The sequence below is a fragment of the Schistocerca americana genome, chromosome 10, assembly GCF_021461395.2.
Source record: "Schistocerca americana isolate TAMUIC-IGC-003095 chromosome 10, iqSchAmer2.1, whole genome shotgun sequence".
NCBI lineage: Eukaryota > Metazoa > Arthropoda > Insecta > Orthoptera > Acrididae > Schistocerca > Schistocerca americana.
Genome location: NC_060128.1, coordinates 159351776 through 159423864, shown reverse-complemented (window position 1 = coordinate 159423864; position 72089 = coordinate 159351776). Strand labels below are relative to the sequence as shown.

Sequence of the window (72089 nt, the reverse complement as noted above, 5' to 3'; positions counted from 1 at the left end):
CTGAAGGGCAACCATTTTCGGGACAGTGAAGAAGCCAAAAAAGTTGGAGAGACTTGGTTTCACGACCGCCCACATGACTTATTTGCACAGAGTAGAAAATCTGCAACAGCAATGTAGGACTATATTGAATAAATGGGTAATATCAAAACTCTGGCTTTGTTTTTTCTAGGCAAAGCCAGAAATTTTTCAGCACCACCTCGTATTACGTGTTGACACCACCCAAGAAGGAACCATCAACCACTAAAATATTAATTGCTTGCACTGCTAACTTCTATGCAACTACCAACAAAGGGCCTTTCATCTTAGTTGTTGAAAATAGAAAGGCTCCACCTTATGGCATGAATGTGAGCCATTATTAAAGCACATAATCAATATTATGGCAGAAGTGGAAAACTGTGTGAAAATCAAGACTATATTAGAATTAACTGCAAGTAACCAACATGTATTCAGTGCGCTCATGGTGATAATGCTCTGTTTAGAACCTGCCCAATGTATCTCAAACACAAAGACATTAAGAGAATTATGTCTCTCAGTAACATTACCTTTTCACAAGCAGCAACTGTGTTTGAAAACAGGCCTTATGCAAACGCTGTTACCTCTTCCCCAAACATTCCCAGCAGAACACCAAAATGCAGTTACTTCTTCCCCAAACTTTCTGACACAGGAGAAAATTCCTGGCCTTTCTGACCCAATAGCAGCTCAATGCAAGTATTAGCACTATCACTTATCATCTGCAGTAACCAACTCGAGTCATGATGACAGTGACACAGACATCAGTAACAATGGATGCAGTGGATTCATCAGCAATACCACTGCCCTCTCCTGTAGAGCATCATGCCCAGATGCACCACCAGCAACCCCAAACTTCTGCAGACCATAAAGGGCCCCACCAAAGTGTGGTCAGCCAGGAACAAATGTATCAACCACAATTTTGCCTTCATCTTGGATGAATGGGTCCAAACTCCTACATCACACACTCAACCAACTGAAATGTTAAGAACTATCTGGTTAACAACATTTTTAATACAATTACGGCTGTGATAAATGATATATTGCACTACCAGACCACTAATGGGGCCACTCCAGTATTACAAACAAATTCAATTAGGATGCCAATCCAAAATATGTTGACCCAGTATTTACACCTCAAAATGGCTTATAAAATAATCCAATGGAACACAAAATCAAACAGAGCAAACAATGACAGCCTACGCTATTTTCTGTTTAAGACTCCACCGGGAGGAGAGTGTATAGAGTCACATCACTCCATAAGAAGAATAAATTAAACAGTGCATCTTGGAATAAATGTCAAAAACAAGTAGTCACAGTAATTCTGTGTATTAAAAGCAACTTCTGGTTGCATGAAAAGTGTGCCAAAATTTGTCTAAAATTTATCAGTGACAATTTTCAGTGGTCATGTTCTGACTTTTTTAGAAGAAGAAAAAGTGTATTTAGCATTGGTTTTGCAGTTGAAAGATGATGTTGTAAAAATGTTGTTAAGCAATTCAGGCATTCTGGACATTGAATGGTATCATCCACCAAGCCAACTTCAAACTGCACCAACATGCCAGACTTCAACTCAAAAAGCTATCCCACCTTCTCCTAAACTACCTGAACAGTGGTATTTCCCTTCCTGTCCCTCTGCAGCTACCTAAACAGCCACACCATCAATCACCACCCCTCTCCTACAAATCGAGCTTGGCCAACCTCCTCAACATCCCACAGGCATCAACACTGCCTCCAGACCAAGAATTGCCCATAATCCCAAGAACCAGTGACAACAGTAAAATATCCTTAACATCTCATCTTAAGCACTCTCCTCTCCTGTATTATCTAAGGGCCTTACTTTCAGCCCTAAACTTGCATTTGATCATGCTGCATTGATGAAGGACCTCCTTTCCTTCACACGTAATATCCATTGGAAATATTACTTTGCAACCCAATCCAAAAAAGCTTTCCAACAGCAAACCTGACATTGGACCCTGCCTTGAGCAGTTCAGACTAAGATCCCGACGTGATCCACCACACTACCTCAGAATCATCCCTTACAAGCCTTCCAGGAATTCCTCACATCCAGCATTGCCTCACAACCCTTCCTCAGGTCCCTTCAACATGACCCTAACCTGTCCTCTGCAGATCTCCAGGCTCTAAGTTTCCTAAAAGCTGATGACTCCTTCCCCCAGACAAAAGACCTACCACTGTAGCACTTGACCACAAGGAGTATGTTAGTGAAGGTCCACACCAGCTGTCTGAAACCTATACATACAGTGTCTGCCACCAAGATCCCATCCCTGTGACTCAAACTGACCAGCACCAGCAGTCCCTTCTTAAAACCTCAGGCCCTCACAAGGACTAATACCTCAATCCATAGAACTTCTCACCCCACCCAAACCACATACCCCCACATTTTACCTTTATCGTAAGATCCACAAACCAAATCATCCTGGCCATCCTATAGTTGCTGGCTTCAACGCACCCATCGAACTTATATCTACCTTAGTTGGTCAACACCTGCAACTCAAGAGTACAAAAACTCCCCTCCTACAACAAAGACACCAACTATTTCCTACACTGCTTGAAATTTGTGCCTGTCCCACTCCCACCACACATCTTGCTTGTTACCATTGATGCCACCTACCTCTATACCAACACCCCCTACATACATTGTCTGTCTACTGCTGAACATTTCCTCAGTCGGCACTCACCTGATTCCAAACCTATGACTTCCTTCCTACTCACCTTAATGAGGTTACTTAAAATAGATAATGTCACCTCCCTAAGTTGTGAAAAAGACTTTGAGATGACAGTGATAAAAATTCCAAAATTAGGTTTGATAATAGCTACAGTGTACCACTTTCCAATGGGAAAGTTTGAGGTATTTTTAGAAAAAAAATGGAAATTTTCTTAAATAAGCTGCATAAAACAAGGTGCAATGTTGTAGTATGTGGTGACTTTAACATAGATTTTCTTAGTAAGTGTAAACAGAAAACCGCCCTTGGCAATCTCATTAAAACACATAACCTTACAGCCACAGTTGAAGTTGCAATGAGAATAACACCAACCAGTCGGACAGGTTTAGATCAAATCCTGATTGATAAAGAGAAATTGGAGTGGTCAGTAAAAGTGTTTAAAACAGGATACAGTGACCACAAAGCTCAAATACTTACCACCACAAAGGAAGGAAGACCAGTAAAGAATAACTTACTAAAAGGTCAAGAGAAGGATCTACAGGCAGAAAAGCATTGACCACTTTAACTCACTATTGGATACTGAAGACTGGTCTGATGTCTATGAAAAGCAAAATCTGAATTCAAAATTCAATATTTTTCTAGAAAAAATGGTAAAGCATTTTGATTCAGCCTTCCCTCAAAAAATGGTAAATATAAGAGAGAAGACAAGAGGAAAGGGTTGGATTACTAAGGGAATCAGAACTTCTTGCCAGAAAAAAAGGGAGCTCCACAGAATCTGCAAAGAAAATAATGCCACTGAGGAAATGCATACTCACTACAAAACATACACTAAAATCTTACAAAAGGTTATTAAACAGGCAAAAAGAATGTACAATGATTACTACATAAATAATTCTACAAATAAAGTGAAAGCTATGTGGGACATCATTAAAAAAAACTGGTAAAAATAAGAGAACTGAGGGGAACATTGTCTTGATACACAATAATAAAAAGATTTTACAGCCTAGAGAAACATATTCAACAAATACTTCACTGGGATAGCTGAAAATTTAATAAAAACTAATTTTAGTTCAACTCAGCATCAAGTGGTAATCAAGTGCAACAGTAATAAATTTTCAATGTTTGTGGACCAAGTAAGCAGGGAGGAGACATTGAAGGCTGTCAGAGAACTAAAGACAACATACTCAGCAGGAATTGATGGTATACCGAACAGAATCCTAAAACTCTGTATCCAAAATATAATTGACTCCCTTACTCACTTATGCAACTGTTCCCTAGAGTCAGGCATCTTTCCAGATCAACCAAAAACATCAAAAGTCATCCCTATTTTCAAAGCTGGTGACAAAGATGAAGTAATAAACTATCGTCCCATTACATTAACATCCTGTTTCTCAAAAGTAACAGAAAAAATTATGAGTAGTAAGTTGTTAAAGTTTATAAACAAAAATACTAATACTCAACATAGCTTTGGAAGCAAGAAATCAACAGAGACAGCAATCTATGAATGCATATCTACTGTATTAAAAACAATAGATGAAGAACAACAAACTACAGGTATATTTTTGGACCTACCTAAAGCCTTTGATATGGTAAACCACAAAACCCTATTGAAGAAGCTAGAGCACTATGGAATTAGGGGGTTGGCAAATGATTGGATTCGTTCATTTCTCAGTGACCGTAAACAAAAAGTATCCATCAGACATATAGATGATAAAGCACGAATAATCACAGAATATGTATCATCAGAAAGCCCAATCACTTACAGGGTACCGCAAGGGTCGGTAATGGGACCCCTACTTTTCTTGTTATATATCAACGATATGGATATACATATTGATTCTCACAAAGTAATACTGTTTGCTGACGACACAACAATACTGGTAAAAGCAGCAAAAAATGAAGATATACAAGAAGAAGTAAACACAGTTACAAAACATCTAAGTAATTGGACAGCAGAAAATCAGTTGATAATAAACTACAACAAAACAGTAGCCTTAAATTTCCATAACCACCAAAACACCACATTGATATGTCCAGAAATAAAAATCAATCAACACTCTATTGCAAATGATGAGGCTACAAAATTTCTCAGCATCTGGATACAAGAGACTTAAAATGGGACAAACACACAAAACAAATTAATGCCAAGCTGAGCACGGGCTGTTATCTTCTTAGGGTTCTCAAATGATGCATAAATGAACAGGCACTATTGTGTGCCTATTATGCATACTTCAATGTCCATCTCAAGTATGGACTCATATTCTGGGGAAATTCCCCAGCAGCTCAAGGGACTTTCAGAATACAAAAAAGAGCCATTAGGATTATGACAGGGAGTGGTGCTCGACAGTCCTGCAAACCAATATTTAAAGCACTGAATATACTACCTCTACCGTGTATGTTTATTGTTGACACACTAATGTACGTAAAAAAGTATATGATTGGAAATGATGATAATACTTCAAAAAACAAAGATATACATGATTATATTACTCGAATAAAATATAACTTGCATGTACCCCCAGCCAGTACCAGTTTGTATCAGAAAGGTACATGCTATCTGGGTATTAAACTCTATAATAGACCATCAGATAGTATAAAATGCTTACAAAATATTAGTGCTTTTGAAAGATCTGTCAGAGAATATCTACAGTAGCACTGTTTCTACTCAGTAAAGGAATACTTGGACCAGAATAACTGTTAAGAACTAAAGCTACTGTAATTTGTAACACTGTATCATTGTAAGAACTACAACTATTGAAATTGGTAGCATGTTGAAAAATGATTATTTAAATATGTATCATTTTGAACTTAGTAATGAGTCCAATATCATCCTGTACACTGTACTACATACGATCAAAGGACTCAATAAATAAATAAATAAATAAACCTTATGCTTACCAACATTTACTTTAACTTTGAGAAGCAGACACAGAAACATGTTAAATTCGTATTTTCCTGCAACTGCAAATAATTTATTGATCGAAAAATTGGGTAAATTGGATGTGTAGGACATTCAGTCACTTGGAAACCTCAGTATCAACAAAAGAATCATGTTCCTTGCTAGTTAAGATGAGCTAAGAAAAATCATATGCCCATTAAAAAATATCAATTCAGCAGGTGTTGATGAGATCCCTGATCATATAATAAAACTGCCAACAAAATTTATTTTCATGCCATTTTTAGATATTTGCAGTTCTTCAATGTCGTAGGGCATTTTTCCAGATCAGCTAAAAACTGATTAAGTCGTACCTCTTTATAAGAGACATGTAGCACTGCTGTCTGGCTTTTCAAAGATTGTAGAACAACTCTTCCTAGCTGAGCTAACAAAAGCTTTCACACATAATGGTTTCAGGGGACAACATTCCACTGAGACTGCTACCTTTCATGACATCTTAAGTGCAATGTCAATTACTCCAAAATTTCAAACAGACGCACACTAACATTACACTGAACTACCTGCAGTGCCATCCTCACTGTCAAATGGTGTATTGCAGGACTATTTCTTTTTCTAGTAAACATTTATAAACTGCTATTACATATTGATACCTCCCCTTGTGTTCAAAGAATGCAGGAGCAATACTATCTGCAAATGATACCAGCCAGGATATTGAAGCGAAATATGATGAAGATCTTATCACTGCTGCAGATGTCATCATAGATGAAGTTTCACGGTGGCTCTGTGGGAAAAGACTTGTCTTAAAAGCAACAAAAAATGGTCACTCTACCTTTTCAACACAAGAAAAATAAATATACAGCAAAGCCAGCTACTCACCTGAACAACAGAGAGATTCAGAATGCCACTGCAACAAAGTTTCTAGGCCTTTGCCTGCAAGAAAATCTCAAATGGAACTCTCACATAACCGCCTGAAACTCCCAACTCTCTAAACTAACATGTGTAATCAGAGTATGATCTAGCAGTGCAACTCTCAAACTGTGTATTTTACTTGGATACACTTGCTGTTAACATACGATGCTCTTTTTTGGGGAAATTGTCCTCTCGCTATAACAACATCCAGGAAGCAAAAGAGAATAATCCAAATAATACAAAAGCAAACAAGTCTTTTTTTTCTTTTGGATATTTAAATATTCTCCTTCTCCCTCTTCCCTGCATTTATATCCTATAAACAGTGCTTGGGGGGTGGGGGCACTGCTGTGAATGAGCACCAGACTAGGTTAAGGAAAAGTCGATGTAAATTATTCAAGCACAAGTCTATCCCAAAATGGTGTTTATCACTAAGCTGCCAAAAATTATTAAGAATACCAAACATATAAATGCATTCAAAAAAGCTGCTAAAACTTGTTTATTAAGTAAAACTAGAATAGTTGCCTAATTTTACCGTAAAATATGTACAAGATTTACTGGACTAATGAATGAATAAACAAACCAACAGACAGCCGTGCCACAGTTGAAACATGATTAAAACCAAATGAACTGTTCACAATCCTGGGCTACTCTGTCATAAGAGATGGCTACGGTCTTGCGGCACTGCTGGTAAAACAAGATATCAACTTTTCTGTTATCAGTACTGGCACTCAAGTATGATACACTGCAAATGGTATTTGCCTACACATCAAGGATCCCTATCTGAATTTGGTCTCTGCATACAAAGCACCTATCAACAGTGCAGTAGCCACCAGAAAGATCGCGGGAGGCGCACATCAGCACGGCGCGTCACGGACGGTAGTTGCCGCAAGTAGAGTCCCGTCTACCAGAGGGCACGTGAGAATGCTTACGCGACCTCTGCCGGCATAACAACAACAACAACTCCGGCAGCACGGGCCGTGCCCAGTCAGTTAACATCGGGCATGCCTAGGATACAGTCCCAGTCTACGCTAAGTGAAGTGCGACGTAAACGTGAACAGTGTTACTACAAACAGACTTTCCAAACAACAATTAACAACTATAATAGACTCCACAGGAAAACTGCTTCTGCTACCATGTGACTTTAATGGCCACAATGTACTGTGTGGGGCTGCAGAAATGCTAATGAAATGGGAAAATTATTGGTGGATGTATTAGATTCAGAAAAATGTATAGTGCTACATGATAGCTCACCGACATGAATAGTCTGACCAAATGAAGCCTGATGGCAATGGACTTGAGGATAGCGTCCCCTGTATTGTCTACCCGAACAACATCAGAGTGACACCAGATGCTTTAAGGTTCATTTAGGTGGGGATATTTTATAGAAATATTTGGCTGCAATAGCATTGCTGTGAAGGTAACTGCAATAGACAGCATTTTGTGGTGTAGATGGACATGTTGCTCATTTTGCAGTGAGATACTGCCAAGTTGTTGCTGTATTCTCCAAGGGTGAAAAATATTTCATACTCTGTCTGGGTCTGTAAATTCCTTTCTCTTGCTATCACCTTTGTTTCCTATGCATCTCACTGGCACTGATGTAGTCAAGTGTTTTGAGTGAAAACAATATCGTTACACTTTTGTTCAAAAGATTGCTCATACATAGTGTTTTGTTTTGAGATTCTTGACACGACAATGTTGTGCGTAACAATTAAGAAGGGGATAAACAACAAAACTATAATTTCTATACATGCTATTTGTCTACCTCTGGAGCTATGGGACATGGAAAGTAATGTCTACAAAGACAGCAATGCGAAACATGATAGTTGCAAGGCTGTAGAATCAGTTGATGAAGCATACAAAAAAATTTCAAAATCTTCGAACCAAATGTGAGGTAGAAAAGTTGCATAGTACGAGTGGAAGTGCAGGTGGTTGTTTATCCACATGATTTGCATTTGATGCCATTAGTTTCATACTATCTTGAGGTGTGCCTGAAGCAGGAACTGATAGTGTGAACCCAAGTTCAAAGGTAAGCAAAAACTTTACTTCATGTCAACATAAATAAATTACTCCAAGCTGAAAGGTCTACAGTCACAAAATTTGCAAAATTATATTTTGATGGAAATCATATCTTTATGGGTGTTTCCATCATTCTGAGCAAAAAGGTATTCAGTTCAGTGCGTGGAAATATGGAAACTGGAGCCTCTTACTAAAAAAAGAGATCTACGCAGAAAGGAATTCAATACAGGACTGAAGCTATTTGTTCTAAGAAACTTCATTGCAGCAAGAAAGCTGGAGATTTCACAGGGAAATTCTGTTAACTTGGCTACCCTGCACCATTTATTCACTGAATCGAAACAGCTGATATTGTATATTGTAGATCTACTCTTTTTGTAGATAATACTTCGTTTTATTTCTGAAAGAAATTGAAGGAGTCATTGTACGGACAAGAAGAAAGTAGACAAAGGAAGAAATGAAAAAGTAATTACCATGTAAGAGGAATATTTCAAAAACAGTAAAGCTAAAACGTCAAGAATATACTGACTATAAAGGACAATTCGTACCAGTTAAAACTACAGGATCTGACTGCAGATATTTTTAACTACATTGAATGTTACAGACAGTTTCTTGAACAGTCTAACTAGTGTTTGTACTACATACTACACTGTATTATAATCGTGCTAATTGCTTAAATATATCATTTCAGGTACAAGAGGTTCAAGTGCTTTCAAGGTATTAGTGGAGATGAAAAGGAAGCTATTTTAGTATGATTTCATAGCCTCCCCTCTACGGATGAACAAGATATTTATATCCAGTCACTTACACATGACATACAGTGAGTCTGACAAGAGGATTCAGCTCAACAAATTGACAAAGTTTTTATTTGCCATGTAATTGTTGGTAATAGGAGAAGGAACATATGTTACAAAGCATTTCTGGCTCTTCTAGCTATGGCTGACAAGAGAGTGAAATGACTGAGAAAGCTCTCTATATTAGATGGGAGTCCGCATAATAAACAGAGGGACAACTCCCAGTATAAACGCTTTGTCACCCAAAATCAGAAAACTTATCAGAGAACACATTAATAGCTACCCAGTAAAAGAAAACCACTACTCTGTGAGGTCAACAGAAAGTTGATTCATAAAATGTTCTGGGAGAGACAGCTTATGTTAAATGTAGCTACCAGACTTTTGCTTTGTTCTTCAATGAAACCTACTAATTGTCATTTGGGCGACCACATGTAGGTGTGTGCTGCTTGTGTGAAGAATTGAAAGTAAAGATTTGAAATCCCCTTATTAACGATGCGGCAAAAGAGTGTGCATCGGCTGAGATGACAGTGCACAAGAAAATAGCCAAAAAAAATTCTTTACTAAACATGAAGCTAAAACATTGATGAAAGATCAACCCCACGTATTATCTCTGGGAATAGATTTTATTCAGAACATTCAATTACAAGTCATCCCTGTCCATGATGTGCCAGCTGACTACTAACGATTTTTGGATTCATGATATTGGGAAAGATAAAGCTAGAATATACATTAGAGTGAAAGAACTGCAAGAAAAGGTGCAATGAGGTGTGTTCTTTCAGGACATTTCTGCTGAAATTACAGAGCTACATTCATTTTCTGACAACTGTACAGAACAAATTACAGGGTGTTTCAAAATGAAGATACCAGTTTTAAGGCTTTGTAGCATTTATTGCATTCAGCTTACATTATTATAAAAATACATCAAATGAAAGAGCAACTCAAACCCTTTTCCTTACAACTATTCAATGTGAGCATTATTCATCACACAGCACACATCGAGCTGACAGGTGAGTTCTTCCCAAACCTTGATCGGTGTGTCCGAGGTCATTGTTGCAACAACAGTTTCAGTCCTGTTTCAGGAACGCCGGCCTGTAGCACAGGTAGATACACATGATCCTTTATGAATCACAAAGGTAAAAATCCTTGGCATCACAGTTCAGGCGACTGTGAAGGCCATGCGAAACGAGCTCTGTTGTACCGCACCTTGCAGCCAACATCATTTAACCAACCGTGTAGTGTGTCTCGTCAGTGAGACAGCACACCATCTAGTTGCCAAATGAAGTCGTGTGGTTCAGTTTCGTCCGGTATAATGAAAGAGCCATAGTTCTAACATATCAAGATAAGAAGCACCAGCTGCAGTTGCTGCACAGAAAAAGAAAGGCTTTGAACCCATTAACTGCCACAATCCCCATTTGGGGACTGGATAGTTTTTGTCCCATCAGTTGGCAGTAGTGTCTTTGTTTTAATGCTGAGTAGCTTATAATGTTTGACAACAGTCTAACTGAAGTGCATGACAGAACATAACCAAAATATTGCACTTGGTTTCTTGTGTAAAGTTGAATAAACCACAAATCATATGGTAAGTCATGTAATACAAATATCATAGATTTTCAATTGTGTTATTTCTGGATTATTTTTATTATTCTGTCAAATGATGCAATCATACTGTAAATTTGTAGGTTACAGTAGCTCAAAAATGTTTCTTTGTTCATTTATTATTAGTAAATAATGTTTTATTACATCCCCATTTGGGGATACGAAGTACTTTCATACAACCACAATCATATTTTTTTTTTTTTTTTTTTTTTTTTTTTTTTTTTTATTATTTTATGATATGGGAATCAAAAAGTTCCTCACGCTAGCCAAAGTAAAAGATATGATAAATGATCCTAACTTTCTCACCGAAGATGATGATGTGATAGATATTGTAGAACTTCCCCCTGACATTGTGGGTGGTGTTTCCGACACTGAAGAATTTGATGACAACAGTTTGGAAGACCCTTATACTAACAATGTTCATGGTAGGCTGGAAGTTCATTCAAGTGCAACTGCAGTTACCGATACCAACACAGAAACTGGCCAAAAAAGATACTAGTACTTCACGGCCCAATTGGTCAAAGAAGTGAGACTTGAAAATGGTTAAAATAGTTTCCGATTGGCAAAGTTCAGCCTGATTACGAAAAGACATTTGGGTATAATGACGATATAAACAGAGCTACGGAACAAGTAGCCTCCCTCAAAGGAAACTGAAATTTTTGAAATGCTATTTGACCAAGACATAATGAAATTTCACTGTCAAAGGAAGTGTCAGATATGCTGCAGAGCACAACAGGCATGGATTTATGTTTTTGGTAGACTGTATTCAAACATTTACAGGCTTTTTATGCCTTACAGGTTACCATTCTTTGCCTCAGGAGCAAATGTATTGGTGCGAGGATGAAGGCTTCGACATTAGAAATGTCAGAAAATGTTTCTCCAGAAACAGCTGATGAAATCTGTATAGAAACAGTGAGAATAATAGCCAATGCAAAACCGCCAAAGGGTAATATAACTGTGGGTGAGAGAAGAGCTTTAAAACTCCTGAATGACAACGATAGTATTTCGATTCTCCGAGCTGACAAAGGAAGCGCAATGGTGGTTATGGATGTGGCCGACTATCAGATTAAAATTACTGATCTACTGGATCTGCAAGCATATAGGAAGCTGAATAAGGACCCTACTAACAACATCCTTAGAACTGTGTCACGTTTAATAAAAAAAGTCCTCCATTGAAGAGAGTGTACGGAAAGGTTTCTGCAATTCGGTTGCGCAACCGCCGAGGCTTTATTGATTGCCCAAAATTCATAAAGAAAATGTGACATTAAGACCAATACTAAGTGCCATTGGTTTGCCCCCTACTCATTAGCCAAGTTTTTGACTACGCTGTTAAAACCACATGTGGGCCGTTCAGGCTCTTATATAAAGAATTCGACACTTTTCATAAGCAGATTGAATGGCATAGTGGTCCAGCCGGAGGACATATTGGTCAGCTTCGAAGTGGTATTGCTGTTTTCCATGGTTCCGCTTAATGATGTATTGGAACAGCTGGATCGAATTTTTCCTGCCGATATTTCAGAACTGTTTAAGTGTTGTTTGACGACCACATACTTCAAGTGGAATGAATAGTTTTATGAACAAACGGATGGCGTGGCTGTGGGAAGCCCCTTAAGTCCCATAATTGCAAACTTCTTTATGGAGAAATTCGAAGAACAGGCCTTAGGTACTGCCAGCAAGAAACCAAATGTATTGTTGCAATACGTGGATGACACGTTTGTGCTGTGGAGACATGGCAGGGAGGAACTAAGCCGGTTCCACGAACATCTGAATAGTATAAACTCAAGAATTCAGTTTACAATGGAGGAGGAGGTAGACGGCAATTTACATTTCCTCGATGTATTTGTTTTTAGAAATGAAAATGGTCGTTTGGGCCACTCGATATATCGCAAACCCACGCACACAGACCGTTATTTGCACCGGGATTCAAACCACCACCCACAGCAGAAGCGGGGTGTTATCAGGATGTTAGCGGACAGAGCTAGAAATATTTCAGAACCTGAGTTGCTCGACGCCGAGATGGAACATCTCCACAATGCACTAATGAAGAAAGGATATTCGTCCCCCGAAATAAAACGTGCGTTGAGACAGCCACGCAGAAATCATAGTGACGTACAGGCTACTGCAAAATCTAAGGTTTTCCTGCCGTTTGTTAAAAATTTAACGGAAAGAACAGGGAGGATCTTGACAAAGCGAAATATTACCGTAATTTACAAGCCCACCAGGAAGATACAGGAATACATTAAGCCTGCCAAGGACGCTCACAAACCATTGGAAAAAGCTGGAGTGTATAGGATCCCATGCAGCTGTGGAGATGTTTATGTGGGTACCACTAAAAGAACTGTTTCAAAACGTTCGGAAGAGCACAAGGACAACTGTAGAAGAGGAGAAACGGAACAATCAGCAGTTGCGGAGCATGCTTTCCAACCAGGTAACCACCATATTCGTTATGAGTAGACGCAAGTACTAGCGGCCACAAGCGGATATTACGAAACGCTCTACAGAGAAGCAATCGACATCACCAAACAGCCTAATAATTTCAATCGAAAGGAGGAGGGCGTGAAACTAAACAGTATATGGATGCCGGTGTTGAAGAAGATGTGTACCACCCGTACACCACTGGGTGATGGCTACGGCGATCGACGGCAGTGGACAGCGGCCAATTGCACTGACATTTTCAAAACACCTGACATCAAGCCTCGGCGTGGGAGCACGCAGACACGGAATTTAGCAGCAGTCAGTAGTGAGCCAGTGGGTGTGTTGGACCTTCCATCGAGCTAGAGACCCCCTCGAAGACGTCCTCCGCAGACGGGGACGAAATGTTGGAAATTGACACAGAATTCATCAACTGACCACGGCATAACAGCCCGGATAATTGTAATGGATATACCATGAAAGTAATCAAGGAGATTACATCGATGTTAAAAGGTGGTTTCAACACCTCATGTAGGAGCTCATCGATGAAGTTTTAGGCATCCACACCCCCAGACTGCAGAACACTAAAAGATTACTTTCAGAGACATAACATCCCCCACCACACATATCCAATGTAGGAAAGAGAGACATGCAAGGCGCTGATAAAAGGTCTCCCCCACGACACACAGACCGAGCAGAAATCAAGGCGGACCTCATCTTCCGCAAGTTCGAGGTGATAGAAGTCAAACAAGGAATACGCACCTCTGACCCGGCAAAACCAGGAGAAGGAAGCAAGAAATGCGCGTCTTTCATGGTCATTCTCCATCCCGACCAAAAAAACCGAGAACTGTACGCAATAAAGCTCATGCTGCATTGCGGAGTAACAATTGAAAAATATTGGCAGCCTGAAGGGCCTGTACAGCGCCACCAGTTCTTTCATAGTGCTGAAAGCTGTAATCACCCGCCGATGTGCGTAAAATGCACTGGCCCTCATCTCAGTAACACGTGCACCAAAAAACGGGACAGGCCGGCTAAATGCACTATCTGCACCACCCTGAGTGTCATCGCCCCAGATGAGCCCATGCATATTCCTGGCAACACGGACAGAAATTCTGATATATTAGATATTTTTGTCGCAATAAACTTGGATGTCGATGCAGAGGCCACAGTGCACTAAGAGATGGACTCCGACCAAAGTCCTGTTCTGCTGGATCTCGCCAGTGCCAAAGATGATGCCAGGAAGATGGCAAATACACAAGTAATCACAAACTGGGACAGGCATGTGCTCTCCCACTCACCTGGTGGGAGAGCATGTGGAGGAAACTCGCCCACCCCGGACAGAAGGAGACGTGGACAAAGCCATTGAGAAATTCACTGGCATTCTCCACGCATGTGCTCGTGCACCTAGCGTCAGGATAACCACTGATCTTGTCACCAGGGACCTACCCCCTGACATCTGGGACCTCATAGTTGCGAAACGCAGAAGGCGTAGGCTGTGGCAACGCTACCGCGACCCACCCGGTCGCCGTCTGCTGCGGAGTTTAGAGGACCAGATGAGACAATGACTACAAGAGCACAGGAGCTGCTGCTGGGAGGAGAAACTGAGATATGCCGAAGCAGACATACTCAGACGCAAAATCTGGAAAATAGCAAGACAGCAGAAAGATCTCACCAGAGAAAACAAGTCACTCCACGCTGAGAACGGTCTTGCATACGACGAACAAGAAAAGACAGAAATAATGGCAAAGTCACTGAAGTCACAATTCCAGATTCATTTCATCCACAATGAAGTGAGCGATAGGCATGAGAGAATAGTTACTGGATGAGTGACTCAGATAAGAAACATGTGCCCAATGACAGAATTCGAGCCCGTTAACGAGCCGACAATACGTGCACTCATCAAGTGGCAGGGCAACCACAAGGCCCCTGGCCCCAACCGCGTCCGCATCCCACTCCTAAAACACTTTCCCCCTCCCGCAGTATCCTACCTAGCAAGTATTTATAACACAAAATTGTTAAGGCTTTCGTGGCCACTTGTTGACAAACTGCCTATTGGCTTCTGCCTCGGGTTCTTCGGCCGACGTTCATCTAATGAAGAGCCCGAGACAGAAGCCAATAGGCAGTTTGTCAAGTATTTATAATGCCTGCTTTAAACTCACATACTTCCGCTCAGCATGGAAAACTGCTAAGGTCATCACCCTAACCAAAGCCAATAAAATCCGGCTCCTTCCTGAAAGCTACAGGCCCATTTCTCTCCTAACTGGCCTTAGTAAAACCCTGGAATTAATAATCCTTTCACCCTGTAACGGAACTGAAATGGTGGTAGGCTGCCAGTAATTTGGAGCCCGCACGTCGGAAACGGGCGCTCTGGCGTGAAACTGCCAGGGAGCGCACCCTGATGCCATCTATTGGCGAAACCGGGAATTTGCGCGAGCTGACACCAGCGGGAACTAGCGGAAAGGCACCACCACGCTATCTGTCAGACAATGTGCTAAGCTCTCGGACTCAAATGTATTCTTTTTCTTGATAATTATAAGTTATTACTGTATAATTTAATGTTGTTACGCGCTAGTAGTAAATCATTATGACTGGTATGAACTCCAGGGTAATAAATATAAAATTTCTTAAACACTTAATGATTTCGATAAAAATGTGGTAGGGGAAGGCCCCCACTCTTGGTGATACGAGCGTCGCTCATGGTAGCTGGAGACACAAGGACTGAACAATAGAATGGCCTGGGTAGTGTTGACGTGATCGGACACGTGTAACTGTGCTCACGCAAATGAGATTGTGCAACGGCGAAGAGGCGAATATCATCGCCGTTTGTGGAGTAAAACGCAACGAATGGTTATCGAAGTCGCCTCTATGCCACTGGGGCTGATTGTAAGAGTTCCTGCGCCCAGATTTTATGGCGAACGTGCGGTAGCTTATACGAGTGCTACGGCTTGTGGTTCCAGCTGCCATTAAGGGCATGAGGTGTGAAGAGTTGCGTTATCCACATACATCTCACCACCAACACCAGCACGTCTACCCAAGGCAAGACTGCTTGTAATTGTTAATTCGAACTTTATAGAAATGTGAAAGGAGAATACCAGTTGTTCTTTTTATGCAAGTACAGAGGACAGGATACAGTTATGAGTAAAATTACGACGCATGTTGTTCATTGTAAAGTGTAATAACCTCAAACATAGTATAGTGAAATCAGACTGAGGCCACCATCGCCTCTTTCATTTACAATTCTTTTTGTTGTAGAATACTTTAGCGTATAAGAATGTTGAAAAGAGCAATGGTCACACCAGAATGAGTCGCCATTTTATAGTTAACTTAAATTTTTCTGAGTAACTTTTTAAGTAACGTCACTTAAGTAATTCTATATCAATTGTTCAAAGAGTAAGATCCAAAATCATTACATAAAGTCGAAGGATAGAATTTTGTTAACCCAAGTTGCATAAATAGCCTTGGTAGTAATTACCAAGTCAACACACAGAAATTGAAAGAGTATTTGCTTTGTTGAATCACCTTGAATGATCAGTAATAGTAATATTCAAAATTAAGTTTAAATTCAACTCAAGCCGTTTCACTTTGAAACGAGCCAAAAATTGATTTATTCTTTTGCTCCTTCAGAGCTGGCGACCGTAGTTATAAGTATTTTCAGGAGGATTCGACGATAAGTCTGCTGCTCTTGTTGTGCTGATAGGATTATCCACTGCTGCTAGCAGTGATGAATCGATACATAAGCTAACTACCAAGTTAAGTGGGTCAGGTAGGCAGTGTTACCGTGTGAACACTAGGGCCCTGTAGGCCGTGGATCGAACCCGTTCAATCATCACAGCTCTTTGGGAAATAGTCTAGTTAGGAGTGTGCTTTAATCGTTAGGTAAATACTGGCGAGTAACGGTCAAAATGTACACGCAAGTGAATTTAATAGCTTAGCAAGGTCCAAGTAGCACATAGCTAATGTTGTGCAATGGCGAGGGTAAGAGTGGAGTAAAAGTGAACTGAGCATGTGGCAGCTGTGCTGTATTCAAATATTAACAACTTGAATTCACTACAACATCTTATCATTAGGACTGAGCTATTTACTGTTAAAATACATAGCAGTAAGCACAAAGGCCTGACAGCTACAAGTCCGTATTGGTGATATACATACGGAATTAGGAAGCGGGTCATTCCGTCAGTGGAGGGGGTTAAAACAACCGAGTCAGTTGAGAACATACCTCATTTACTGACGGAAGGATTCGGCGGTTCGGTCGCTACCTCTCCATCAATAGCTGACTGAAAACAACATCCTTATGCCCAAACAGTTTGGTTTCCGTGCTAAGCACTCCATTACTCAACAATCCCTTCGCTTGGTAGAACACATTTGTCTGGCCAGGGCAAGGAGAGAAGCAACAGGACCAGTGTTCCCAGACATAGAAAAAGCATTTGACCATGTCTGGCACAATGACCTAATCTACAAACTTGATCAAATAGGGTGCCCAGGGCACATAATCAGGGTCATTGACTCCTTCCTTACAGGACGACAGTTCTTCAAAAGGAACGGAGACAAGTCCAGCCAGACATGACAGATTGCTGCAGGAGTCCCACAAGGCTCGGTTTTAGGTCCTGTCCTCTATAGCATATACACAAATGGCATACCTGGGTAGATTGGCAGAGAGATTGCTCTCTATGCAGACAATACCGCCATATACAGAAGCAGTCGCAGCCTCCTCCTCCTCATACACTGCCACCTCCAGCAACATCTCGACAAAACAACCCAATGGCACAACCGTTCGAAAATTAAAATCAATCCTGCAAAGTGCTTAGCGATCTATTTCACCCCTAAAATCGAACTCCCGGATCGCCAACTCACAATTGACGGCCAAGAGCTAACTTGCAGAAACTCAACCATTTACCTGGGGGTCACAATAGATCACCGCCTAACATGGAACAGGCACTTCACTACTGCTGCAAACAAGGGCTGCGCCCTCTTCTGTAGGCTATATCCACTCCTGAAAGGCGATGGTATAACCATCCAGTGCAAACTCCTTCTCTGGTGCCAGCTCATACTTCCAGTCATCCTGTGTGGCTCGGAAGTATGGTCTATGGCGTCAGACACAGCACTTTCCTCACTGCAACGTCTCCAGGACAAAGTTTTCCCTGTCATCTCTGGTGCGTGCAGAAACATCCCTAACACACACATAAGAGACCTCCTAGGCCTACCCACCACCTACACACTTATTCAAGAAAAATCCACAAAATTTTATGAAACAACACAAACTTTGACCTACTTTCTCACACAAAATTTAGGAAACGAACCACCAGAAGCTTCTCACAAATGCCCAAAATTAAACCCTTACACACCTCTTTAGAGACCAATAACATATACATAAAACACCAAACACAAGCTTACACACAGAAAACATGCACACAACTCTAATCCCTCAGTTTCAAGAAAACCCCTAGTGCATTCCGAAGTCACACAGGCAGAGCCCAGTGGTACTTCATGTACAACCAGAACACCCATAGCCTCATATAGAATTGTACACTGGGGAAAGGAATGATGCCACTGAAGTGCAAGGTTTGGGTGCATCAGTTATAATGAGCAAAATATCTATGGTGAACAATCCCTCTAAGCACAATATCTTTTTTTATAATTTTTTCAGTAGTTTTTATCTAATGAAAACCTGAACAGACTGAAATGTAGCAGCAACAGGAACAGTTCGATCAAACCAGATAAATAAATACCCTCTCAAGTCAGGTAATGAATTCTGAGAGGGGCCTCGTGGAGCTATGGATTACAGATTTTATGTCAAAAAAAAATATTCTGTGCTGCATGGAAAGATAATAAATCTGTAGAAGTCTTTTCAAACCATCAGGAAATATATCCAGAGAAGAAAGTAACTAGATGGTCCAGATTGGAGAAAAAAAGACATGAAAAATACCCCAGCTTCTCTGTATACATCTCTACAATAAATTTATGCGTGGTGTGGACAAATTACACTGGTATATAAATAAATATAGGAAAAAATGTGTGGAAAGAAATGGTATTTTCCCATATTTACAAACATAATTGATAGAGCAGTAGTTAAAAATGGTTCAAATGGCTCTGAGCACTATGGGACTTAACTAGAACTCAGAACTACTTAAACCTACCTAACCTAAGGACATCACACACATCCATGCCCGAGGCAGGATTCGAACCTGCGACCACAGCGGTCCCGCAGTTCCGGACTGTAGCGCCTAGAACCGCTCAGCCACTCCGGCCGGCCTCAGCAGTAGTGAATGCTTACGTATTATACTGTTATGCTAACAGCAATACACCCCTCTTAGTGTTTAGGAGGCAAATAACTAGAGGCTAACTACAAACACAGTCTATTTCTAATCCTAAGAGTCTTGGTAGACTATCATTGCAGAAAAAGACCCAGAAACGTGTTCCAGATACAGTGAGAAAAAAAAAAGTCCATTGGGATATTATCTAGAAAGAATCTGTGAAGCCAAACATAAAAAATGTAAAACATGAGTTCATACGAAATGTAATGTAATTTGTGTCCAAATAATTAAAAATAAACAGAACTGTAAAATATTATCACAAATAAAATTTGTTTCCAATTATTCTTTTTTTTTCATGTCATCTGCCACAATCCTCATTTGGAGCTTTCTGAAAAAAACTGCTATACTTTTGAAAAACATATTCTGTAGATAAAAGTGGTATGTCAGGTTCAAATCTCTTACACAAATAAAGAGAATTTCCCAGCAAATTAAAATAAAAAAACTGGCAGTTAATGGGTTAAACTTTCTGCTTGGATACGACACAAGGAACATTTAATTCAGGGAAGCCTTGTTACAACTATACCATCTCATGAGGATTTGGTGACACCCCCCCCCCCCCCCCCCCCCACACACACACACACACACACACACACACACACACACACACACACATTATGTGTGTTCACATTTCTGCTTAGATGAAATGTCGACTCATCACTGAAGACAACATGATCTAGAAAAACTTAGTTACACACCAACATTTTGTTTGCATAGTTCATATGTAAACCATAGTCTGTAGGCTTTAGAGCTTGTAAAAGGTTTACAAATAAAAATATCTGCACTGCTCTTTCATTTGATGTACTATTTATAATTGTAAGTTGAATATAATAAATGCTACAAAATATTGAAACAGTATATTCATTTTGAAACACCCTATGAGAACCAAACTTTCGTAAGGTGGCTTCCATTTTTAACGGGCACTAGCGCGCGCGCGCACACACACACACACACACACACACACACACACACACACACACACAAATAAATAAAAAAAATAAAAATTCGAGTAATTCTTCCCTGTCAGAGACCATTCTTTTCTGCCTTGTGACAGGGATTTTCTACAATCAAATACAGCCTTAGAAGGTATTACCGATTGTACACTGTGCATGAAATAACCAAACTGATCACTGAAAATAGCACATCTATGGAATTTGAAGTATGTGATGTGAAAACGGAAGATATTTTTGATTCCAAGAATGGGTGGCCAATGATTTATGAAATAAATTGATCATATGGCATTTATTGGTCGGGATATCCCCTTCGGGGTTCGGCCACCATATTGCAAGTCTTTTGAGTTGACGTCACTTAGGCGACTTGCGTGTCAATGATGATGAAAGTGATGACGATGGACACACAACACCCAGTCCCCTGCCGGGAATTGAACCCGGGCCCCCTTGCGTGTTAGGTAGTAATGCAACTGCTGTGCTACAGAGGCAGACAACAAAGTCGGAACCACGAGACAACAAAGTACATTCTGATGATTTATGTACAGCAGCCAATGCGATGAATGTGTAATAATGCCCCCCAGCGAACTCTGTGGATGTATAATAATGTCCAAGTTTATTGAGGTTTCAACAAACATACATTTCTACGGACTGGAGACATCAACATTACGGTCACCAAGATAGTGGTCATAAAGGAAAGTTGCTGCAGAGGGGGTTGGTATTGACTTGTGTTTATTCTACCAAACGAATTACACAAGAAGTTGAGTTCAGATAATGTAGTGAGCAGGTAGTGCAATGCAACAACGTGACTTACCGAAGCTATGGCATGGAGAGCCATGGGACGGTTTGAAGCAGGACTGACACAGAGGGAGGTGCCTGCAGCCATTGGAGTGTACCAAAGTGTAATTTCCAGGACCTGGAGGCGATTTCAGACAACAGGAACCGTTAAAAGAAGGCAAGGCTAAGGTTGTCCACAGGTAGCATCAGCAAGAGATGACTGTTATCTCCAGTTAACAGCCCGTCAAGACAGGAGGCCAAATGTAACTCAGCTGCAACGCACCCTCCAGGCAGCAACAGGAAGCGCAATATCAACACAAACAGTCCGAAATCGCTTTCGGGAATGTGGCCTCTATGCACGGAGGCCTATGGTGCGTATCCCGTTAAAACCACAACACCGGTTAGCCCACAGAAACTTGGCAGAGGAACATCAAGATTGGAGTTGTTATGCATGGTGCTGTGTGCTGTTCACAGATGAGTCAAGATTTTCTGTTCAGCCAGACAATCATTGTTCCCTCATCTGGAGAGAACGTGGAACTCGGAGAAATCATGCTTATGTACAGGAAACATCACCATATCAAACAATGGATAACCCAGGATGGAATGTAACAATACAAGAGAGCAGTGTAGTTTCAGCTCTCTGAGACTGCAGACGTGTGTGCAAGTTGCTCTTGCGTCAGTGTGTGCACTCGTGCGTGTGTGTGTATGTGTGTCTACTGCTGACAAAGGCCTTAATGGCCGAAAGCTATGATTGTGCGAATCTTTTTATTATGCCTATCGCAGCTAAACATCACCACATCATGCTGGTGGACGAATGGTGTGGGCAGGAGCCAGTATTGGTGGAAATGCAGACTTCTATGACATTCAGAATGGTGCTTTGACTGCCCAGAGGTATAGAGATGAGATCCTTTGACTTTTGTTGTGCCCTACACTGGTGCCATAGAAGATGGGTTTATTCTCGTGGACAATAATGCTCGTCCTCACAGAGCTGCACTGGTAGACAACCTGCCTAAGGCTGAGGGAATTGAATGAATGGAGTGACCAGCTTGTTCAATGGACTTAGACGTAAATGAGCATGTCTGAGATGCACTTGGTAGATGCACTGTAGCCAGGCCAGCACAGCACATGTCACAATGGGCGCAGAGCTGGATATTGGCCAAATATCCCTCAAGAGCTGACTGATAACGTCATACTGTCCACACTACACAAGTGTGCAACTGTACTGGTCGTCTGAGGTGATCACACATCACATTAGAGGGCAATGAGAACGACTGTTTTATTATTGTGGCTGCCCCATGGTGCCTTGCTCTACGTAAACACCATGTAAACCTCAAGTAAGGAGTTGAGATAGCAAAATATAATACTGTATCACACAAATTGCAATTGCAACCGATATCTGTATAAAATATGTTACCATATGTTGAAGCAGAAAGAGCTTCAGTACAGCACCAAAAAAACTATTTTTGTAGTTTAAGACACTTCAGATTCATTGAATCTCAATAGAACTTTTGTACTCTGTCAATATACAGCAGTGAATTTTTCCTTCACCTTTGCAATCCTATAGTAGTGTCCAGATCCCCCCCCCCCCCCCCCCCCAGTTTTCAAAACTACGAATAATGGACTCAAGCTCTTTCTGCATAGGGTGATTCAAATATGATTATACACTTTTCTAATATACCTGCTGAAGCTGATGACGGTATTGAGGGAGGTGACACCAATGGCGACAAGCAAGGTGTGTGTGGTGGAAGTGGGATGGTGATACCAACATTATCCACGTACACGGTCTGCCCATTGCTGAACATTTCCTCAAACAGTGCCCACCCGATTCCAAACCTACGACTTCCTTCCTGCTCACTTTAATGAACTTTATGCTTACCAACATTTCCTTCACCTTTGACAAAGCAGACAGAGAAACAGCTCGGGAGCATGGCCATGTAACCAGGATGGCTCCTCGTATGCCACCCTTTCCGTGGTTCGCTAGAAGAGGCTTTCCTGGGATCCATAAGCCTTCAGCCCGTGACATCTTTGGCTTATGGACTCATCATGAGGCTGGCCAGTTAAAATACTTGGAATCTCTAAATACATTCTCCCAGTACATCACGTGGTCCTATTCAGAATCCCATGCCACTTTCCTTGATGTTGATCCCATCCTCACTGAGCATCAGCTACACAGTTCAGTTTTTATTAAGTCTACTAACAAACAACTATACTTACATTTTGACAGTCACCATCCTTTCTGTGTCAAATATTCCTTTCCACAGAGCCTTTGACTTTGACACAAATGTATTTTTTCGGGACGCTTTATAGCAATACGTAACCATTCTTACCACAGCCTTCACTGGACTTAATTACCTTACCAGCCCTAGTCCATTAGCACATTTCCCATGCCATCATATCCAATAGTGATACCTCCGAAAAACATCTTAGCCATACACCTCCTGTCTCTCAGTATTATCCGAGTCCGGAATGCATTAATCAATTACTTCAACAAGGCTAGGACTTCCAAAGAACACGGCCTGAAATGAATTCCATTCTGTCTGACACTTTTTCCCACAACATTTAGAATAGCTTTTCGTCACATTCCCAATCTCCGCAATATCACTGTCAGACACTCTGTTCCTTTTCCACCCATTTGCCTACCCTGTGACTCCTACCCCTGTGACTGTAACAACTGTAAGATTTGCTCTATGCACCCTCCTACCACCACCTGTACCAGCTCTGTAATTGGCAAAACATATACTTTCAAAGGAAGAACCATCAGTGAAACAACATGTCATGTGCTAGCTGTTATGTAAACAATGTTTGGCCATTTACATTGGCAAGACTACATCACGTTATCGGCTGGGACGAATAGACATAGGCAAAAGGTGTATACTGGCAATGAACAACTCTCTCACAGTTTTCAATAACCTATAGTTTCTGACCTGTCTATATTTTCTCCACCCCACCACATACAGCACACTTCGCTTTCCATTCTTATTAGTCATGCTCAATGTTTCACCAGTAATCTCAATCTTGAGTATTACAATATCTTCTGCCTTTAAAGTCTCAGATTTGAAAATCTCATCTGATGGAATTTGCAACAATCTCTCTCTCCTCCCCATTCTGTCTGATAAGTCTCCCTTGGCCCTAGGCTACCGATTTTTCCAAACTTTCCCCAGTTCTCTAATCGCAGAGATATCCCCATATTTTGCTAATTGTACATACAAAATTATATCACTGAACACCACATGTTTCAAGAGACATGACATCATTAACACGAACATGCATGAAAAAATGCTGTGTCATGCATGACATTTTAATTTATTACATCCTCAAAACTACAAATTTTGCAGACATTATCCAAAGAAGGATGTAGATAGAGGGAGGAGGATAAGGAGAAGGTGTAAAATAGAGGAGAGTAGGAAATGGGCAAAGAAAGGAAAGAGGATGAGATGGACAGAGAGAGGGGAGAGGAGATGGACACAGAGAGGGGGGATGAGGAGATGGACAGAGAGGGAAGGAGGAAATGGACTTACAGGACTAGAATACATACCCGGGCAACAATGGGTACTCAGCCAGTTTATAGTAAAACTTGCAAGTTGCTGCAGCTCCCATCATTTTCATTTTTCTCTATATTCTGTTACATACTATGAATGTCAACATTTTAAAGATAATCCTTAGTATTAGACAACAATATACTTTTCAAGGTAGCTCCTTGCGATATCACTGGAACCTGAACTGTGGTAAATTAAATACAAATTGAATGCCGCTTCTCTTTGAAGGTTCAATCGTTTCGGCGACTGCTCAATTAATGGCGAGACATTACTCTCCAGTGCATTACGGTAGTTAAATATAGCAGCAGGTAACAGGCCCAACTGGTGGAAAGCTCGACCTAAATTGTAGGACACTTCTTGGAAACCCTCCTGACCACGGTATTTCCTGTACAGACTCATAAATGACAGACCCTGGACGACAAGTGCATGTTTTTTTGCGGAAAATTTTTGACACGCGACCTGAATAAGCGTCACTCCGACAAGGAACGCAGTCATTGCTGACGGTCTGGCACGGTAAGCCGTGGTGTACTCACTCAGGGCGTACTTGTACGTCCCCGCCACGAGGCAGTTGTTGGCATGCAGGAGAGTGAGGGCCTCGTGGTTGGGTTGCCTCGCAAGAAGCCTCATGAGAAACCTATTGTGACGCACGTCATCAGCACGCTGGATGACCAAGTTGAACAAATTCCAAATCCTGGGTTTGGAGGAGTCTCTCAACACATTATCTCTCGCCAAATTGTAGCCGTAGTATGCGTCAGCATTGTAGAAGCAGGCCAACAGGCACATGAACTCGAGCTCCCGCAACATTTCTGGCTTGGATGTAAACTTCTTTGAGCCCAGCGCCGAAAATGTCAGTCTCTGCAGGAGATTGAACCGCTCAAGTCGCATACACGTGTTGCACATTTCTTTGAAGAGTGCCCACTCTTCTTGTACCTGTAACAGAACAAGATGGGACTATCGTAATTTTCCTTAATACCACTCCCAACATTAATATTGTTAAAAGCATCAATAATTACACAAAATAGCTAATTTCTTTGTAAAGCTGTAGCTCATTGGGCATTATTATTCCCTGCATAGTTTTTTCAATTACTGATGACAATATTATTGCTAATGCAGATGGAAATACTTTTTCACAAGAAATATCCATGATTTATGATCCTTACTAAATGCAAGGAGGTGAAATTTTCATTGAGCAAATAGCTGTTTATTTCTAAATTTGGTTTGAAAACTCTCGTTCTCCTCTTCTCAACAAACAGTTTATTCCAAAAACTTCCCATTAAAAAAGTTATACATACTCAAAATTTAGGTGTACCGCAAGGTTGAATCTTAAATAGTGATTATTACCGGAATTCAGTACCACACTTCTACAGTCTAAATTTTCCCAAATTAGAAAAATATCTGCTTCTACCAGAATAACTTTTTGAAACTGCATGCATGACCATTACAGTGGTGCGATGAAGTTGAAATTCGTGTCAGTTGTCAATCAGACTTTAGGGGTGATGGTCGTATACGTGTCTGCTGGTTCACATGGTTGTCTTGTGAGTAATTCAGGTTTAAAATGGAAGCAGAAACCTAATCAGGTCAGATTACGCGTAGTGACCAAACAGAAATTTACAATGCTTTGAAAGAGGTGTGTGGAAATAGTGTGGTGGACCATAGCACAGTATCACAGTAGTCTGCTCATTTCTGTGAAGGTCGGGTAAGCCCTGAGGACAATCCAAGAAGGGAATGCCATCAACTGCAACACACTAAACCTCTCAGGTTGTCAATGACACGTTGAGAGAGGGTCGTCAAAAAGTATGAGAGAAAATGAAATATGAGGCCAGAATATGTCATTTGAGTTTACAGAATCATAACTGTAATGTTGACGATAAGGTAAGTTGCTGCCGGATGGGTTGCGCATGATCTGAGTGAAGAGTGGACAGCAGGTCGCAAAAGAATTGCTTCAATGTTACTGAACAGAATGAGCACTGTTTCTGACATGGATTGTTGCATTTAATGAAACCTGGATACAAGATAATGCACCAGAACTGAAGTCTCAGTCATCACAATGGAAAAGATCTGACTCTCCACACCAGAAAAAAATTCTGCAACCAACAATCATCAAAGGTGAAACTCATGATTATCTTTGTGTATGACACGAATGGAGTTATAACTATAAATAAAACTGCCCCAGGGGACATCTGCAGCAGGTGTGTACTACAAGCTGCTTCTGCAATATGTTTTATACTCAAAAATTCATCAAAGAATGCCTAACGTTCTTGCAGCTGGTCTCCTCATTTTGCACACAAAAGGAAGCCACATAATGGCCTACCAGTGAGTGAAACAATCAACAAATGGATGGGATATCCTTCCCCACCCACCACACAGTCCTGAAATTAGCCACCCCAGCCTATGACTTGTTTCCCAAATTGAATGAACAATTCTGTGAAAATATTGTGATACAACTGAAGAAGCTTACAGTCAGGTGACCCCAGTAATCACACAATTCAACAATGAAGGTGCTCCATCTGGAACAAAGAACTTGCAAAATTGTTGGGAAGCTGTCATAAGCAAGAATGGAGATTATATTGAATGCCTGTAAATTATTCTCTAAAATAAATTATTTGCTTCAATTCTATCTCGCAGTGTGCAAAACTTTTGAAACGATCTTCGTATAAAACTTTTTTCATAAATTAGCGCCTGTAATTTTGGTTTTTTTCTTGTTATACTGCTCTTGATCTTTTAGTAATGTAATTGTGTGTCCTTATTTTTGCTATGTTATTTGTTGATAATAACAATATAACACTAAGTTTTGATTTTTAATCTTATGCATATCTAAAGGCAGGTGTGTAGGACAATGAAGTCAGAGGCTATCATTCATTTCATCAACATCGTGTACTCTGTGTTGATGCATGTCTATGGTCAGTTATTTGAAACGTAAACTTAATTGTGATCAAGTCTTTAGTTTACAGCCATCAAGTCAACAACGTACAATGCTTTTTAAAACAATTCCCATTTATTCTACCGTCTCAGTTGCACAATTTTAATTCATGACACGTTTTGATCACACTTGATCATCTACAGATCTAACAAGAAGAGGTCCCCAGCAGTGGGATCGACTTTTTTACTGCATTTATTACTTATATTCTTCATTTTGCTTGAATTTTGTTTCACTTATAATCTCTTCTTTCATTTAAATCTTCATCTTCATTGTCTTGTCCACAGTGTAACAGAAATTTGTGTGTTCAATGTTTGTACGATGATTATCATCTAAAAAATGCACACCTGATAAACTAAAAACACATTTTTGACATCACCGCACAGTCAACAAGAATACATTTATTTCGTCTTTTATTTCTTAACCAACAGACCAGCGTTTTCAAATGTTTACATATATTAACACATAAATAAATTCGGTACAGATGTAGAAGTTTACATTTAAGCCAAACTGAATAAAAGTAATGAAGAATTTCATTATGATTTAAAAAAAGAAAAACAAAATAAAGCACCTGACAAGATTCAGACCCACAACCTCCTGCAAGATGGGCCCTTACACTAGCCACTATGCTATGCAATCAGTATATACCATGATAATTTCATGAAGTTATTGATCGTCTCGTGAAATTCCGAACTTTTTTCATCGATTACTTGCAAACAAGGTGCTACCAGGGCGACGGACTGCAGGGGTACAGTACTCTGATATGAGGTTATGAACAGACAGGCCACAATGCTGATGCAGCTACTTAGAGCTGTAGATAGCCCAGAATGACTGAAACATATCATGTAATTACAAATGTACAACTGAGACTGAAGAATAAATGGGAACTGTTTTAAATATCAATACAGTTGCCAATTATCTCAGAATGAATATGTTGGCTGCCAGCCGCTAATATTGAACCCTGCCTGGAACAGTTCCGTCCTCCGTCACAGCAGGACCCACCTCCTCTTCCTCAAAATCACCCTCTCCAAACCTTCCAGGAATTTCTGACTTCCAGCCTTGCCTCTCAATCCTTCATAAAAAAACCTTAATCCTACTCCCAACATCACCACTGCTGAAGCCCAGGCTATCCGTGATCTGAAGGCTGACCGGTCCATCGTCATTCTTCCGGCGGACAAGGGTTCCACGACCGTGGTACTTGATCGTCGGGAGTATGTGGCTGAGGGACTGCGTCAGCTTTCAGACAACACCACATACAAAGTTTGCCAAGGTAATCCCATTCCTGATGTCCAGGCAGAGCTTCAAGGAATCCTCAGAACCTTAGGCCCCTTACAAAACCTTTCACCTGACTCCATCAACCTCCTGACCCCACCGACACCCCGCACCCCTACCTTCTTCTTAAAATTCACAAACCCAATCATCCCGGCCGCCCCATTGTAGCTGGTTACCAAGCCCCCACAGAACGTATCTCTGCCTACGTAGATCAACACCTTCAACCCATTACGTGCAGTCTCCCATCCTTCATCAAAGACACCAACCACTTTCTCGAACACCTGGAATCCTTACCCAATCCGTTACCCCCAGAAACCATCCTTGTAACCATTGATGCCACTTCCTTATACACAAATATCCCGCACGTCCAGGGCCTCGCTGCGATGGAGCACTTCCTTTCACGCCGATCACCTGCCACCCTACCTAAAACCTCTTTCCTAATTACCTTAGCCAGCTTCATCCTGACCCACAACTTCTTCACTTTTGAAGGCCAGACATACCAACAATTAAAGGGAACAGCCATGGGTACCAGGATGGCCCCTTCGTACGCCAACCTATTCATGGGTCGCTTAGAGGTAGCCTTCTTGGTTACCCAGGCCTGCCAACCCAAAGTTTGGTACAGACTTATTGATGACATCTCCATGATCTGGACTCACAGTGAAGAAGAACTCCAGAATTTCCTCTCCAACCTCAACTCCTTTGGTTCCATCAGATTCACCTGGTCCTACTCCAAATCCCATGCCACTTTCCTTGATGTTGACCTCCACCTGTCCAATGGCCAGCTTCACACGTCCGTCCACATCAAACCCACCAACAAGCAACAGTACCTCCATTACGACAGCTGCCACCCATTCCACATCAAACGGTCCCTTCCCTACAGCCTAGGTCTTCGTGGCAAACGAATCTGCTCCAGTCCAGAATCCCTGAAGCATTACACCAACAACCTGACAACAGCTTTCGCATCCCGCAACTACCCTCCTGACCTGGTACAGAAGCAAATAACCAGAGCCACTTCCTCATCCTCTCAAACCCAGAACCTCCCACAGAAGATCCACAATAGTGCCCCACTTGTGACAGGATACTTTCCGGGATTGGATCAGATTCTGAATGTGGCTCTCCAGCAGGGATACGACTTCCTCAAATCCTGCCCTGAAATGAGATCCATCCTTCATGAAATCCTCCCCACTCCACCAAGAGTGTCTTTCCGCTGTCCACCTAACCTTCGTAACCTCTTAGTTCATCCCTATGAAATCCCCAAACCACCTTCCCTACCCTCTGGCTCCTACCCTTGTAACCGCCCCCGGTGTAAAACCTGTCCCATGCACCCTCCCACCACCACCTACTCGAGTCCTGTAACCCGGAAGGTGTACACGATCAAAGGCAGAGCCATGTGTGAAAGCACCCACATGATCTACCAACTGACCTGCCTGCTCTGTGACGCATTCTATGTGGGAATGACCAGCAACAAACTGTCCATTCGCAGGAATGGACACAGGCAGACAGTGTTTGTTGGTGATGAGGATCACCCTGTGGCTAAACATGCCTTGGTGCACGGCCAGCACATCTTGGCACAGTGTTATACCGTCCGGGTTATCCGGATACTTCCCACTAACACCAACCTATCCGAACTCCGGAGATGGGAACTTGCTCTTCAATATATCCTCTCTTCCCGTTATCCACCAGGCCTCAATCTCCGCTAATTTCAAGTTGCCGCCACTCATACCTTTCAACATCTTTGCCTCTGCACTTCTGCCTCGACTGACATCTCTGCCCAAACTCTTTGTCTTTAAATATGTCTGCTTGTGTCTGTATATGTGTGGATGGATATGTGTGTGTGTGCGCGAGTGTATACCCGTCCTTTTTTGCCCCTAAGGTAAGTGTGAGATATATATATATATATATATATTTTTTTTTTTTTTTTTTTTTTTTTCACTACAGCCACGTAAACATGGCTGTCATCATTGTTGCTCCCGAAAGTGTGAATTATGAAGTGTAATTTGGTTTCTCCCAGCAGAAGGGAATAGTGCAGCAGAAATTAATTGGAGAATGAGCTGAGTGTAAGGTGATAACTTCATGACTAACAGTGTTGTGCGCGAATGGTGCCGAAAGTTTAAAGATGGCCGAAATGACGTGCATGATGAAGGGGGGCCATGGACACATGTCTGTCATTGCAAGCCGACCTTATTGATCAAGTTGACAGAATGGTTAGAGGAAATCGTAGGTTCGAATTCCGGAAGTTTCAAGATCTGTCGTACACTCTATCATGCCTGAACATTTAGGCTACAAAAAACTTTGTGCTCGTCAGGTTCCAAAAATGCTGACAGATGCCCACATAAGTCACCGAATGGCATCAGCTTTGAATTTCCTTGACCGTTATCATGATGAAGGCAAAAACTTTTTGAAATCAACTGTTACTGGAGATGAAACTTGGATCCAATACGACACACCGGAAAAAAACGACAATCACAACAATGGATGCATACAAATTCACCAAACAAACAAAAAAATTCAAACGAACATTCAACAACAGAAAGGTTATGGCTACCGTGTTTTGGGATCAAAGAGGTGTGTTGCTTGTAGAGTTTATGCAGCCCAGAACCACTAACAATGCAGCTGCTTATTGTGAAACTTTACGACGTTTGTGGAGAGCCGTTCAAGCAAACGAAGAGAAATGCTGATTTCAGGAATCGTGTTGATCCATGACACTGCTCATCCACACACTGCTGAAACAACCCAACGGCTCACTGAACAATTCCAATGGGACATTTTCGATTATCCGCCATACGGTCCTGACCTGGCACCCAGCGACTTTAATCTCTTCCCTGAACTGAAGACTTGGCTAGGAGGGCATCACTTTCAAACCAATGAAGATCTTCAAAACGATGTCAATGCTCATTTGAAATCAATGGTGGCAACATTTTTTGAATAGGGTATTGCAAAGCTTGTCCACGGGTATGACATGTGTCTCAATCTTTTCGGTGATTATGTTGAAAAGTAACCATAAGTGTACAAAACTTTGGTAGTAAAATAATTGTTTTCTATGAACTCGTCTTTTATTTATAGCCTATCAGAGGTTGAAAAAACGGCCCTCGTACATTACTGCATATCTGTAAGAGTTTTCACGACAGGAAGATCATGATCATTGTCGACAGTGAAGCTACTACGAAAGGGAGGAAAACTATATGAGCAAAGTTACATACCGACGGTTCTCCTTTGCCAGAATGGAAGTCCGGAGCGTCAGGGTCATGGGATGGCTCTCCACGGCTGGTACGTATTTCCCTGAGCGCGTCGCGTTTCTTTGTAAACCTCCTCATTCGGGTGAGTGCGTACATTTCCTCACGGTTCCTGATCCGCGTCCAGTGCCTGGACAGCAAAAGCTGGCCCACAGCCAGGAATTCTTCGGTCTTACCCTCAGCATCTTTCAGAAGCAAGCACCGCTCATACAGCAGTCCCGGTTCCAGTACTTCCGACTCTTCATCCTGTGTGAGGACCACGAGTGCCTCCTCCTCACGGCCCACGGCTTTCAGCAGGTCCGAAAGTGTCAGCCGCGCGTCCAGGTGCTGTGGCGCCTGCGTGACCACCTGCCTGTACGCAGCAATTGCCTCCTCGGTTCGGCCGCACTGCTTCAAGCACTCTGCGTGCCGCAGCCACACCGCGGGCAGGCTGTAGTTTTCTGTCTCTGTAAGAGGTTCTAATAGACGCAGGGCTTCACGGTGCTCGCCTTCCGACATCAGGGCCTCCGCTACGTCAAGGTACAGGTCGCCCGACTGCTCTGGGCTTTGCCCATTCAGGAGCAATTTCAGCAGCTCGTCAATCAGGTGAAAAGTTTTCATATGGATTAGTACGACTATAACTTTAACTTTGAGGTCAATCACCAGTGTCTCCGGGATATTGCACGACATTATCTTCAAAACTGGTTCTCGGCCGGACGCCTGATTCTCAGATATTGCTTCCACTTCCACTCCACAATACTGAACCAGGATGTTGATGCATTCCTGGTAGTGGTGCAGGCTCAAGAGAAGTTCTAACATCAAATTGACATCTTCCGTAGTGACGGACTGAGGACTTTTGGAAAATGCGATGTCCATAACTTCCTTCGCACGGACCAGTTCATTGCGCTCGTGGTACTTTGTAGCCACGATCTTCGCTATGTGGAACAGGACCTGACCCTGGTCGTGACGGAGGAGTGTCATCAGCCTGATGAGGCCCCTGAGGCCAGCCTTCGTTTCACCCACCTTGTCCAGGAGCTCCCAGCGTTTCATGTATATACTGACCATGTGCTCTTCCGTATTGGCCGAATCAGCTGCAATGGCCTTGGAGTAGCAGGTTGCCGCTTGCCTCAGGTTGCCCTGCTCTTCAGAGATTTCAGCTAGGCGTACCCATTGGTCCACATCGTTTGGGTTCAGGTGGGCCGCAATCAGTGCAAACTGTAAGGATTTCTCCGGGTAGCCCTTCTCCTCATACAACACCGCGAGCGTGTGGAAAGGCTCGGGGGCTGTCGGCACCTGCCTTATTATCTCAAGGCACATTTTAATGGCCATCTCGTGATCGCCTCGAGCGTACCTTAAGTTTGCCTCACCCATCAATCCCTTCAGGGCGGGAGGTAGGTGCCGTCTGACACGTTTGGTCTTTTCTGTAGTTAATTTCCTCTGCCTCTGTGAAGGCCCGGCTGCTAGTTCTTCAAATTCTTTAACTGCTGCACTTGAAGGTTTAGGCTGGATGGATTCGTCTGGGCGGTCTTGTACAGTACTGTAACCGTCAATAACATCGTCGTCGTCACCATCGTCGTCCTCATCGCCGCCCATCAAACTCGCGTACTGACTAAATGTCAATTCCCCATTCAGAAAACGATTTGTTAGCTCTGACTCTTTAGCATCTACCAGCAAGTCACGTTCCAGCACATCTAATTCCATCGGTTCCATATCATTGCTAGAGGACGAACTTTCATCCATTGTGACCATAGGAACTAGGTTACTCGGTGGTGGGCTACTACCTTCGTCCCAGAAGCTCAAAGATTCGATGATCTCGGCATTGTTCAGGGCTTCGCTCAAGTTTTCAACAGCGATGATGGTGGTGATGCCACTGTCCGATGCATCGTGTTGTGCATTTACACTTCCAGAGCTGGTGTCCTCTTTAGCATCCATTGTCTGCAACAAGTATTTCAGTTCAAGGCACTGTTTCTATAATGACTAGGTAAACAGTACAGTATTAAGAACTTAAGCGCAGTCTATAAAAAACAGAAATTAATAACAAAATTTAGGTACTTTACCATCAACCTGCTATGCACTATTAATAAGTCATGAGGTGTATAAAACAGCATCTCCCCTTCTTATTAATAATCTCCAACTGTATAGTGTAAAGTGACTACAAACATCTAATAGTACTGAAGAACACAATACCCAAAACTAATACGTAGCCTAATACAAGGGTTGGAGCTTAAGCAGTGGCAACTATTTATTCACAACCGATACAAAAGAGTTAAATGTTTGCACCTGTTACTGTCCTTAAAAGTAGTCACCAGAGTTGTGTAGAACCTGTTGCCAGCGATGTGGAAGGCTTAGTAAACAGTTGGCAGAGCCTGTTCTGCTGATGGTGCGAATGGAGCGGTCTAAAGTTATGTGATTCTTGTGTACGACTGTGATGGTGTTATCCTAATGCATTACATTCCTTCACGGCAGAGCATCAATGCACAGTATTACTGTTCGTTTTTGGAGCATCACCTGCGACCAGCTTTGCGAAAGAAGCGGCGACACTTTCTGCGTAGCCCACCCATCATTTTGCAACACAGTGCGCCAGCGCATACAGCGCCAGCTGGGGCTGCTCTGTTCTGTCGATGGGACTGGGAAGTACTGTACCATCCACCACACTCCCCAGACTTCCGTCCTTGTGACTTTGATTCGATTCTTAAGATGAAGGAACCACTTCATGGCATTCACTTCAGAACTGTTCCAGAGATTCGACAGGCAGTAGACCGCCCCATTTGCACTATCAACAGAATAGGCTCTGGTAATGGTATACTACGCCTTCCATATCACTGGCAACGGGTTATATGTAACGCTGGTGACTACTTTGAAGGACAGTAACAGGTGCAAACATGAAACTCTTTTGCATCAGTTGTGAATAAATAGTTGCCACTATTTAAGTTCCAAACCTCAGATAAATTCCATTTTTTGCTCACTTACATAATTTTACTACCAAAAGATGTTTTGTTTCACAACTGACTTGTAACTGAATGTTTTATATTTATTTTGTGTCAATTTCAGCTCTTATAACATTTTACATTTCATTAATAGTTGTTGTTGTTGTGGTCTTCAGTCCTGAGACTGGTTTGACGCAGCTCTCCATGCTACTCTATCCTGTGCAAGCTTCTTCATCTCCCAGTACTTACTGCAACCTACATCCTTCTGAATCTGCTTAGTGTATTCATCTCTTGGTCTCCCTCTACGATTTTTACCCTCCATGCTGCACTCCAATACTAAATTTGTGATCCCTTGATGCCTCAGAACATGTCCTACCAACCAGTCCCTTCTTCTTGTCAAGTTGTGCCACAAACTCCTCCCCAATTCTATTCAGTACCTCCTCAGTAGTTATGTGGTCTAACCATCTAATCTTCAGCATTTTCTGTAGCACCACATTTCGAAAGCTTCTATTCTCTTCTTGTCTAAACTATTTATCGTCCATGTTTCACTTCCATACATGGCTACACTCCATACAAATACTTTCAGAAACAACTTCCTGACACTTAAATCCATACGCGATGTTAACAAATTTCTCTTCTTCAGAAACGCTTTCCTTGCCATTGCCAGTCTACATTTTATATCCTCTCTACTTCGACCAGCATCAGTTATTTTGCTCCCCAAACAACAAAACTCATTTACTACTTTAAGTGTCTCATTTCCTAATCTAATTCCCTCAGCATCACCCAACTTAATTCAACTACATTACATTATCCTCGTTTTGCTTTTGTTGATGTTCATCTTATATCCTCCTTTAAAGACACTCTCCAGTCCGTTCAACTGCTCTTCCAAGTCCTTTGCTGTCTCTGACAGAATTAAAATGTCATCGGCGAACCTCGAAGTTTTTATTTCTTCTCTATGGATTTTAATACCTACTCCGGATTTTTCTTTTGTTTCCTTTACTGCTTGCTCAATATACAGACTGAATAACATTGGCGAGAGGCTATAACCCTGTCTCACTCCCTTCCCAACCACTGCTTCCCTTTCATGTCCCTCGACTCTTATAACTGCCATCTGGTTTCTGTACAAATTGTAAATAGCCTTTTGCTCCCCGTATTTTACCCCTGCCACCTTTAGAATTTGAAAGAGAGTATTCCAGTCAAAATTGTCAAAAGCTTTTTCTAAGTCTACAAATGCTAGAATGTAGGTTTGCCTTTCCTTAATCTTTCTTCTAAGATAAGTCACAGAGTCAGTATTGCCTCACGTGTTCCAACATTTCTACAGAATCCAAACTGATCTTCTCCGAGGTCAGCTACTACCAGTTTTTCCATTCGTCTGTAAAGAATTTGCGTTAGTATTTTGCATCCGTGACTTATTAAACTGACTGTTTTTTAATTTTCACATCAGTCAGCACCTGCTTTCTTTGGGATTGGAATTATTATATTCTTCTTGAAGTCTGAGGGTATTTCGCCTGTGTCATACATCTTGCTCACCAGATGGTAGAGTTTTGTCAGGACTGGCTCGCCCAAGGCCATCAATAGTTCTAATGGAATGTTGTCTACTCCCGGGGCCTTGTTTCGACTCTGGTCTTTCAGTGCTCTGTCAAACTCATCACGCAGTATCATATCTCCCATTTCATCTTCATCTACATCCTCTTCCATTTCCATAATGTTGTCCTCAAGAACATCGTCATTGCATAGACCCTCCATATACTCCTTCCACCTTTCTGCTTTCCCTTCTTTGCTTAGAACTGGGTTACCATCTGAGCTCTTGATATTCATACAAGTGGTTCTCTTTTCTCCAAAGGCCTCTTCAATTTTCCTGTAGGCAGTATCTATCTTACCCCTAGTGAGATAAGCCTCTACATCCTTACATTTGTCCTCTAGCCATCCCTGCTTAGCCATTTTGCACTTCCTGTCAATCTCATTTTTGAAACGTTTGTATTCCTTTTTGCCTGCTTCATTTACTGCATTTTTATACTTTCTCCTTTCATCAATTAAATTCAGTATTTCTTCTGTTGCCCAAGGATTTCTACTAGCCCTCATTTTTTTACCTACTTTATCCTCTGCTGCCTTCACTACTTCATCCCTCAGAGCTACCCATTCTTCTTCTACTGTGTTTCTTTCCCCCATTCATGATAATTGTTCCCTTATGCTCTCCCTGAAACTCTGTACAACAAACTCTGTACAACCTCTGGTTTAGTCAGTTTATCCTGGTCCCATCTCCTTAAATTCCCACCTTTTTGCAGTTTCTTCAGGTTTAATCTACAGTTCATAACCAATAGATTGTGGTCAGAGTCCACATCTGCCCCTGGAAATGTCTTACAATTTAATATCTGGTTCCTAAATCTCTGTCTTACCATTATATAATCTATCTGATATTTCTAGTATCTCCAGGGTTCTTCCATGTATACAACCTTATTGCATGATTCTTGAACCACGTGTTAGCTATGATTAAGTTATGCTCTGTGCAAAATTCTACCAGACGGCTTCCTCTTTCATTTATTATCCCCAATCCCTATTCACCTACTATGTTTCCTTCGCTCCCTTTTCCTACTCTCGAATTCCAGTCACCCATGACTATTAAATTTTCGTCTCCCTTCACTACCTGAATAATTTCTTTTATCTCATCATACATTTCATCAATTTCTTAATCATCTGCAGAGCTAGGTGGCATATAAACTTGTACTACTGTAGTAGGCATGGGCTTCTTGTCTATCTTGGCCACAACAATGCTTCACTATGCTGTTTGTAGTAGCTTACCCGCACTGCAATTTTTTTATTCATTATTGAACCTACTCTTGCATTACCCCTGTATGATATTGTATTTATAACCCTGTATTCACCTGACCAAAAGTCTTGTTCCTCCTGCCACCAAACTTCACTAATTCCCACTGTATCAAACTTTAATGTACCCATTTTCCTTTTTAAATTTTCTAACCTACCTGCCCGATAAAGGGATCTGACATTCCATGCTCCGATCCATCGAATGCCAGTTTTCTTTCTCCTGATAACTTACTTGTAAATAAAAGATATGCATTGTTCCAATAAATTTTGAACACACTTTCAGGAACAATGAAAAACATTATAAAAAATGGTATAGGTAGAAATGTGAAGAATGACGTATGTTCCTTCAGGAAATGTTGGTACTAAATATGGAATGGATTTATATGTACCATATATCAGCAACACAAAAAAGTGGATCTTTGTGCTTCATCAGTTACTTTTGGATATTCACAAACAGTTGTACTTTCAAACATGTAGATTGAAATTAAGTCACACAAAAATACTACAACAATTTGTAACACTTTGTAAAATAACAGTTTTCATCTTATTTTTACATTTTAACAATGAGACATACTTCTATAAAATTAAAAAATTTATGATAGCTCCATGCATATGTAACTGTTGTTATTGTTGCCATGTAGATATGTGAGTTGGCGTCTGAACTGATTGGCAGTGTACCTACGGCTGCGACAATACTTTTTAACTATGTCTTGGACTGTGGTAAATAATTGAAAAACTGCATAAGAAGTGTGTTGGATTATTGTCAAATAAGAATCCAAGACCTGTTAATCCTTGCCCTTAGTTCATTTAAACCATGATTACAATATGTCTCTCTCTTTATTGATGTTTTTCGTTCTATCTGACAAAGTACATCACACTCTCAATTTTTATGAAAATATAAAATTTTTGTAATGTTTTGATGAGGTACCATACATTAGAACAGGAAGTGGGAGAACTGTGGAGATCTGATGTTCCAGACATCTGCATAGAAACTTCCTTTTCACAATAAATGTTATTGGGGGGGGGGGGGGGGGGGGGGGCAAAGGAGACATACTTCAGTAAATCAAGCAGAGCCTTGCAAAACAAACATGCATAAATTGAGGAATGTTCAAGTACTACACATACCAGTGTTTGACATATAGCAATATGGCAGACATAATGTGTGCATGCCCTCTATCTTTATCATCTGAAAGTGGACTCAACATTTTCAAAAAGAAAGTGAAGGTTGTCGTTCGGATGCAGCTCTCCATGCTACTATATCAGTGGCAGCTTCTTCATCTCCAAATAACTACTGCCACCCGCATCCTTCTGAATCTGGTGACTGTATTCATCTCTTGATCCCTCCAAAATTTTTACCCCCACCCCCCATACTTCCCACCAATACTAAATTGGTGATTCCTTCATGTCTCAGAATGTGTCCTCTCAACCAATCCATTCTTTTGGGCAAACTGTGCCACAAATTTCTTGTCTCCCCAATCCTATTCAGTACCTCGTCATTTATTATGTGATCTAACCACTTAATCTTCAGCATTCTTCTGTAGCGTCAAATTTCAAAAGCCTCTCTTCTTGCCTACACTGTTTATTGTCCCTGTTTCACTTCCATACATGACTACACTCCAGACAAAGATATCCCAACACTCAAGTCTCTTCTTCAGAAACACATTTTTTGCCATGGCCAGTCTACATTTTATACTCTTTAATCAAACAATGGAAAAAATACTCTTTCTATTTCAGGCACCACCAATTACTTTGTTGCCAAAATAGCAAGACCTATCTAGTGCTTTAAGTTACTCGTTTCCTAATCTAGTTTCCGCAGCTTTACCTGGTTTAATTCCAACTACATTCCATTATCCTTGTATTGCTTTTGTTAATGTTCATCTTATATCCTCCACTCACGACACTGTACATTCCGTTCTTCCAAGCCTTTTGCTGCCTTGGACAGAATTAAAATGTCATTGGAAAACCTCAATGTTTTAATTTCTTCTCTCTTCTCCAGAACTTTTTTTTTAGTTTCTTTCGCTGCTTGCTCGTTGTACAGACTGAATAACATTACAACCCTCTCTCTCTCCCTTCTCAACCACTGCTTCCCCATGGAGTAGAGCTGGATGCCCTCGGCAAAATCAAAATCACAGTTGTAGTTCCCCTCGCTTTCAGCCATTTGCAGTACCAGCACAGCAAGGCTGTTTTATTTGGTGTTACTACATCAATCATCCAGACTGTTATCTCTGCAACTACTGAAAAGACTGCTAACCCTCTTCAGGAACCGAACATTGTCTGACCTCTCAACAGACAGATACCCCTCCATTGAGGTTGCATGTACTGTACAGCTATCTTTATCACTGAGGCATATTTGTAGGATGTATTTTTAAATTTTAGTACTGTTTCTAATGATACCTTGAGTCATAGTAGCAGCTGGTTCACTATTGCCATTGTAAGAATTGGTAGTACTGCTGCCCCTGCTGCTGCTGCTGGGTTGGAGAGTTTCAATTCTCATAATGTGATTGCTTGTCTCACCTATCATATTGGTGAGGTAGCTAATAACTATTTTGGGAGGGAAAATGATGGTAGATAATTGTAACTGTAAATCACTGATTAGTCCAATTGATACTATTAACTGATGAAGCCACTTTCATTCATGATGGTACCACTAACTCTTGACTTACATCATGGTCCAACAAAAACCCCCATGTCTTTGTGAAGACATTTCCAAGAATGCTAGTCTGAAAATGAATAGTGTGGTATGGTGGAAAATAAGCTGACTGGGTCTGTCGTGTTACTGAATCCCATTGAAGGGCCGTTATCTAATCTTCCTCAAAAACCAACTTCTAGCATTATTTGATGAATTTCCTTTGGCTACAAGGATGGGTATGTTCTTTCAGCATGACGGAGCTCCAGCACATTCTACTGACTTGATCTAAAAATGGTTCAAATGGCTCTGAGCACTATGGGACTTAACATCTATGGTCATCAGTCCCCTTGACTTGATCTAAGGCTGACATTCTCCAGAAAATGAACTAGCAGAAATGGTCACTTGTTTGTCCAGCAAGGTCTCTAGACCCCACTCCTTTAGATTTTTACCTGTGGGAACGGCATAATCCACAAAGGAAAAGTAAACACAAGCGAGGAATTTATCATTCACGTAATGAAGAGTGCTCTCCTCATAAAAAGAGTGCCGAGAGGACCTCACAAGAGCTACTTGTGCTGTTATCAAGAGAATTCAAAGCTGTACTAGACTTGAAGATAGGTTTTACAAAAATCAACTCTGAACTTAATCATCTGCCTTTGCTTAATACCTTCTTTGAGTATTTGTTTGGGTTAGATTCTAACAGCTGTATCTCTGGAAACGTACATTATATGGAACACTTTATTGAAATTAGTCTATACTAACACCTCCTAAAAAAGTTACTATTCCTTCTGGAAGACCCTGTATGTATGCACGTATTGGGCACCAAAAAACTTTTGAGATTTTTCTGCTTTACAACACAGTGTTATTGAATTTACTTTGCAGTTTTAGTATTTATTAAGAAAAATGCATTTAATATGAAACGAATGTTGGCTAAGACAGCGTACCAAAATCAGAAATGGTTGAACCAATCACAAAACAGGGCCAACATATTACAATGACGTACATTAAACATGGATAAAATATAACCAGTGACACACATATGCCTCTAGACTACAGTACAGGCCAATATGTCACAACAGGCAAGATTTCTGCAAGGGGGAGGTTAGAGGGGAGGAGGGTGGTTTGACGTTTATGGAGGATGGTCCTATCACACTTGTGCCACAACTGTGGGTTGTCTACAGACTAAATAAATAATGGTGTGCCTGACGATACCACGTAGTATGAATTAGCTGGGAGTTTATGCAGAATTTAATACTCTTTTCATTGTGATTTAAAATCAGTAAAAGATACTTGAATCTTGAGCCACACAATACACCCTGTAAATTATAGCGGCACAGGTGTTTCTATTTATCGACTAAAGACAAAGAAACTGCAAGAGTGCAATGTTCCAAGTTTAACATTAAATGTCAGTTACCCAACTCTGTAAGTCACATACACGGCATATCAAAAAGAATTATCTGAATTTAAAAAAAGTCACAGCTATTCTGTTGTTTGAGGTGTGTGTGCGAACAACGTACTGTTAAAAAGATCAAACTCACGAATTTTACATGGTCCCCACTAGGTAGCAGCAGTGCACGCCCACCTCAGTTCTAGGAAAAATGGTGTCGGAAAAACAGAGATTTGTGCAGTGTGGGTCAATAATACAATAGACTCTCATTAATCCAGCCCTCAGTACGCTGTCCGCTCAGAAATCCAGCGCACATCAAAAAACACATGCACAATGAATTATCATGTGCAACAATGTTTAGTTAAACGATGCTGTATATACTGTATTTGAAATTGTAGCTTTCTTTAAGGTTTGGAATCAAGTCTTCTAAAAGGAAACACGTTACGCTAGACCTCAAGTGGAAACTCGAAATTTTAGGTAAGTTAAATCAAGGTTCTTCACAGAGAGCCATTTCTGCTGAGTTCAATGTTGGACAGGCAACTATTTATGACATCAAAAAGAAAGAAGATGTTATTCGACAGTACTCAACACAAATGGATAGTGAGTTGGGAAAACAGAAGGTTATGCGAAAGTGTGAGAATGAAGAACTGGATGTAGATGTTTATAGATGGTTCGTACAACAGCGCAGTAAAGGAATTCCAGTCAGTGGCCCAATTGTAAAGGAAACAGCAGCTGCATTTAACAAACAACTTGGCGGTAGTAACTTGTTTGCAGTGAGCGTAGGCTGGCTATCAGAAAAAAACAACATAGCATTCGGCAGCTGACAGTCACCAGGGAAAGTCACTCAGGTAATGATAAGGGATTCTGATGAGTTTGTAAGCAAGATATGGAAAATAATAGAGGAAGAAGATTTCACTGCTGATGACTTGTATAATGCTGATGAAACAAGACTATTTTACAAGATGCTTCCTTCAAAAACATTAGCTGCCAAGAACAAGAAGAAAGCTCATAGTTACAAGTAACAGAAACAGTGTGTAACATTAATGGCGTGTTGTAATGCAAATGGGAGTCATAAACTATCACTTATGATAACTGGAAAATCCCAACATCCATGTTGTTTTCAACACACTGACATAAATACTTCAGAAGTGCAGTACTGGACTCAGAAGAAAGCACGGATGGACAGACAAATATTCTCTTTGCGGTTCAATGAAACGTTTGTACCAGCAGTGAGAAAAGAGCTAAAGAAGAAAAATCTTCCACTGAAAGTTATCCATATAACTGACAATGCTCCTAGCCATCCTTCAGATGTTTCTCTAAAGTCCAATGGTATACAAGCACTCTTTCTCCCACCCAAAGTGACAGCCCCAATTCAGCCCGTGGACCAGGGGATTTTGGAATCAAACATCATTATCAACATTCACTTCTTGTCTCCTTGCTGAACAAAAGTGAAAGCAACTCTATCGAGACTATGCTGAAGGCGTGGAAAGCAATTAACAAATGTGATGATGTTTTCCAAGCAGCCGACGTATGGGAAAAAGGGAGAGCGCTACCATAATGAAGAGCTGGAGAAAATTGTGGCCATCCATTGATGCCGAGTTGGATCCAATAGTCAGGGACAGCGATGAGTCAGTCAATTCATAACTAACACTGACATGTTCCACAACCTTTCAGGAGGAGAAGAAACTGATGGTGAAGATGTTATTAAGTGGCTGAATGAGGAAAACTGTGATACGGATCAAACTTTAACAGATGAAGAAATAATCAAAAGCGTGCAAGAAAGTAATGAAGAAGAGGACACAGGAGGAGAGAGGATGAAGATTTCTCACAATGCTGGTGCTGAAGATGCTGAGGTCTTCCTGGAGTACATTATGCAACAACCAGATACATGCATTACCAATGTAATGCTTGCAAAGCGGTTGCGTAATAAAGCATGCCACCATCACGTATCATCATTGCAACAGTTAAAAATTATGGACATGTGTCACAGTGAGTGATATGACTGTCTAATTATGTACGGTATACACTCAAGGCTGAGTTTTCTTTGAAAATTAATGTACTTTTGGATTTATTAAAGTGTATCATCTATGTTTTAAAATTGTATCCTTTGGTTTAATAAAGTTCGGAACAATATATCCCATATGTTTCAAAAATAAATAAAAAAACAAAATAAAATAAATTCAAGACACTCAATAATCTGGCACTTCTGCTAATTTGGCACCCATATGTGCGAGAAATGGCAAGATTAGCAAGAGTCTAGTCATGACTTTAGGTATGGTGTGGGTCCTCCTATAGCACAGAGCATTAGACATTGGCCTGATCAATTCCAAGAAACAGGTTGTTTGTGTGAAGGCAAATCGCCAGGCCGTCCCCAAGTGGCTGACACAGACATCGAAAGCATATGCCATAGTTTCACAAGGAGTCCACAGAAATCCGTTCGCCGTGCAACTCGACAGCTCAACATGCCCCCAATGTCTGGTGTGTGTTGCATAGACATTTACACATGAAACCATACAAAATTCAGCTACTGCAAACTGTTCGTGAAGGTGAGAAACAACAACGTGTGGAGCTCTGGAATTTTGTTCTTGTCAAGATGGAGGATGACAGTTTTCTTCCACACTTACTGTTTAGTGACCAGGCATTCAATTTAACTAGAAAGGTGAACCATCATAATGTGAGAATATGGGGTATGGAATAACCACATGATGTTGTACAACATGAGTGGAACTGTCCAAAATTTAATGTGGTTTGTGCATTTTCACAGGAAAAGGTGTATGGACCATTTTTCTTTGCCAAGAATACTGTTATGGGAAGCACATACCTCAATATACTTGAGAGCTTTCTTTTCCACAGGTGAAGACTTATTCGAATGACTTCACTTACCAACAGGATGGGACACCACCACACTGGCATCTGGAAGGGCGGGAATTTTTAAATCAAAGGCTTACTGATTGGTGGGTCAGTTACACTTCACCAAATAATTCAGCCTTACAGCATTGGCCTCGAAGGTCACCAGACGTGACTGTATGTGATTACTTTTTGTGGGGATTTATAAAAGACAATGAATCAACTGAGACATCGCATAACAGCAGCTGTGGAAGCTGTAACTCAAGATATGCTCACTGCACTGTAGGAACAATTTGAACACACCATTGACATATGCCATGCATCTCAAGGAGGACGTATTGAGCACATATGAAAAAAAATTTCTTGAGCTTCCGGTTCATCAAAAAGCAAAATTCACTGTATATGTTTATTAGTTTCAGAAATATAGACGTGCCAAATCGAATGATTCTTTTTTAATACACCCTGTGTAATGGGGACTAGATTCCCCACCTTTCCACCCAACAGTTCCAATCCTTCCATCCTATCAACTCCCCCCTATTCTCATCTCCCACCCTCTTTGTGTGCTGCCCTCTGTCAACGCGCCCGCCCATCTTTCCCTGATCCTCTCCTTTTCACCCTGTTTTCATCCCCCCCCCCTCCCCAACCCCATCTCACTGCCCCACAGCTTCCCGATGCTGCGTCGATTGGCAGTTTAGTCCCTGCAAACTCTGCCAGACAGTGCTATTCTCTCTCGCTCTCTCCCCACCCACATACTGCTATCGCTTCCCCTTTCCCAGCTCCTCCGGACTGCTGCTCCAGTTTTATGTGACAGTTGCATTCTCTTCTGAGCTCCCAGAGATGGAAGTCGTGTGTGTGTGTGGGAGGGGGGGGGGGGGGGGGGAGGAGGTGAGCAGGTGCTCACTCGTGTAAATGAATGTGTCTCCTTTTTTTTTTTTTTTTTTTTTTTTTTTTAACAAAGGCTGTGGCCAAAAGCTAATGTGTACTTGTCTTTTAGTAGAGCCTGTCTGCAACTTAACGAGTCATCTTTACAGAAAGTAGCAATCTATCTTTTCCTTAAATTTTTGATATTCCAACCTGCATCCTTCTGAATCTGCTTACTGTATCCATTGTTTCAATTACATTCAGAGGTGGCAGTCCCAAATCCTATAGGAGGAAGTTTCTTTCAGTATATGGTCAGGAAGGAAGGTAAGGCAGTCGCTTAAAATTTCTTATCATCTAACTTAGTGCCAATGTCCTGGGTTAAATTGTCAACCATAATGTAATGTCTCATGAACTGAGGGCAGATAAAATGGTTGATGACCAGTCCATTGGATGGCAAAAATAAACTTGGTAAATCCGTTAGTGATATCCAAGAGAATTGGGTTACGAACCTACACTGGATTTCAGTCACTATTATCATCATCTCAAACATGATAAAGAGTTATGTAGTGCAATGTCTTCCTTCACCACCTTCCCCTCCCCTTCTGAGTTTTTCATATTTAATTTATAACATGTACATAAAATGCACCAATAAATTCATATTTGTATGCTATATAAAACAGCTTTTCTGAATTTACATTTCAGTTTTAGTTACTTATAATGGAAAAATGAAATTAGCACTAAAGCTATGCTGCAAATCAATATGGTACCACAGCCTTTTTTTCTCACACACATTCATTGACTCTGCCAATGCTCAACCAAATTGTCCTCTTACACCCTAATCTAAACGAACTGATACATCACAGATTACCACAAGAAATATGCTGAGAGGTATACTATCACACTTAACGACACAAACACACAACACTGTACACTTACTCACCACTCACCTTCTCAAAAAAGCTAAATTTACTACAATAATGTGTAGACTACATACTACACGTGTTGTTCACAATCTGAAGTACACCCGAAGAAGCAGTTTAATATAGTAATCAGTATATTATTAGAGTGAGGGAAATGCATTACAGCCGATATGCACAGAATATCTGTCTTTGTCTTTGAAATTATGCAGAAAAAAAATGCTCAACTTCCAAACAATGACATTTGGACAATAAATTAAATTCATAACAATGGCAAACAGACCTACTCACCAACAAATAACAATGAGAGCACTTATTTTTGTCAGGAACAAATATCTCAATATAATGCAAGTACCTGAAGCTGCCAAGCTGTACAAGCAGACTACAGAAGGCACCAACACCAGCCCGCAGAAGATAATTTACGCCAGTGGCCAGAAGGCACACAAATTAAGTTACTTTAGTCTTATCCCATGGATCACAAAGAGAGAGATCTCCAGGATTAGTAAATAAGTCAAGGACATTCATTTAAGTGCAATACAATGGAATAACTTCATGTTATTGTATCTGACCTTACAATTTATTGTAAGAGATACACATATTTATACCATTTGTAAATGCTTTTCGCAATGGTACAAGACTACACTCTATTTTAAAGACAGCAGGGTAAAATGCAGAAGGGTAAAATTCAGAAGGATGTAGGTTGCAGTAGGTACTGGGAGATGAAGAAGCTTACACAGGATAGAGTAGCATGGACAGCTGCATCAAACCAGTCTCAGGACTGAAGACCACAACAACAACAATTTTGTCAGGGACAGAGAAAGTCTTGAAAGAAAAGTTGAGCAGAATGGATGGAGTCTTGAAAGGACGTTGTAAGATGAACATAAAAAAAGTAAAGTAAAGGTGGAGGAATCTAGTAGTAGTAAAGGAATTTTGCTATTTGGGAAGCAAAGTAACTGACGATGGTCGAAGTACAGAGGATATAAAATGTAGACTGGCAATGGCAAGGAAAACGTTTCTGAAGAAGAGAAATTTGTTAACATCGAGTATAGATTTAAGTGTCAGGAAGACGTTTCTGAAAGTATTTGTATGGAGTGTAGCCATGTATGGAAGTGAAACATGGACGATAAATAGTTTGGACAAGAAGAGAATAGAAGCTTTTGAAATGTGGTGATACAGAAGAATGCTGAAGATTAGATGGGTAGATCACATAACTAATGAGGAGGTATTGAATAGAATTGGGGAAAAGAGAAGTTTGTGGCACAACTTGACCAGAAGAAGGGATCGGTTGGTAGGACATGTTCTGAGGCATCAAGGGATCACCAATTTAGCATTGGAGTGCAGCGTGGAGGATAAAAGTTGTAGAGGGAGACCAAGAGATGAATACACTAAACAGATTCAGAAGGATGTAGGTTGCAGTAGGTACTGGGAGATGAAGAAGCTTACACAGGATAGAGTAGCATGGAGAGCTGCATCAAACCAGTCTCAGGACTGAAGACCACAACAACAACAATTTTGTCAGGGACAGAGAAAGTCTTGAAAGAAAAGTTGAGCAGAATGGATGGAGTCTTGAAAGGACGTTGTAAGATGAACATAAAAAAGTAAAGTAAAGGTGGAGGAATCTACTCGAATTAAATCAGGCAATGCTGAGGGGATTAGATTACAAATTGAGACACTAAAAGTTGTAGATATGTTTTAGTACTGTATTTAAGCAGCAAAGTAATTGATGATGGCTGAGGTAGGGAAGACATAAAATGCAGGCTGACAATGGCAAGAAAAGTACTTCTGAAAGAGAAATTTGTTAATACTAAATGTAAATGTTACAAAGTCTTTTTTGAAAGTATTTGTCTCAAATGAAATCTTTCACAGAAATGAAATGTGCTGAAAAAAAGTTCAGACATGAAGAAAACACAGGCTTTTGAAATGAGGCTTTACAGAGAATGCTGAAATTTTTATGGGTTAATCAAATAACTAACTGAACTGCTCTCTCTCACTAGTCATTTTACTCATTGCTGAGTGCTGTGACCTCATTTCCTCATTATTCTTACACAGTTGAAACTTCAGACAGATGTCTCCATCCACAGCGATCTTCGGCCTTTCTAAATATGATGTGAAGAGGCAGACTGGTAATCTCCTTCGCTTGCTCCAACTGTCTGTCTGCTGCTTTCCCATGTGGTCTTCTACTCTCAATCTTTCTCTGCACGAGGGTCTTCTCTCAATTATCCCCTTGTACAGGCAAACCAAGGGCTGCATACAGTAAACAGGTTCAAATGGATTTAAGTTACTGTAGTTTTGCAGAGAAGAAGGACCTAGCACAGGCTAACACGGAGAGCTGCATCAAACCATTCTTCAGACTAAAGACCACAATAACATAGTGCCAACAATTATGAAACAAGCTAAAACACCCGTTTTAAGATTAACATTTGTTACCAGCCGGCACACTTAATTTATAAGGGAAGGATACTAAAAAAATCAAGGAACATGCATACAATGTCAGAAGTCAGTAATTCTGACAACAGACTTGAGGCTATACGGAATTTAGTTGAATGAGGGACAGAACAATAAGCCACAGAGCAAGCTAGTCTCAATAGCGAACTGACTAGAAGGACTATAAATCATGAGTCACAAGTAGCAAACATATTAAATCATTTCTTAAACATAGTAGAAAGCATAGGGACAAACAGTTCAACAGAAAAATCACTGCAGCATATTGAAAATGTAGCTCACACAAAACTGAATCATCTGAATGCATCACCAACTTATCCTTCTGGAATTAAGAAAATTATACATTCTCCCAAAAATAAAAGTGCATGTGGTTTTGACGGTGTTTCCTATTGAGTACTAAAGATTTGATACTATATAATAAACCCGGTCTTATCCGAAATGTGTAATGTCTCACTCACTCCAGGCATTTTTTATGAGATAGAAATATGTTGTTGTTAAAAACATCTTTACGAAAGATGTCAATAACTACCAACATATTTCACTTACGATCTCATTTTCCAAAATTTTTGAGAAGGTAATGTATTCTAGAATAATAATCTCACCTTACAAACAACAATATCTTCAGCAAATCACAGTTTGGTTCTCAGAAGGGTTGTGCTACTGAGAATGCCGTTAACATGTTCCCTCACCAGATATTACATCCATTAAATAATAAAATATCACCAGCTGGTAGTTTCTGTGACCTCTATACGGCATTTGACAGTGCGAATTGATGATATAGCCAACCAATGGCTAATGTCATATATAACCAAAAGAATGGAAAAATTAGTAATTTAACCAAAATAGTGCCGAGTCTTAATGCTGATTAGGGAGAAGTCATGTATGGGAGTTTCCCAATCTTAGGTTCACTGTTGTTCCTCATATATGTAAATGATCTGAAGTCTAATACACAACAAGCATAATTAGTTCTTTTTGCAGATGACACTAGTATTGTAATCAATCCAAGAGCACATACAGAAATGGAAAAAATGGTAAACAATGTCTTAAAAGTAACACTGAAGGGTGTCGTCCTCAATTTTAAAAAGATGCAACATACTCATATCTGCACATCTAGAGGTACATCAATGATATGTGAGACATGGTGAGGAAATAATAAATAGTGTGACATCTACAGAATTCTTAGATATCCATATCACTGAATATTTAAATTGGAAAATTTTTGAATACTTTTAACAATTTAGTTCAGCCACATTTGCACTTAGAATCATTGCAAATCCTGGGAGACAAATCATTAAGCAGACATATTTTCATTCAGTAATGTCGTATTGAATAATGGTCTGGGGTAACTCATCTATAAGAAAGAAGTATTCAAAGTGCAAAAATGTGCTGTAAGAATAAAATGTAGTGCTTGCCCATGATCATCCTGTAGACATCTGTTTAAGGAGTTGGGCATTCTGACTTCTGCTTCATAGTATATTTATTCCTTCATGACGTTCAGGATAAATAATCCACTACAGTTTAAAATGAACAGTGATATACATAGTTACGATACAAGAAGGAAAAATTGCATTCATTACTTCACATTAAGGTTGTCTTCAGCATAAAATGGGGTGCAGAATGCTGCAACAACCCAGTGATATAAAATGTCTGACAGACAGCAAAGAAACATTTAGAAAATTTCCCCTTGACAATTCCCATTCCATAGAAGAATTCCTTTCTATTAATGTAAAGTGTAAAAAGTGATGGATGGAAATTACTAACTCACACCTGTGTACCTTTTCTTTATGTAATATAAACAAAAGCCTTAGAGATTTTCAGACTATAAACATACGCAAAATGTTCCTCGGAAGGTGTAACCAACTAACTATTTTTGTGGAGATATATGTTGGTCCTATCCGTGCAAGTTGCAAGTGTACATCAAATTGCAGATAGTGGAGACTACTTTTGTTTCTGGTGTTATATTTACAAACACTACCATTTTCAAATTGTGCCTGATTACTAACAACAAATTCCATATGAGAGTACAAGTAACTTCTTTTTTTAACAAGACAACTACTGTGAGACTACCGGTGGACAAAGCAGAGGTTCATGCCCAATGCCATGTGTCCGACAACACATACATTCCACTCTACTACAGTCTAACTTCAAATGACGAGTAAAACTGTGAGAAACAAAGTTCAAAACACTAAACACCACTGTACCTGATTTCCTGTGCACCAGAATCAAACAAAAATTACAGATTAATGCAAAGTACTGAACTATATAACAAAAACACCACTCAGGGATTAGGCCTGTTCAAAATGGTGGACTGGTGCATACAAGGCAGTACGAGGTGCGATCTATGATTGTCAGACACATCATCAGCATGTCGACAGATCCTAGAGCAGTCACTGTCAGTAGATGAATCCTCATGATGTTGCAGCTTCTTGATTCAAGTAGCTCCTCATCTGCCTAACAAGGGCTGAGACCAACCTGCCTCAAAAAATCCGAGGTGGAACTGAGAGCCAAACCCGGATTCTTCTACACCGAAGGCTACAGAGGCTGTCTACAGAACTGTTGCCTGTAGGCATTTAACGGTGCACACCTTACTGCATGTCTTTGTGTTATAAATACTTTGTGTCTAAATATGGAATTGCAAACAAAATTATTCAAAGTTACATCAGTAAATGAAAGTATGCAAAGTAAGTTAATTTTCTAATTGTTTCAAACACAGTAACTTATGTAGATCAATTGTTGTGAACTGAAGCATTTGATGCTAACTTGGGCCTCACATTTTGTCGGAATTTGATATGTAGAAGCCAACAATTTACTCTTGATGTACAATACTTAGGATGTTACACTCATTTGTGTGAGGATTGTCAATGAGTATGCAGCATTCTGAATTTTATCATCTTTGACAAATGATTACATAGTACCAATACCTAAGAGTGATCTCCCTGTGACAGTTGCTGCATCACTTCACAGCAAACTGTGCAAACAAATTTAAAAACTGCAGAATTCAACATTGAACAGTCTTGTTATCAATGCCACTTTAAAATTGAGAAATAATTAGCCAGGTCAAATACCTTATAAAGTATCGTCGATATTGTTTTCTAAACTTAAAAACCTTAGGAAGGCCTCTGTTGTAAAATAATAAAGAGCCTTACGATTAGCTAAGTTACCAAGTCCTATGAATTACAATTACTTAGTTTAAGAATATTTTGTGGTAAAGATGGTCCAACAGATTTTGAATATTTTTTTTCTTTTTTGAAGCCATGTATGTCATAAAAAGAACATCTCAACTCTTAACTTAATCTATAATTTGAAAGAGCTCATTGTTTTGTACAAGAATATGTAATATTTTTAAAATGTAATTTGTTTCATGGAGACACTTCAGGACTAGACTTTAAACAACAAACGATAATGGCTACAAAAATGCTTATGATAGTTCAAGATTCAACTGATACTTTAAAAGAAAATTTCATATAATGTTTAAAATATGATTTCCTAGGTTGACTGGTATTTCATTTTGTATGCAGCAGAGAAGTTAAAAATCACCTGGAATTTTTAGGAAGATATTCATGAATCAAGGTGCAAAAACTTCTTCATTCTAGGATATTCAAAAACTAGCACTCTATAATGCAAGTATTACACACATGTATGAGCATTTTGTATCAAAGATATTGTGGAGAATAGAAAGTGTTAACACTGTTTCAAGATCTCCAAGGCATTGTTAAACATAATTTTGTTGCTGAACTGCTCACTTTGGCTGTAAGACAAAAATTTCATCATGGACCCAGGTAACAATGAAGAACTTTCGAAGAGTATTACTGGAATTCATAACAATTCTGTTCATCTGTTGACACAAAACTGAAATTCCTGGAAAAGGGAAGTATCGGATTCCACATGTCTGTTTGGACCTTTGGCATAAGTGTGTCGTGTTGTGTTATGTCATTGTGTTTTTGAGTCGGGTCGTGTTTTTTGAAGGTGTGTTGTTGTATTTGGTTGTGTGTTCCTGTAGTGGATGTTCAGTTCTGATAATGTTTGTGTCGTGTAATATTCCGTCATTTAACTTTGTGTAATCATTCTGTGAAGTAGTAGCTGGAAGTGTGTGCTGTGTCGTGAGTGAGTTGTGTTGATTTATTGTTATGGGGGTTTATGCACCAGTGTTCGTGTAAAGTATTATTACTGTTGTGTGTTTTTATGGACTGTTTATCTTCGTTTTTGCCTAAGACAGATATGGCAGAAAAATTTAATAGTTATTCACTTCGAATTGGCTTATTGACAATATGATGACAACATTTTTGCAACAGTTCGTTTTGATTGATGGCAACATGAGGTTTCATGCATGTAATGAAAGTACAAAGCTGACAGAATCTGGATTCTTGGATCAGGGACCTGTGTATGAGGCTGTATCACCATGACAATATTTGACGATTGATCCGATGGGGAACCTTGTACAAGAGATCTAGGTCGGCCATCAGGGAGATTGTTTTACTAACATATTTTTGTTATCATTCATCTTTACATCTTTGAGGAGTTATTTTGTTCTCTGAGTACTGTTGTGTGTGCGTGTGTGTGTGTGTGTGTGTGTGTGTGTGTGTGTGTGTGTGTGTGGTGTGTGGACACACGGGTGCTTCGTCTCACTGAAGCAGCTCTTCACGTAACATCATGAGGCTGAGTGCATCCTTTTCCAGGCCTCCCAGAAAGGAAAAATTCTTAACAATACTGGTAATCAAACCCAAGTTCTCTGCATAGCAGTTGGAAATGCTGATCACTTACTTATGGAGGTGGACTGGAGAAATTTTACAACTTTTCAATTTTGAAGACAAATACAAGCTGAGTAGAATTTATTATTATTATTATTACTATTACTACTGCTACTACTACTATTTTTTTGCAGTGCTGTCAACGGCACAGCAAAGCAGTTAGGTGCTAGAGCAAGGTTGCAATGTACAAATGACAATCCTATCTCACACAATTTGGCCTCCACAAATTTTGTGATAACTTGTGAAATGTCAAATACATTTTTGTTGAAAAATTAAACTGAATGTGATCAACCTGCTCCAGTGCAGTTTGCATCCATTTCCATTGTTGTTGAAATAATGGAAAACCACCAGTTTATTCCTGTTGGTTTACACAGGGTCTGGAAACAACCCGGTCAGTACATTTCTCATGTTTAGGATGGCAATTGGTGGGTTAGAAATGTATGCAAAATCTCAGCTGAGCATCATCATGGAACAATAAATTTTTTGCACCACAGTGGACCATCATATTCTTTCCATTGGTCATTGGGAGAAGATCCAAGCTGAATTTTGAACAGCCTCTTTTAGCAACTCCTCCTGCAGCTGCTACAACCTGATTGGGCCAGCAGTGTTTAGATGCTATTGTCTAATATGTGGACAGTAAGTTTGGTTTTTTGTAATGATCAGTTTCTTACTGTGGGAACCTGTAAGACACCCACCAGAGGCTTCGGATCCTCAGTTAAGATATTCGCCGAATGCTTATGAACCTGAGCAAAGTTTTCCTCCAGTTCTGGACTTGCCTCGGTATCAGGCATACCCACTAGCAATGTGAACACTAAGTTTCAAAACGCTGTAGTGGCCAAAGTCACTGTGAACTGACTCCAATTTTTTGTCTATGCACAGAATGAGTTAATCAAACTCCAGAAACCATTTTGTATGCATTACTCTGTCATTTAAAGGAAACCCTACAAAGGAAATTACACAGTCCTGCAGGAACAAATGGGAAATACGGAAGCGTCCGATCCCACCCGTCTGCTTTGACCCATGACGTCACAAATATGGCGGAAACAAAAACAAACACACACACTTTCCACAAGAAGCCTAATGACACTAACGGGACAAGCGCGGGAAATGGGGTGTTTTGGGTGGGGGACAAACTAAATATAAACAAATTTAGACGCCTTGCGTAGCTACAACGTGTAAGTGAAGACAGCCATGCATGATTACCCACCCACCTCCCCAGGGGTCGTAACCCCTGCAACCCATAGAAGATAAAGATGCTTCAGTAGCTGATTAGTGTTTTTTGTCTTTTAAAAAAAAAAATCTCACGGGATAGAACGAACAGATCAGAAAGATAAATATAATAAACTAAAACAGAAATTCGAGGAAACAGATAATTAAAATAAGTAATAAGTGTTTTTAAATTTAAAAAAAACAAATCTCATGAGATAGAACGAACAGATCAGAAAAGTAAATAAAATAAGATAAAACAGAACTGGAGACAGCCACACTCAAACCAAACTCCGCGCCGTCATGACGTCACACACGACAACATCCTTACGCCACGGGTCAAAGCCAGACGCGTGGGATCGGACGCTTCTGTCGACCCAACAAATGAACACTTTCATATGGTGCTTAAGCCAAAAAAGTGGAACTGTCCATTTTGTGATATAGGACTTCGAAAAGGAGTATAATTTGGTGCAATGGTCTTTGGCATTCTCTTTACCTTACACTACATATCTGAAACTGTTTAGCTGTAAAGCACAGAAACTGGTGGCTTTGCTACTCATACAGTACCTTACATTATTACAAAGCTTTTTGACTAGAAAAAACTTGGCAACAATTTCACAAATATTTGACCTGGTGAATTTTTCCTTAATTTTAAGTGGCCATGGTACTCTGTCAACATAACCTTGAACCCTGCAATTTGTAAGCGGGTTGCTACTCTTAGCAGTGGGTTGATGCAGTACTCAAGAACACCCATAACTACAAAGTAATCCTCTGTCCAAAGCTCTGAATGCCACATTCATTTTGACCGCCCTCATATGAATGTGTGCAAAACCTCAAGAATTGCACATCAAGAGCTAAAAATCTGTAGTTTAAGTTTTGGAAAATATTGGAAACTACATATCAAAATCTGAAATACGAAACTGGGGATGGTAGATTAGTTGCAATTTCTATTTAAAATCCACTTTATGAACGGCTACGAATTTTTAGCAATAAGTTTAATCTATTTTCATGCACTACATTGCCAATAAGTCAACTCACTTTGTGAAGTTATTAAATACATGTGTTTTCAAATATTTGGCTTCTTTCCATACTACTGTTGAGCCCTGTAAGTCTTTTTTTTAATCCTAACACTATATTTACACTTTGCACTACTTCTTAAGAGAAGAGAAACATTTGCAACAGTTAATAACATTTGTGAACATACTTACTCTTAACCTGTTGTTTAAAATTGGAAGATGTTTATGCAGGATGTTTCTAACTAACACCAGATACTGATACAACTGATCTGCAGCATACCCCTAGTCTATTTATGTTGGACATGAGATACTTATAGACTGATCTGCAGCATAGCCCTAATCTCTTTATGTTGGGAGATGTGTATTTGATACTTCACAGAGCCCACAAATGTCGTGACAAAATAAGGGTTATGTAAACACACTTATCTGTAGTGTAATTTTTGTCTATGTTTGTGCAATATTTCATGCCTTTTATCATGTTTAACACACTTTTCATCATGAACACTAAAACTGCATTGTAGATTCTGGAAATCTATGTATATTGGGGCAGACGAGGCTCTGAAGAGTATTTTGGTGAATTAAGGTGAAAGGGGTTTGGGCGGGGAGGGGGGGGGGGGGTCGCACCACATAACTTTTACTTCTATGTTCTGAGAATAATATCCATGTAAGTCCAGTTCCCATAAAATGTCACTCCGGAACTCAATAATGGGTTTATTTGTTATAGTTTCTTCTGAATACATAGAAAAAGGCAAGCACCGTCAAATTACTTTGTAACAAAAACTACAAGTACTATCTGAAGGTCTGCAATGAGGACTATGAAGCCAAATAGCTCCTAGTACGAAACTCTTGCGGAAAGTTTTCTGATACAAGGGCACTGCTGAACTCTTAGGGCAGTGCAGAAATTTAAACACAAGTTCAAGATTACTTTGAGCACTGTATTCTGACGAAACTATCTGGCACGAAGGATCTTCAGTAAAGGAGAACATAAAAATTTTGTTCGTGTTTAACAAAGAATGGGGTGTATTGTTAATATTTAAGTACTAAAATAACACAGAAATATATACAATAGTGAGACTTGATATCCAACAGATTTCACTAACACAAGACGTAAAGACGATTAAGTTAACGTAACCTCAAGTAATATCAAGAAGTTAATTTAGTACTCTTCGGAATGTTTTTGGCTGTTTCATTCTCATTAGAAATTTGAGCAAATGAAAATAAGTTATAGCAATATGTGGGCAACTGTGCAGATGTAAGAATGGGCGGGCAACACACTACAAAAGCCCTATGACAGTTGCATATCAGAGCCATTACCTAGACTGCTGCTCACAACAAATGAATTCATTAAAGCATTTTTCACTCTTGGAGATTCATTGCATTATCATTTGTTGGTTTCAGACACTTTAGTTTGAAGGACTTAATACAAGGCACGCGACTTTTACAAGCTTCTGCACTTTTCAGCATTACATCACGACTGCTGGCACTAAAATCCAACAACAGATTTCAACAAAAACTAAATAACTTGGCGAACACATCAAGAGAACGATCAAACCACATGTTAGCAGCACTATAGTGGGGATATTCACTTGTACGCAATAGTTTAACATGATGCACCCACAACTTAGAAATAAACTTACAGTTTCTGAAACGGGTGAATCGGTTGTTGTCTAGGATATTAACGAAATATTTACGATGAGAATGTAAATACGCACTCAGTGTATCGTCTTCAAACCTTCCCACTTGCAACTCTATAATCGATATATCGATCGATGTGCAGTTTCATTTTCGATACGCTGTATTAAAATTACTACTGGCGGGACTTTCAAAAACACGCCTTCTTTTGTTTATTTATTCGTCGATTTATTTTGTTTATTTATTTGTCCGTTTACATGCAGTCGATGAGTAATTTAAACACAACTTTTACACTGAGGATTCATGGAAATCTTTGTCTTTCGTTTGAGCAGTTCCCGGAGAGCGCCAGAAAACAGGCAGTACTGTGAAGACGCAGGCTGCCCTTGCTTGGTGTTTGCTCTTCTCATTCGTTTTTCGTCGCATTTCTGTTTGGAATTTCGTGAATGGTGGGGCATCATGTTGCCATGTGCGGCCATGCTGCATATTGCTGAGAGGACATAGCGAGTTGCCTCGACAGACTCTCCACAGTTCCTGTCCCTTTACCACACGATGCCCTGCTCGTCACTATTGATGCCACCTCCCTGTACACTAACATTCCTAATGTCCATTGCCTTACTGCTGTCGAACACTACCTTTCCAGACGCCCTGTGGATTCCAAACCAACAACCTCCGACTTAGTCTCCATGACCAAATATATCCTCACCCACAATTACTTCTCCTTTGAAGGCATTACCTACAAACAAATCCGCGGTACGGCTATGGGCACCCGCATGGCACTATCCTATGCTAACCTATTCATGGGCCATCTAGAGGAATCCTTCCTAAGAACGCAGAATCGTAAACCCCTCACCTGGTTCAGATTCATTGATGACATCTTTGCTATCTGGTTTGAAGGTGAGGACACCTTATTCACATTCCTCCAGAACCTCAACAACTTCTCCCCCATCTGCTTCATCTGGTCCTACTCAACCCAACAACCCTAGATGTTGACCTTCACCTCAGAGATGGCTACATCAGTACCTCCATCCATATCAAACCTCCTAACCACCAGCAATAGCTCCACTTCGACTGCTGCCACCCATTCCATACCAAGAAGTCCCTTCTGTACAGTTTAGCCACCCGTGGTCGTCGCATCTGGAGTGACGAGCAGTCCCTCTCAAAATATACCGAGGGTCTCACTCAAGCCTTCACTGAGTGTAATTATCCTCTCATCCTTGTACAAAAACAAATCTCGCGTGCCTTATCTTTCCAGTCTCCCACCACCCCCCAAAGTCCCACAGTCTGGCCGCAGAGGAGCATTCCCCTCATAATTCAGTACCATCCAGGACTGGAGCAACTGAATTACATTCTCCACTAGGGATTACCTCTCGTTGTGCCCTGAAATGAGAAATGTCCTGCCCACTATCCTTCCCACCCTTTCTACCATAGTATTCTGCCGTGCACCGAACCTATACAATATACTTGTCCATCCTTATACAACCCCTGCTCCCTATCCCTTACCTCATTGCTCATACCCCTGTAATAGACCTAGATGCAAGACCTGTCCCATACACCCTCCTACCACCACCTACTCCAGTCTAGTCACTAACATCACCCATCCTATCAAAGACAGGGCTACATGGGAAACCAGTCATGTGATTTACAAGCTAAGCTGCAGTCTCTGTGCTGCATTCTATGTAGGTATGACAACCAACAATCTGTCTGTCCGCATGAATGGCCACCGACAAACTGTGGCCAAGAAACAAGTGGACCACACTGCTGCTGAACATGCTGCCAAACATGATATCCTTCATATTAATGACTGCTTCACAACCTGTGTCATATGGATCCTTCCCACCAACACCAGCTTTTCTGAATTGGACAGGTGGGAACATTCCCTGCAATACATCCAACGTTCCCGTAACCCTCCTGGCCTCAACCTTCGTTAGTCACTGTCCTCACCCATCCAGCCCCCTCCCTGTTCCCATTCCAGCACTACGCAGCCGTCATTTCACTCTCACACCCAGTCTTTTATTTCTCTCCTTTCCACTACTTACCTCCTCCCCCCTCTGCACCTTCTCTCCTGCCCTCCATCTAAACTGCAACACTTGTGTGTCCGCCACTCCCACCATACTATCCCTCCCCCTCCCCGCTCCAGTCTCCTCCTTACCAACACCCAGTCACCACTCCCATCATGCACTGGTGCTGCTGTTCGCAGTGTGGTCTCAGCTTTCTGAGGCTGCAGACGTGTGTGCGAGTTGTGTTTATGTGAGTTTGTGTGCGTGTGTGTGTGTGCGTGCGTGCGTGCGTCTGTGTATGTGTATGTGTGTCTACTGCTGACAAAGGCCTTAAAGGCCGAAAGCTTTAATTGTGTGAATCTTTTTGTTGTGCCTATCGCGACTCAGCATCTCCGCTATATGGTGAGTAACAACTTTCCTTCTCTGGTACTGTTACATTTTATCCTGGATTTTCCATGGTTTAAGTAAAGTTTCAGTAATAAATAATATTCACAACTTTGTCTGGTTTTGTTTTATTTCAGTTCTCCCTTAAATGATTGCAATTACCCACTCTCCCTATAAAGTTGGTGCATAAGTTTGTAGCATTTTCCTATAAGTTTAATAAACACAACAGATACAAATAATAGAGACTTTAGTCATCAGTAATATATTCTCCTTCACTATTTACTGCAGCCTGACAATGCTGAGTAACGTTTTGAGTCCATGACTAAAGAACAATGTCTTTTGAAGCAAAGAACTTGTCGGGCCACGTTTGGAGAGCATTGTCATTCAGAAAGGAAGTTCCTCAAAAGCTGTTCTATAGAGAGAGAGGAAAAGGTGAAAATCTGAGGGCGCAAGATCAGGTGAATAATGTGAGTGTGGAATGACATCTGAACCCAACTCGCGTATAGTGTTTTTTGTCAGTCAAGCAGAATGCGGGCAGCTGTTTTGGTGGATAGCATCACTTCATGCAGTCCCCCTGATCATTGTTCTTGGAGTGTCACTGCAGGACATGTCAGCTGTTGACAATAAATGTCAGCAGTTATGGTTGCATCACACCAGAACATCACTATTCCACCGGATGCATAACGTTATCCTTTGTTGATGTAGGCAGGTCATTGTACTAGCTGCTGATTTGTAACAAGGTGAGTGTTCGTGGAATGTCATGTTTTGGGGCGTGTTGACAAAAGGATTTCCATGTCTGCCAGTACAAGACGGAAGTAATGTTTAAGAGGTTGATAGTTCTTCCTGTTGGCTGCTGTGCAAATTATCAACAGACATATAAAACACCCTGGAGAGCAGTAAGAGGTCTGGGTTTGTAAGTGCCATCTAGAGGTTGCACAGTGCTGAGAGACATTCAGTACCTCTGTTTGGTATGGATCTGACAATCCTGAGTAAATGTCTGGAATGGTTGCATTAGTGTTCTGTAAGCATTCTTCTTTTTAGACTAACCGCATTTTCCTAATGTCCTACCAATGAAACTGCCATACGCAGATAGGTCTATTTTTATTTACGAGATAATGTCATGAGTGAGAACTACTAGCGACTGTTTTACACAGGCACTTATTTGAGGAGGTTTTGGATGTAAGGCTATCTGGCGCTAGAGGTTTACAGATCACCACAGATTCAGGATAGGTAATCAGTTTCACTGTTTGACTTAATTTAATGTTTTCTATTTTTCGAACGACAAAAAGCTCCAAGTGGCAGATGTAATGAATAAAAACTGACGAAATATCACCACAGAGTGGGTAGTTATACCAACCGCTCTTTTACAGAAATTTCGTTAATAATATTGCAGGTCGAATCCTTACATTTTTAACTATTTCCGACTCAATAACACAGGGGGTTCCACATAAAATCGGTGTGCCTCATGCACCGGTTAATCATCTCGCCGATATGCTTGTGAAGACTCAACACTATCTCGAAACTTGGCTACGCTGCATTTTAACGGAAAGTTAAGTGCAGTTGCATCCATGCGTCAGATGCTGTGAGAAGCTCAAATTGTTCTGTTGTTACAGCAATGGGGCAGTTTGCATTGTTGTTGTTGTGGTCTTCAGTCCTGAGACTGGTTTGATGCAGCTCTCCATGCTACTCTATCCTGTGCAAGCTTTTTCATCTTCCAGTACCTACTGCAACCTACATCCTTCTGAATCTGCTTCGTGTATTCATCTCTTGGTCTCCCTCTACGATTTTTACCCTCCACGCTGCCCTCCAATACTAAATTGGTGATCCCTTGATGCCTCAGAACATGTCCTACCAACCGATCCCTTCTTCTGGTCAAGTTGTGCCACAAACTTCTCTTCTCCCCAATCCTATTCAATACTTCCTCATTAGTTATGTGATCTATCCATCTAATCTTCAGCATTCTTCTGTAGCACCACATTTCGAATGCTTCTATTCTCTTCTTGTCCAAACTATTTATCGTCCATGTTTCACTTCCATACATGGCTACACTCCATACGAATACTTTCAGAAATGACTTCCTGACACTTAAATCAATACTGGATGTTAACAAATTTCTCTTCTTCAGAAACGCTTTCCTTGCCCAGTTTGCATTAGAACACCAAATTGATGTCATGTAGTGTTACGTAAGGACATGTTCCATCAAGGAATGTTAAGAAATGTTTGAAGTGAAGTACCCTGGTAGGAAACTCCTCACAAGTAGCAGTATTCAAGATCTGTAGAAGAAATGGAGCGCAGTATGATTTGTTCAGAACGTGAACAGAAACAGGCCACTGACAGTAAGGGCCTCTGAAACAACAGAGAGAACTTGCATGGACATAACGAGAATTCGGTAAGGAGGTTATTGCAACAGGCTATTTCGTATACTGTGTCATCGTGTACTAAAAGATGTGAAAGTAATAAGCCTATTGTATAAGTGTGGTGCAAGAGTTGAAATCTGAGGATCAGGAAAAAAAAAAGAGTTCATTATTGTAACTGGTTGTTAACATCAATTGCTAATGGTTACTTGGATCTCTTGCTTTATTTCATGTCAGATGAGACCTGGTTTCATTTGTTAGGATATCTAAACTTCCAGTACAGCAGATGCTGGTCGCAGGGCAATCCAAATATTCTGCATGAAGAACTTCTCCATTCAGAGAAGATAGCATCCGCATCCGCATTATTGGCCCCATATTTTTCAATTTCGCCTTAAACAGTGCCAGATATCTAGAGATCTTTGACTCTGTGCACAGTTAACAGTTGCAGAAAAGCTGTATTCACTATTCCAAGAAGATGGTGCAACCGCTCACACATCTAACCAAAGAATGACCCACATCATCGACGTGTTGTGTGAAAACAGACTTCTCAGTAGAGGCAGCTTGCCCCCAAGGTCCCCGGAATTAACAACCTATGATTTTTATTTATGAGGCACACAGGAGTGTATGCTGATAATCCTCACACAACAGACGATCTTAAACGCAACATTACTAGAGAACTAACAACATTACACCTGCAGAGTTACAGTGTATTGCTGGTAAAATCATCACACAATGTCAGTGATGCCTTGATGCCGTTGCCACCACTTCCAGGATCTCTTATAAACAGGTAATAAATGTTTCTAATGTTACTGTTATTTATTCTTCTTTAGGTAGTTCATTGTTACACGAATTTCCGGCTGAGGCGTACCAGTTTTATGGGGGATACCCTGTATTTACAACAAATTTTGTTGTGACGTTTGCAACTGTTTGAAAACGTGCTCCGGATGACTTTTGAGCCGTTGTTCTAATTGTTGAGCGTATCCACAGTGTGGGCGGTCTACATTAAAAGCATGCATCCATAACTGTGCTTTCTCCTCTGTGTCAATACCCACATGTTTGTCCTATCTCGTCAGATGAGCAGAGAATATCACTTTTGCTTCTCACACTGCACGTAATCCATTCAACTGGTGAAGTGAGCAGCCAGAGCGTATAGATTCCCGGCGAGAAAAGAAGCCCCTGTGAAGTCAGCGATGTGCCAGCAGTGAGGCTGTAACCTACGTATCCACACTCTGTGTAGAAATTACTCCCTCGCAGTATAGCCATTAGGCTAAGCCCTGCATCGCCTACTAGCTAGTGATGAGAACAAACGAATAAAAACCACCAGTTCAGTCGGTTGTTGGAATACTGACAGGGCATGCTCTATCCGGACATTTGTCCAGGGCATCAAAGTAAAGGGTGTTTCAAAAAGAATTACCTGATTCTGGACGTGCTGGCAAAGAAATGTGTTATGCTTGAATGAGCGAGGCGAAGAGTTTCATAAAATTGCCATTAGGTGTCAGTCAATGCGTCTTCTCATTTGGAACTAAGATGGCGTCTGCTCAACAGAAGGCATTATGTGTGCTGCAGTTTGCAAAGAGTGAATGAGGGATTTCAGTCCAGAGTGCTTTTCATCAGCATTATGGCATTTATGTGCCCGCACCCAGAAAAATTCGTTGTTGGTATCACCAATTTGAAGAAACAGAATCCTTGTGCAAAGGTAAGAGTCCAGGCCGACCTCGCACATCTGATGACACAGTGCAAAGTATTTGGTAAAAGTTTGAGTGAGGTCCACAAAATTCTTCTCACTGCGAAGCAAAGAGCTGAGAATGCCTAATACGACTATCTGGCGAGTATTAAGATTTTGCTTGATCTGTAAACCATACAGACTACACTCAGTGTGAGCTATTCGGATTGACGATAAAAGGAAGTGGGTTGACTTCAGCAGTTCTCTGCTAAAGGACATGGAAGACAATATATTTTTACCAAGGTTAATTTTCAGTGATGAAGCTACATTTCATGTTAGCTGTAAAGTAAACCAACATAATGTGCCCATATGGGGTCTCCAGAACCCTCATGACATTACCGAGCACGAAAGAGACTCACCTAAAGTGAACGTCTTTTCGTGCCATTTCCGGTTAAAAAATATACAGTCTCCTCTATTTTGAGTAAACCACAGTGAGTGGAATGAGTTGTTTTCAAAGGCAGCAGAAATGGTTTTTCCACAGCTTCAGAAAGACTCTGATGACTTTATTGTCCAACAGTATGGAGCTCCACCAAATTGGACAACAACGCACGTCAGTTTCTCAATGACACTGTACCTCATCGTTGAATAGGGCACACACGACCCTGAAATACTGCCCTGTTTTCTTGGCATTCAAGATGCTCAGACATGACTAGGGTGACCATACGTCCCGATTAATCGGGATTGTCCTGTTTTTTGAGGCTCAAAAATTTGTCCCGGCTTTTTTTTTAAAAAAAAAAAAAAAAAAAAACAAGCAATTTGTCCCGATTTTCAATTATTATTTTCAGACATTTACAAAGTGGTTAAAATATTTTCTGAGTGTCGATTTTATAAACTATCGATTGAAACTGACATTCCGTACGTTGGTAGCCCCTGATAATGTACAGCTTAAGCACTATAATTGTTGCGCACTCTTGTTTTCTTTGCTTTTGCTTGCAATTGTTGTCAGTATCAGTTTCGTGAAGTGCTAGCACGTCGCGGCGATGCCGAAACAAAAATCTAAGTTTTCGGAAGAACTTCAGAGGAAATTTCGTTGCTTCACTGCTACAGACAATGATTGTTCAGCAAAATGTAACATATGTAACTGTGCTGCATCCGTGTCTCATGGTGGTGCTGCAGATCTCAAGCATCATATGGAATCAGAGAAACACAGGAAGAAGGTTCCTCGCAAAAAATGACGAGATATTTTGTAACTTCAAATACACAGGAACAGAAAAACGCAGCTGCAGTAGAAGGAACCCTGTCATTCCATGTTGTTAAACACCACCAAAGCTATCGTTCTAATGACTGCAGTGTTCAACTAAACAAAAAAAAATCCTGATTCTAAGATTGCAGAAAATGTTTCATGCGGAAGAACAAAGAGTGAAGCAATTATCAACAATGTTATAGCTCTGCGTTCCCAGAAACAGGTAATAGCTGCTGCAAACAGTGCAAAATAGTTTTCAATATCTACTGATGCTAGCAACCATGGGCATCAGAAAATTTCTCCTGGGACAGTTCAGTATTTTTCTGTAAGTGAGGGTGGACTGCAGACGAAATTGCTTAATCTTGCTGAATTGCAGAACGAAAAGTCCGAAACAATTTCCAATTATCTTTCTCATGTTATACAGTCATTCATTATCTTCTCAAAGTGTGTTGCATTTGGTGCAGACAATACTAACTGTAATTTTGGAGGGTTAATGAAGAAAGAGGGTAATAATGTTTTCACACATCTGAAAGAAAAATTAAAAAACTCTAACATTGTTGGCATAGGTTGTCCAGCACATGTTGTTCATAACACACTTCAAAATGCTTGTGATGTTTTACCTGTTGACATTGACTGCATTGTCATGAAGTTGTACAATCATTTTCATATTTTTTTCTATTCGTGTTGCAGAACTCACTGAATTCTGTCAATTTGTTGGTATCACAAAAATTTACTTTCCTTTTCCAAAACAAGGTGGCTTTCATTGTTGCCAGCCATAGAAAGGATCTTGAAAATGTATGAACATTTGAAATCTTACTTTTTGTCACAGTTTAACTCAAAGTGCCCTGCAATCTTAAAGAGTTTTTTCAGTGATCCTATAAATGAATGTTATTTACTTTTTATACATTCACAAATGAGTGTTTTCCTATAATCTATTCTGAGCATTGAGAAACAGAATAATTCCATATGTGAAGTATTAGCAGTCTTAAATAAAACTTTGCAAGTCTAAATTCAAGGAAACATGAACATTTTGTACCACTAAGTGTAAAAAAACTGCTGAATGATTGTGATGGCCAGTCTGTTAAGAAATTTGACATAGCAGTATCAACGTTTTATAATACTTCAGTAGACTATTTATCCTCATTGTTACAGGGAATAGCTGAGTTTTCTGTATTCTCATGGATAATGCTCACAGAACCACCAGAATGCTCAGTAGTTGAAAATACTTCAATGTGGCTAAATGAAAAGGGCATTCCAGTAAATGACAGCCTCTTATTTGATGAAATAGTTCATATACAGTCATTTGTAACACAACAAGTGGAAACAGACAGTTAACAATGGAATCAGTTGATGGTACATGAAAAATGGTGTAGGTTTTTCAGATCTTGCCAGTGTAATGAACAGTTCAGAGAATCGCTTAATATAGTGCAGTACTTCTTTTCACTCCCTGCCCACAATGCAAATGTTGAAAGAGTTTTCAGCTTACTATCGTCACAGTGGACAGATGAGAGGAATAGATTTACGGTGAGGAGCATTAAGTGTATTTTACTGACCTGTTGAAACTTCAGTAAATACAGCTGCACTGACTTCTGTTCATACCTATTAGGCAAACCTGAGTTGCTGAATGAAATTTCATCTTCGAAGAAATATGATTGCAGTGTGGAATCCACAAAACCATGAATTCCTTGTGTTCACTAAGAACTTTTCTTGTAGTGATTGTTACTGTATGTCTTTCTACATTCTGTGTTATAAATGTTACGTTTCTTCATAAGTAAATATCTGAAAACTTGAAATGTACTTCTTTCCAGTCTTTCCATTCTTTGTTTAGTTTTGTACACACACACACACACACACACACACACACACACACACACATACACACAAATATCAGAGTGAAGGCTATATTTGCAGAGGAAGAAGAAATGTTAGCATTAAAAGTGATATTTAACGAGAAATAAAAATTGTTCCACTTTTTGGCCAAGAATATGTATGAAAGTCCCACTTTTGTCCGGAGAAAATATGGTCAACCTAGACATGACCCCAGGCGATTTTTCGTTTTGGAGACATGTGAAGGAAAATGTGTTCATCCCCCAGTTACCTCGTGACACAGAAGAAGTGAAGAACAGAATAACAGCTACCATAACTCCTTTAAATGCAGGTACATTGTGTAAAGTTTTTGAAGAATTTAGCTCTCGTCAAGATGTTGTTCATGCAGTTGCTTGTGGACACACAGAGCATTTGTAATAGCATAGCTAAAACTTTAAGAGTTTCTGAGTATTTCGCAATCCATCCCACATTTGTAATATTTTTTGTCAATAAATATGGAGTTTTGTAATCACATCATTCTTTTTGAAATACGCTACATAGCGGGGCAATTTTGGCTGTTAACTGTGATAAAAATATTGACGTGTTAACTACACAATAATAGAAAAATACTACTGCTTGTAAACACAAAACGTAAGCTGTAGTCAGGTGAAGGGTTTCTGTCACGTCAGCTGGCTACAGTTTCACGTCTATGATGACTTCTCTCGCTGCACGCTCCCTTTGAGATACCATCGTCTCCGTTGTGTGACTAATTGTTATGAGGCTCCAGGCAATATGAGCGGGAGCCATGCGCCATTCGCGGTGCGGTACCTTCAGAGCGCACGCCCTTCTCGCAGTTGTCCAGTTAGTTCGAAGGGAAATACAGTTATATTTACGCTGTTGTTTAGTTTAGTTAATACCAAACCAAACAAATAAAATAAATATTTAATAAACCCAAAAAGGCTATATACTGAATCAGTAAGCTATTGTATTTAAAAAGGAATATATTTGATAGATATATTTATTTGTATTTTTCTTTTATGAAAATAATTTTTTGAATCAATAATGTAAGATATTTATTATGTGTATTTCCTCAATAAAACACATTTTACAATAATATATTTGAATAACTGAACTGAATGAGATCTCAAAACCAAGAATTCAAAAACTGTTTTTTATGATTATTTATGATTGGTGAAATATTTGTTATTACACTGAGGCGAAAAAGGTCATGGCATAGCGATACACACGTATACAGATGACAGTAGCTCAAGTGGTTCAAATGGCTCTGAGCACTATGGGACTTAACTTCTGAGGTCATCAGTCCCCTAGAACTTAGTACTACTTAAACGTAACTAACCTAAGGACATCACATACATCCATGCCCGAGGCAGGATTCGAACCTGTGACCGTAGCGGTCGAGCGGTTCCAGACTGGAGCGCCTAGAACCGCTCGGCGACTACGGCCGGCTGATGACAGTAGTATCATGTACGAAAGGTACAAAACGACGTGGATTGGCGGAGCTGTCTTTTACACTCAGCTGGTTTATGTAAAAAGTGCTTGGCGTGATTACGGCCACACGACAGGATTTAAAAGAAGTTCAATGTGGAATGGCAGTCCGAGCTAGATGCATGGGACATTCCACGTCGGAAATCCCTTGAGAATCTAATATTCCGAGATCGACAGTGTCAAGAGTGAGCTGAGAGTACTAAATTTCATGCACTAACTCTCACCACGGACAACACAGTGGCCAAAGGCCGTATCAACCGAGAGCAGCGGCGTTTGCTTAGAGGTGTCAGTGCTAACTGACAAGCAACACTATGTGAAATAACCACAGAAATCAATGTGGGACATACGACAAACATATCAGATAGGATGGTGCGGTGAAATTTGGCGTTAATGGGTTATACCAGCAGACTACTGATGTGTGTGCCTTTGGTAGCAGCACGGCACTGCCTGCAGTGCCTCTCCTGAGTTTGTGATCACATCAGTTGGACTCTAGACGAGTGGAAAACCATGGCCTGGTCAGATGAGTCCCAGTTTCAGTTCGTAAGAGTTGGAGAATATGTGCAGCCATTCATGGACTTCATGTTCCCAAACAACGATGGAATTTGTATGGACAAAGCGCCATGTTACTGAGGCACAAATCTTCGTGACTAGTTTGAAGAACATTCTGAACAATTCGAGCGAATGATTTGGCCACCCAGATGGGACATAAATGAGAGGTCAGTTTGTCCACAAAACCCTGACCCTGCACTGCCAACACTTTCGCAATATGGACAGCTGTAGAGGCAGCATGGCTCAATATTTCTGCAGAGACTTCCAACGACTTGTTGAGTCCATGCCATTTCGAGGTGCTACACTAAGCCTGTGAAAGGAGGTCCGACACAATATTAGGTGGTGTCCGATGACTTTTGTCACTTCAATATACAAAATACACATAGAATAACACCAGACGTACTACGAAAAATATTTTGTGTAGGCCATCAATATATTTCATGCAATTGACGTTATATAATTTTGAACTTACATTAATTACGATTTTGGCTTATTTAGAACAAGGGAATATTTTTTATGCGTTATGTGAGTGCCTTTTCCAGAATGTCAAGCGATTAGGCAATAGGGTCTCGTCACCAGCACTATAAAAGAAGACTGAGAAAAGACGTTGAAAGGCAGAAACAAGCTGGCCAGAAAAAATTGTATCAGAGAGTGTTCCAAAACAAATGACGGCTCTAGGATGCAACATCTGGTACAATTATGAGAGAAAATACGGAATCGTTTATGATGATAACGAAAACAGAGGTACAAAGTTTCTGAATCAACTGAATTGGACGACACTCTGACTCTGTCATCACGAGATGAATGCACTAAAAAAATTGACACTTACGTGATGTCCACAGAAAGCGTTCTACAAACTTTGAGAACCGGTTCAGCATTGTGACCATGAAATGTAGGACACGCCGTAATAACTTTTATAGTAAGACAAGGGTCCACCTAAACCATTGCACAGTTACAAGTTTCCTCCCAATGACACCGGTCGACATTTTGGCGCAAATTATTACACACGGATTTTAACTAATGGATAGCAAATTTTACGATACTGACTATTGTACACTCTTTCACGAAATTTCGCTTACTGTGTCTGTTGCAAAAAGTATACGAGGGCGTGCTAAAAAGTAATGCCTCCCAACATTTTATGTAAAAACTATTAACATCTTTCCATAAAAACAAACGTTATTAGCACTCTACATCTTCTTCATGTCTACATATTTATTTCTCAACGTAGTCACCCTGGTGACGAACACATTTCTACCAATGAGAGACCATTTTGTTGGTACCGTCATTGTAGAATGTTCAACTTTCTTGACGGACCCACAACATCACTTATGCCTGCAGCACTTCATCCTTGTCAAAGTGAAGGTGTTCTTTGAGTTTTGGAAATACAGGGTGTACAACATTGCTTCCGCCGCGGGTGACGATAGGTGACGCAACGATAAGTAGAGGTCGAAAGAAACAGCTTGGACCTCGGTCAACATAACCTCATTCAAACATTAGTCAATTTGTGTCTGCATCATAAAGTTGTCCTTGATTGAAAATGTCAGTTTACGACCCTAATTCTCGTCATTTGCGGGAGGTGTTACTGTTTTGTTTCAATATGAAGAAAACAGCGGCTGAGTCTCGTCCAGTCCTCTCAGGTATGTATGGTAAGGATGCTGTTAGCGAAAGAACATGTTGTTAGTGGTTTCAGCGCTTCAAGAACGATGATTTTAACGTCGTAGATCGGCATAGTGGTGGAAGAGAGAATGTTTTCGAAGATGCAGTATTGGAGACATTGCTGAGTGAAGACTCGCGTCAAACTGAAGAAGAATTGGCACGATTAGTGGAAGTGACACAGCAAGCCATTTCAAAACGTCTCAAGGTTATGGGCGTGATTCAGAAAGAAGGAACTTCGGTCCCGTGTGAGCTGAAACCAAGAGACGTTGAACGGCTTTTGTGTGTTTGTGAACAGTTGCTTCAGAGCCAAAAACGGAAGGGATTTCTGCATCGCATTGTGACCGTGGTTGAAAAATGGGTTCATTACGATAACCCCAAACGCAAAAAATCACGGGGATATCCCGGCCATGCTTCCACGTCGACGGCCAAACCGAATATTAACAGCTCCAAGATCATGCTCTGCATTTGGTGGGACCAGCTCGGCGTCGTGTACTATGAGGTGTTAAACCAAGTGAAACAGTCACAGGTGATCGTTACCGAACGTAATTAATGCGTCTGAGCAGAGCATTAACAGACAAACGGCCACAATACAGGGAGAGGCACGATAAAGTGATTTTGCAGCACGACAACGCTCGACCCCACGTTGCAAAAGAGGTCAAAACACACTTGGAAATGTTAAAATTTCAAGTCCCACCCCACCCGCCGTATTCTCCAGACATCGCTCCCTCTGACTATCACCTGTTTAGATCAATGGCGCATGACCTGGCTGACCAACACTTCCGATCTCATGAAGAAGTCACAAATTAGATCGCTTCAAAAGATGAACAATTTTTTCGACGTGTGATTCGTACACTGCGTGAAAGATGGGAGAAAGTAGTGGCCAGCGATGGAAAATACTTTGAATGATACATGTGTAACCAATTTGTTTCATTAAAGTCTCAAATGTTGGGGAAGAAACGGTGGAAGCAAAGTTGTACACCTTGTAGATGAAAATCGGATGGGGCCGAATGGGGACTGTATGGAGGATTATCGATGACAGTGAACCCGAGGCGTCGTATAGTTGCGGATATCGCAGAGTTCCCATGTGGTCGGGCATTGTCATACTGAAGGAGGGGCGCCCCCATGTGTGGACGAACTCTTCGGACTGGAAACTCCATTACAGTACTCTGTTTCACACTCTGTTACACACCAACACGTTACACGCTACAATTCGGAGCCCT

The 72089-nt window shown here is 40.6% G+C and overlaps 1 protein-coding gene across 2 annotated transcripts; it reads right to left on the bottom strand.

Annotated features, from left to right (window-relative positions):
- Positions 1–24640: 24640 nt before the first annotated feature.
- LOC124552502 (general transcription factor 3C polypeptide 3) lies at positions 24641–57829 on the bottom strand. Of its 2 annotated transcripts, none has more exons than XM_047126785.1 (3): positions 57717–57829; positions 32268–34214; positions 24641–25808 (listed from the first exon to the last, which is right to left on the bottom strand). In XM_047126785.1, the coding sequence occupies exons 2-3, from the start codon at positions 34209–34211 to the stop codon at positions 25008–25010; spliced, it is 2745 nt and encodes a 914-aa protein (XP_046982741.1). In that variant the 5' UTR covers positions 34212–34214; positions 57717–57829; the 3' UTR covers positions 24641–25007. The 2 variants fall into 2 exon arrangements, with proteins under 2 accessions (XP_046982741.1, XP_046982742.1); XM_047126786.1 differs by lacking the exon at positions 57717–57829 and adding an exon at positions 57394–57579.
- Between the last annotated feature and the right edge of the window lie 14260 nt (positions 57830–72089).

Excerpts from the sequence above, each read along its gene's own strand:
- LOC124552502 (XM_047126785.1), bottom strand. The coding sequence starts at position 34,211 with ATGGATGCTAAAGAGGACACCAGCTCTGGAAGTGTAAATGCACAACAC. Across the intron at positions 25,809-32,267 it reads CTGGCAAAGGAGAACCGTCG|GTACAAGAAGAGTGGGCACT; the intron begins GTATGTAACTTT and ends GTTCTGTTACAG.